This window comes from Colossoma macropomum, unplaced genomic scaffold (assembly GCF_904425465.1).
Source record: "Colossoma macropomum unplaced genomic scaffold, Colossoma_macropomum, whole genome shotgun sequence".
NCBI lineage: Eukaryota > Metazoa > Chordata > Actinopteri > Characiformes > Serrasalmidae > Colossoma > Colossoma macropomum.
In genome coordinates this window covers 30,393,312-30,465,400 of record NW_023494785.1, presented here as the reverse complement: position 1 = coordinate 30,465,400, position 72,089 = coordinate 30,393,312, and the positions used below count along the sequence as shown (strand labels likewise).

The 72,089-nt window shown below is 38.9% G+C and overlaps 2 protein-coding genes across 2 annotated transcripts; one reads left to right on the top strand and one right to left on the bottom strand.

Moving 5' to 3' along the window:
* Positions 1-19,535: 19,535 nt before the first annotated feature.
* capn7 (calpain 7) lies at positions 19,536-37,786 on the top strand. Its single transcript, XM_036590231.1, has 21 exons — positions 19,536-19,986; positions 20,368-20,476; positions 20,959-21,116; positions 22,457-22,524; positions 23,611-23,817; positions 23,978-24,064; positions 25,818-25,944; positions 26,087-26,172; positions 26,372-26,465; positions 27,549-27,695; positions 27,820-27,926; positions 28,051-28,171; positions 29,937-30,081; positions 30,176-30,275; positions 30,602-30,737; positions 30,899-30,974; positions 31,103-31,248; positions 32,391-32,453; positions 32,577-32,707; positions 34,197-34,289; positions 35,941-37,786. The coding sequence occupies exons 1-21, from the start codon at positions 19,885-19,887 to the stop codon at positions 36,083-36,085; spliced, it is 2,448 nt and encodes an 815-aa protein (XP_036446124.1). The 5' UTR covers positions 19,536-19,884; the 3' UTR covers positions 36,086-37,786.
* An 827-nt stretch (positions 37,787-38,613) lies between these two features.
* On the bottom strand, positions 38,614-67,728 carry sh3bp5b (SH3-domain binding protein 5b (BTK-associated)). The gene is made up of 9 exons (XM_036590221.1): positions 67,331-67,728; positions 65,678-65,740; positions 62,451-62,579; positions 48,250-48,414; positions 46,870-47,000; positions 46,150-46,192; positions 44,624-44,843; positions 42,293-42,604; positions 38,614-40,375 (listed from the first exon to the last, which is right to left on the bottom strand). Exons 1-9 carry the CDS (start codon positions 67,412-67,414, stop codon positions 40,218-40,220), a joined length of 1,305 nt encoding a protein of 434 aa, XP_036446114.1. The 5' UTR covers positions 67,415-67,728; the 3' UTR covers positions 38,614-40,217.
* Positions 67,729-72,089: the final 4,361 nt, after the last annotated feature.

The window sequence follows — 72,089 nt, the reverse complement described above, 5'->3', positions numbered from 1 at the left end:
ACTCTTGCTCTTATTTAATTGAAGTAATGGTGTTGTTCTCTAGTGTACATAAAATACTAAATCAACACACCAGGGGTACACCTGTACCAGGGGTCGCAATCCAAATGTTAAGAAGAGCCATTTTGTCCTTTCAACAAAAGGAAACTTTTAGTTTCTTGCAAAACGCCTCTCAATGTTTGATGTTTTACAAGGCTGAAGTCAGGTCCTCATTCTCCAGCTCCTTGTTTGAATTTTCCCGTTCCACCTTAAATGGTGCTTGAGGCACCAGAATGTATCTTCTGCATAATTTAAGGTGGAACAGGACAATTCGAACAAGAAGCTGGCAAATGAGAAGCATTATCGATGTTCATCTTAAATCTTTTTCTTTGCCTTTTTGTTAGATACTAGCTAGGTGAGACTGTTGTCTGCGTTGCTATGTGACTTGCAGTCTGTATGCCAATCTTCAGGGTTAAAGGGTGAACTAGCAGATATAGGCTACATTAACTCCAGCGTTTAAGACCATTTATTGTTAAAACTGTGTTAGAATGATCAGCACAGCTTTATTTTGCTGCAAAGGAGGATTATTTTATTTTTATGTGTCCCTGCTGCTGTTGTTGGTTGCTCTCCTTTTTCATTAATGTAACTCTGTTGTTTAGTGAATAGTAGTGTAGATATAAATAAGGTTCTGACTCATAGGACATGACTGCGATTAAGCCCAGGTTCTGATACCATGACTGCTTTTCACACATCATTTTATGGTGATTCATAAAAGACTAAACCGAACATTTTATTAAGTGTGTGTATATGTGGCCTGGCTTTTCTCATTGGTTCGTATTTTGTAACAAAATGAACCACAAGCATGGGTCAGTGTTCTCTCTTAGTACATTTCTTAAAAGATGTTTTCACATTCAAGGCGTGAAACAGGCACTGTGGTCAGACCTTAAATGTGCTGGTTTCAGCTGCAGTTTTCCTCGGAACTGTACAGCAAAGCCAGAGAGGAGTCAGGACATCTGGGTTAGGAATTCTGCCACAGTTCCAAAGTATCAGACCGCACAGCCTCAGTGCCAACTTAATAACAAGATTGCTGCACACACAGTGCTTTGTGCAAATCAGAGACCTGCATCATTCATGTGGCCATTATGTCTTCTTTTTCTGAGGAGATTAGATCATTCACATGCATAACAAAGAAGAATGTCAAAGAAAAATGTGTTAAACTCAAGAGTTTCCAGAACTGGAATTCAAACAAAAGATTAAAAGATAAAGGAAAAATGCAAATCCTAACAACCGTGCAAAACCTTGTAAACCACCAAAACTGTCACCATCAGAGAAACAGAGCTTAAACCTTTCATCTTCGAGAAAGAGGAGAAAATCAAGCTCCACTCTTGATTCAGATCTGAAAAAATCCACAGGTGTCTCTGCTGCTGGTGTTCTCAGGACAATGGACTGCCCACTGCAGAGTCCAGACCTCAGCATTACTAATTATGTTTGGGATTACTTGAATTGTGAGAAGCAGAAAATACAACCAACTTCTAGGACAAAACGTTTGAGGTGAGGTAAAATATCCCTGCAGATTTCCTAGAACAGCTGAAAGCAAATCTCCTGTAAAGAATAGAAACTGTAATAAAGGTAAAGAGTGGACACACTAAAGGCTAAAAATATTGATGTTATATTTAGTTGGTGAGGCTTCTGCGTATTCTGCACCTATTTACAATTACCTCTCATGTTTTGTTCAGCCAGTCTCTGTTTAGGGTCCTAGAGACCCCAATGCTGTAAGTGTAAAAATAATAATAATTTAATCTAGCATTTCCTTTCAAAGTGTTTTTTCCTTCATTTATCGTTAAAACCCAATAGACAGAGAATAATTGAAGTCCTGTTTCTCACTTTTGCCGAAAAAGGTGTGCAAAAATTCATATAAAAGTTATCAAAGAGTGTTTTGTATGTTAGTTGGGTTACATGGCTTTATATGAACAAAGAAAAGAATATGGGTCAAGTATCAATCTAATAAAACAATGTTTTATTTTTTATGTTTTAAAGAGGATCTAGGATCATTATACAAGATTATACAACATATACGAGGATCACATGTAGCATAACGATCTACCCAATCTTTTTATTTCCTGCTACTTTTGTGTGTATTTTTCTTAATCCAAAAATTGCAAAACTACATCTTTCCAAATAACTGCTAGCACAGTAAGCCAAACCTACTCAAGGGCTATTGTGTGCTTTTGGCATGTACTCTATTTTCACTCTGCAGTCCTCATTTTCAGGGTGTTAAGAGCTCAAAAGGACACTCGGGATAGGATGGAGAGCCTGACACAGCAGGTGTTAGAGTGGGTAGTTTCACAGTGTGCATACAGTCAGGGATCCCACCATGTACAGCTATATTAACTAGTTTAACTGCAATTTAATTTGCTCTTCACATAAATATAGCATTATGTCGATTTGACCATGTATTTTGGGAGGAGATTGTAAGATTTTATCTTTCAACGATCAGAATAAGGTCTGCATAAAATGCTTCCTCCACATCCAATGAAGCAGTTTAACTATGACTATAAAGTGTCATTATGGTTCTTGAATGCATTGCAATGAAAAATGTAATGTATTTACTACGTGAAATAATATGCATTTTGTGCCATGAGTGCATAGACAAGATAGAAAAAGATTATGTGATGAGGTTAGGCTGAGACATTCTAAGATGTTTCACTTTCTGCAACAATGGAAAGGCTGAAAACAAACATCAAATGTCTTATTACTCCTGTAATCTCGCATGGAGTTTCTGTCAATACCAACATTTCCTTCTCCAGTCATTATGGTGAGCCTGGATCTATTATAGTAGGAGAGCCTGGTTGTCCACTTTCGGTTTCGGGCACTTTTCTAGTCAGACCACTAAAGCACATTATCCTTAATCAGTCAGCTTCTATAAACAACCCTTTTTGTCAGTATTCTTGTTTTTAAAACAAACAGCAGTAAAATGTTAAAACTGGGCTACTATACACATCATCTCATTAATCTAGTATTGCTATCAGGCACATTTGGTTAAGTTATACCCTATTTAAGTAATATTTGTATCTAAATACAGCAAACACTGTTTCCAATAACAACAGCCCAAATAAAAGTGTGGTGGTGCAGAGACTCTTGGGAGAAACAGTAGATGTTTTTGTTCCTGGCAAAAGTGAAAGGATGTCATCCAGTGAAGTTCCAAGGAAATTCCTATTGAGCATTATGAAACGCACATGCCCTCACTGGAATAAGTTGAAGTCATCTGTGGTCCACTCTCATGTGGAGCACAAGAAATGAAGCTTAGCCGCATATAAAATACTAAGAGGGTGCTGTGTTTGCAGCATTTGGGTGATGTATGACACATTTAATATTTACAGATTTGCATCGATTTTATTAAAAGTGTTGAATTGAAAGGATAATCACATTGACTTACAAACCTCAAAACTTAAAAATACTACCAGAAATAAGAAAGCAGTCATTAATAACTTCTGTTAGAACTATGCTAAATTGAAAACCGTACAAAAGCATGACATTTCATGTTTTACCTGCAGGCCAGACGAGTCTAGCACCCACACTCTCTGATTACACAGTTATGCTGATGTAACACAGAATATGACTTGATGTTGTCATGTTGAAATAAGCATGGGCATCCCTGAAAAAGATGTCATCTAGAAGGCAGCACATGTTACTGCAAAATGTGTACAAATACACCCCCCATAGCTTGACAGATTTTGGCTTTTGAACTTTACACTGGTAATAATCTGGATGGTCCATTTCTTCTTTAGCCCAGAGAACACAGCATCTATTATTTTCACAAACAATCTGAAAGTTTGACTCATCAGACCATAATACACATTTCCACATTGCCGGTTTTTAATGCAGGGTCAAAGGTTACAGGCATTCAGTTGTGGTTTTTGGCTTTGACCTTTACACAAATAGATTTCTTAGGATTCGTTCAACCTTTTGATGTTATTATGAACTGTGAAGGGTGAAATACCTAAAATCCTAAAATCAATTCTCAAGAACAAATTTAAGAAAAAACTTCCTTAAGAAGATATTGGTGAATTGTTGTTGTTGTCCTTAAAGTGACTGATTTTTTGCTGATGCATTTTTGGTGGTGAGCCTTAGCATATCCCTACTCATGAAGGTCTAGGGCTTTCCTGGATCATCCTTTTATACCTGCATCATCTGTAGTTTTTTTGGAAAGAGTTGTAGGTACTAATTTCATAAAAATTGGTAAGGTAGAACATTAAAAACATTTTACTTTTAATACAGGTCAAAGTGGATTTAAAAAACAAAGCTTTCTGTTTTTATTTGCATTTCACATACTTTCCCTGAACTGCCAAGAACATGAGTCAATACCAGTTACATAAGAATACTGTTCACTACACTTTTAAGACATACTGATGTCTTATTAATTCTCATTAGCTTTACAGCAAATATTGTTGATGTAATGAAATGACTGTTTTAGCTAGGGGTATCCAGGTCCAAGAGGCCTCCCAGGAATAATGGTAACTGCTTTGTTATCATGGCTTGACTGTACAATACTTCAGGGCTGCTCTGGCTCATAGTGAAGTCATGTGTGTCGTTCACTGATCTGCAGCATGGTATGTGTGCTGCTCTATATTAGAGCTGTCAGGAAAGCAAATGTTTACATGAGGGAGATGGAGGAATCCCTCAGTTACAGAAGCACCCACGAAATCTCTCTCAAAATCTGTAGCACATCCTGTCATTTTTCTACAGAACATTCTCAATAAAGGAGGGGTTGGAAATAAAGAATAGTCAGGGAATGTAAGCTGCGCCTATATATTCAGAATAACTAAATATTGTCCTGATGTCTCACAAATAAAATGATGGATAAACATAGTGTCGCTATCCAAAAAAACATAGTACTTCTAAAATCTCCAAGAGTCGACTGGAGTGGTTTGCACAAGGTGAGAAATACAATGGGTCCTGGGTGTCCTGGGACTCCCTAATTATCGACTTGTTCCTGCTGAATATCTCTCAATCAAAATTTTGAGGGGTCCCGGAAAATAAACATTATGTTATGGTGTGTGTTAGGGAAACATAGACACTCAAATACAAATTCAGGAAAAGGTCATTGTTTAGCCTGCTTCTACCATGAACGGGGAACTGTTTAATATTCTTAACAAACTAGTGATGCAGCACTGGTCTGCCTCAGGGAGGCACTATAACATATTGGTTTACTTAGTTGGTCCTTCATATGCCCAAGATACCTCTGAAAAACTTTACAACATGCCACAGCATATTTGTAAATCTGAAAACATGCCCAATTTCACAAGAGATTGGTGTAAGGAGTGAATTGTTACTCATTTTGTGAACCAAAGACACTAGAGGAGGTGTGTAAGAGCTTAATTAATGTGAGGAAGACTGCAATAGCAAACCAGAAAACAGCCTTTCCAAAAGAAGAATTGTTAAAATAGACATTTTGTTGCCATCAGAGAATGCTTGAGGAGAACATTAGACCTGTAAAAATGTTGAAGCTGAAGAAGTATACCTTCAGGATAATGATCCTAAACACACATGTAAATCCACCAAGTAACAGTTGAAAAGGAAAAAAATAGACACTCAAATACAATGCTGTGAGGATCGAGTAGGCAGCGTGCCAACACTGGGGTAGCCAGCCAACATGAGACCCCCCCGAATACCAGGGAGTACTTCACACACTGGGTGTAAAAAACACCACCACTGGGCTCTTGAGCAGTAGAACTGCAGTCATGCTGGAATAGGAAAGGGCCTTGCCTTGCCACAAAGTTGGAAGCATATAATTGCATATAATAATACATTGCCCCTTACTGGAACTAAGGGCCCGAGCCCAAACTCTGAAAAACAGCCCCAGACCCATTATCCCTCCTTTACCAAACTTTACAGGTGGCTCAATGCATTTGTCCATCAGACTGAAAGATCTGATTGATTCCTCACTTCCACTAGTCCAGTGGTGGGGTGCTCTACACCATTCCAGCCGATGCTTGATGTTCCACTTAGTGATCTTAGGCTTGTGTGCAGCTGAAACACATTTCATGAAGCTCCTCATGCACAGGGTCTTGTGTTGATTTTGCTTTCAGAGGCAGTTTGGAACTCTGTAGTGAGTAATGCAACAGAGAGTAGGCAATTTTTGTGCACTGCTCTCTGAAGCACTCGGCAGCCCTGCTCTGTGAGTTTGCGTGGTCTACTGCTTTGTGGCTGAGCAGTTGTTGCTCCTGTATGCTACCAATTTTACAATAATAGCACTTACAGTTGACCAAGGCAGTTCTAGCAGGGCAGAAATTTCACAAACTGACTCACAAAGGTGGGCATCCTATGACAGTGCCATGTTTTAAAAATCTCTTTAAAAAGCTCTATATGCACATAACAATGTAGGAAATATTTATACTATATAGTATAATACAGTTTATTACTAATTATCTGTTTTACCAACCAATTAATCCTTTTACTATGTCTTCTTATTCCTTGCAGTTCACACTCAACAATGTAATTTTCCCTTTTTCTGCTTTGATTAATGTTTGCTTTTTATTAGCATTTATCTCTAGCACCTTAGTCTAAATGAGATAAGATCTTTGCTTCTCTGCAGTGGGAGTTAATATATTTTGTTTTTCCACATTTTCTGAAAAAATGAGTTGTAGCATGTTGCAGGAAGTTAGTAAATAATGGACTACAGTTGTACTGCCAAAGCATGTTGTAAAGCTCAGCTCTGAAATCTTTCAAATAAAGTGCTTTTGATTAAGTAACATCTGTTCAAGAGGTTAGGATGAGGCATATTCTTTCTCTTCACAGAGTTAAGAGGAAGCTGTCTCCTGCAGATAATCACCCACTGGCTGCGTTCCATTTAGGAACATTCTCAACTGGTGCACTGTAGTGCTGCTCCCAAATAAGATCAGCTCAAACTATCTGACTGCAGAGAAGAATACTGTTATTGAAAAACCATGGAGTCTGTTTTCTTTGGTGCTTGTGTATTATGTATGCAGAGTTTTCTCCAAAGCCTGCATTAGGTCAGAGCCATATAGTAATGTACACACACGATTACTCTCTTGTGGCATGTTTATCTTACTAGATCATTAGAGATAGTGGGCTTTTATGGCCTGTTCACTGTCAGCTTTTATGTGTACTATTAACTGAAGACTTTTTTCTCCCCTATGTGATGGGGTATCAAAGGACTGCCCAGCATAAAAGGTGACACGGGACTGCCTGGTGACCGGGGCAATGATGTAAGGCAATCATACACAAATTGTACATCAACATTTGGAAAAAACTTTTAGTAGACAAAAGAGAAATTCAGTCATGTAAAACACCCTTAGACTCTTAACATATGGTTCTTCAAGGGTTCTTTAGTAAAAGGAACAGTTCCATTTAGAACTATGAGTTCTATATACAAACATTTCATGTTTAAATGGTTCTTTGCCTCGTGAAATGGTTCTTCAGACTGATGGAAAATGTGTTGTATATGGTTCTATATCGAACCTTTTTAAAAATGGTTTTATATAGCACCTAAAAAGGTTCTTCTATTGTTCCGATGTCAAGCTTGTAACAATAGAAGAACGTTTTTTGGTGCTTTATTTAACTTCTAACCTTCAAAAACATTCGCATGTTTGTTAATCTGAAGAACCATTTCACCATGAAATGTGGACATATCAGCATTTGATCTTCGGTTACACAGCATGTTTAATGTAATGAAACAGAACAAAAACCAATGTAAATTTGACTTTGCAATGATTTACTGAGATATAATTTTTGCCTGTTTTTTATATATAATTTTATTTTTTGCAAATGACCCGGTTCAACAGGTTTAGATATATATTCACTATGTTTAGTCTCTAAATGATGGCATAAATGTTTTGATATCCAAAGCTTAATATAAAGGGAACCCTGAGCAAACAGCACAGAGAAGCAGATACTCTTTTTTTTTTTTAGCTTCAATGCACTTGAAGCCCAGTGCTACGTATCGACTGCTGTATTTACTTGGTTCAGTTATGCTTACACTGAAAATATAAACATAACTATCTCATTTTGCCAGAACAATCAATGAGCTTCATGTAAAGATAATGTATTATTTTCACAAATAATTAACAATAATTGACGTATTTAAAATTATTTTTGGTTAAATATCTACATTGTGAAAAAAAAATTCTGGTAAAAAATAAAATTCAGGCCAGCAAACCCTTAGCAGTACAACCAGGTCAACATGCTCTACATGTTCCAATAAAATTTGTCGGTTGAGCATCTAATTGATGTTTCCAGGATGGTTTAACTGAGTATTATTCGTTTGTTGATGTTCATTGGTTCCAAAATTCAAACATCCCCTGAGGGCAGATTGGAGTGTTAATACTACTGTGTTTTATTTAGTAATAAAAATGGGTGGATGTTGCTGGGTTTATAGTCACTTGACTTTAAGTAGTCATTCTGAATGAGATTTAGAGAAGAAGAGAATAACAACACCCTTGCTTCCAGTTGCATATACATATAACAATGATTAATAATGTATATATGTATATAAGTCTATCAGTGGAAATAAGGGCGAATTTCAAAAATAGATGATCATTTCAATTTTATCTGTGTTATTCATCTGTGTTATAGATTATTGTCTTCATGATTTTTTCTAAAATAATAATAATTTTTAGTATTATAATAATAATAGTAATTAACTATTACTAATAATAATAGTAATAGTTAATTAGTAAATACAGTAGTTAAATAGTAGACATAAAGAAAGTCTTTCTATGAGCAGATGAATCCAAATGTTTTGAGTGGTACTGTATATACAGTAAGACATAACTGCAGTGTTTGATTCAGGGAGAGACTGCAGTGTATTTCAGTCATGCATGTAGGTTCTGTCATAGCACACACAGTTTCTTGAGAAACAGGATGTTTTGGACAGGAGTCCTTTATAAATACATAAATGTGTATGTGTGTTGCAGTACTTTGTATGTTGTAGGAAATTCCAGGACCATCTGGCCTGTTTGTGCTAGATGTGAGTACCACTTTGCAGGGCATAATTTCTGCTTCATAAGTTTTTTCTGTCTTAGAGTTACATTATACTGTCACTCTAGTTTAGACAAACACATCAGAATAGCTTACACTACTTAGTCCTCTTTCTTTGGTACAGCACTTGTATAATGCACTTCTCACTTTAACTCTTTGAAGGATTTCTTTTTATGGAATTTGAAGGTGCAAGGATTAACTTTTCTCTTGATTTTATCTTTACAAATAGCCTGTTTGAGACTGCAATCACCACCTTAGATAATGTAGGGATATCTACACTTTTAATGTCTTTTATGTCTGTTTCAGTAATACTGGCATTTAAAGGGGAAAATGAAAATTCTGCCGTAAGTATCCTTTAAAATTACACTCAGTGAGCAGTGTTTTTAATCATATCATTCAGATGAAAAGCTTGATAGAAATGATTTAACAGGCAAGAACAGAATCATTTTGAAACTTCTGCACTCATTTTCCTATGCAAGATAACCATTACATGCCTAAATATGGTCACCGAGGTTTAACCTGCTTTAATCACCTCTCTATTTCAAAGCTGCATTCTACCATTCGATGTAAATTCAGGGCCAAGACATAGACAGGTTGGTCTGAACTATTCCTGGTGATTAAGTGGTTGTCTGCTTACAAAGCAGCACTAAACAGACCAAAAATGGTTTGTTCTGGACAAATATTTACTCACACCAGTGAAGAAAGTTTCACCACTGCCGTTCACATACTTTGCTACCCTGACGAGTCACAGCCAAAAACTGCAGGCTCTGAAGTCTGGAGTCAATCCAAACTGAACTCTCCTACAGCTGCTTCACTTAGATATCAGCCCCTCAGATGGATTACTTGCTAGATCATTTATGTGCTGCACATCTGTCTTTCACTGTTCATAGCAGCACACCACAGCCTGGCCCGATCATCCCATGGGTTTTATGGGTCCAAGCCACTAAGGAGCCCCCCACAAGCAATTATGAGACAATTTATACAGCTGTTGTGGCTCAGCAAAGAATGAAATGAAAGGAATTTTAAATTTGTCGCTGCATTGTAACTGGTCACAATCAGGCTGCTCTCTATGTCTCTCTAAATGTCCACTTCACTTGTCTCCCAAATATTTCTTAGCAACCCTCAGCCCAATTTAAAGGAAATAGAGAGGAAAATGGCACTCTAGGCCAGAGTTTTCCAACACGATCCTCAGGGCACCCAGACGGTCCACATTTTTCCTTTATCCCCCTGTGCTGTGCGTTAAGTTGGACCAAAAATGTGGATCGTCTTGGGGGGCCAGAAGACCGGAGTGGAAAACACTGGCCTAGGCCTTCTTGAGGTCCTTGATATGTCACTCTTAAAATAGAGAGTTCTTCAAAGGTTCTTTGCATCATGAAAGGTTTCTTCAGATTGATGGAGAATGTGGGTTCCACTGTTGTTACCAGTCAAAGAACCCTTTTTGGTACTATACAGAACCCTTTTTGCAACTAGGGTGGTAGCCAAGGCTCAGTTTCTCTTAGCTTTTAGAAATTATAGCTACAGCCACTCTATACCTGGGATCTTTACCAAAAGAGTCACTGTGAAACTACTACATACAGGGTAGAATATATTATCACTGTCCAAAGAAAAAACAAGCATCTCCAAAACGGCAAAGACATTTTTTACTTTTAATGTTTGCAGGCCCAAAGTTTTATTACACACTTCTAGAATGTAAGAATAGCTCAACCAGTTTGCACTGAAGTCCCTGTAGTCACTGACTTATAGGCCTTAGTATGTAGTTAGCCTGTAATTTGAAGGGGTTAATGTGAAGAGATTTATTTCCAAGCAATTTTGGTGCGTTTCTGTTTGTCCATTCATTACATTTTTTTCACAAAATGTAAAAAGGCAACTGGTGTGCAAAATGAAAAAGAAAAATGGAGATACTTGCTTTGAGAGCTATGATATCTTAATATTTGATATGAGCATCAAATAAAATGTATGGAATTCCTTTTACAGGCTTCATATGTGTGTTTAACAAATGTGCATATGTACCTCTGTTAGCTTACCACTTTTATCTCAACTTCAATTTTCAAACCTCAGTGGAAATTCGCATTATCGTAGATTTCTTTTGACTGTTTTGACATTTCTGACCTGAACTGACCTGAAGGCCTAGCTCTAAAAGTCCTCTAATATCAGCATGCTCTGATAATCACATGAAAGCACATTCACATTCACCAATTCAGCATATCAGATCACCGGACTGTTTTAGAGAGGAAGCACCTACTTACTGTTGAAGTAAACACAGATGGCTATGGGGAGTAAGTGCAGCCCTATGAAGCTACTCTTCATACTGGATGGCTCAGAGAGTGTGGGGATCCAGACCTTTGCTGTGCAGAAACACTTCATCATCCACATCATAAATAAGACCACTAAGTCTGGCAACAGCAAAGTCCACATTCCACAGGAACTCTTAACCCCCTGAACTTCAGTTGTTTTTATCATCCCATTTCAAAAAAAGGTGGAACACTCGGAAAAATGTAAACAAAAATAGATTGGCAGGTTACCCATGCCTGACACACCCCCAACCCATGACATGGCTTTGAACTTTGTTTTGGTAACAATCGGGATGGTCCGTTGCCTCTTTGGCACCAAAAACAATTGGAAAGGTGGGCTGGTCAGACCACTGCACACTTTTCCACTCTGCGTCAGTCCATCTCAGATGAGCTTTAGCCCAGAGAAGTCAGCCGCATATCTGGATATTGTTGATAAATGGCTTCCACTTTGCATAATAAAACTGTGTTTACAGATACGTTTTCTGAAGTATTCCCGAAACCCATGTGACTATATTCATTACTGAAACATGCTCGTTTTATTAAATATTGATATTGGTTTTTGGCCTTGGCCTTTACATACAGAGATTTCTCTGGATTGCTCACATCTTTTAATGATGTTTTGGACTGTAAATGGTGAAATCCCTGAATTCTGTGCTTTGGGAAATGATGTTCTTAAACTGTTGGACTATTCGCTCATGCAGTATTATGCAAAGTGGTGAGTGAGTCTTTCATGAATGCTCCATTTATACTCAATCAGGATGCCATCACCTGTTACCTGTTCACCTGTTTTCCTGTGGAATGTTGCAAACCAGATGGTTCTGATCATTCCACAAACATCTCAGTCTTCCAACATTTTTGGAATGTGTTACAGGCATTAGATTTAGAATTAGCCTACATTCCCAAAAAACTGATAAGGTAAAACATTAAATATCCTTTCTTTGTACTGTTTTTAACTAAATATCTGTAAAAGCCGTTTTACAGATCACTGCTTTCTGTTTTTTTGGCATTTTATTTAATATCCTAACCTTTTTGGAATTGGGTTTGTATAAGAAGTGGCCTTGGCCCAACCACAATATGACCTTATGACTTTAGAAGAGCCAGAGAGATTTGCAATCCACCATTTGCAAAGCCCTTCTGTAAACACATCAAGACAATGTGTGGAAGGAGGAACCATTTATCCACTTTTCTATTATCTGTTCAGTCATGCTGATGGTACATCGTAAACAGTTCATTTGTCTTCTTACACTGAACTATTAAACTAGGGTTTTTTCTTTGCTGTAACCACAAACCTGCCACATCTGTAGCCCTTTCTAATAAATTACTAATGCTACGCTTTACAAGACTATTTACTCACTTACTGCTGCTCATAAAAACTCTTAGAAATCCTAGATTTCATGCAACTTGATAATTATCACTCTGTGTGTTTGGATGTGTAGAATCTGATTAAAACTCAGGTGGGAGGACAGTTATGAGAGAACCCAAGAACGGGTGTTTGTCGGTGATGTTACCACCCTCACAGGGCTAAAACGACCAGACTTTCTTCTGCTTCCCTTCACTGACACATCTGCACTAACAGCATGTCAGGCAATGCATCATTCAGTGTTATATGTGAAGAATTCTTTGATTATGTTTTACATCAATGTTCTCTTAATTTACACACTTTACTGCATTACTCAATAAATCTTACCTTTATAATTCTATGCAAAAGTTTGCACACCCCTGGTCAATTTACATTATCTTGATTTTCTATGTGAAAATAATTATACATCTTATACAGAGAACACACTTCTGCACATTTTAATACACAGTTGTTGTTTATTTGCTTAATTTAACATATTGGAAAAAAGTAAAACATAACATTGGCCTGTGTAATAGTTATGGCACATTTTATGTTTTGTTTTATTTTGTTTAAAATATGTTAAACTCAGTAAATAAATAGAAATTGTCAGATGAAAAATGAAAAATGAGTCTGCTTTCTATAGAGGATGTGGTAACTTAAAAGCATTTGAGAAAATCAACAAAATGTGTCATTCAACGGGGGTTGTCTTCAAACTTTTGCACTTTGGCTGTAATAAGCCGTAAATAATGTTGGTACTAAAATTCCCATGTTTTTTTCTCATGTTTTCTATCCTTCTTTTACATATTACTCTTAAAACTTTAAACACTTTTGTTCCTGAACAAAAATACGGTTTTCTCTATTCAACTTGGAACTAATGACTCTCATTGTTAAACTGACACTATTGGTAACCTAGCAAATGAAATGTTTTGAGACTATTTTAAGTAAAAATTGTTGTGTAACAGGTTTGAATCCTGAATAACAGCATTACAGTAGTAAAGTAACTGGGTTGAATGGACAAACCCCCTTTAAACTGTTTGTGGCATAAAACCTCTTAAATGGCCATCCTGCAGAAAAGATCCAGATGATGCAGCTGTCTGTACATTATAATATATGGAATGTTCCATGTTCTGCGTAACGGAGCTATGAAATGTGGGATACAGGTTAAAGCAACTTTTTTGTTAAATATAATAAATCGATTGAAAACAAATGCATTCAGCATTAAACAGCATACAAATTAACCAAATAGTGTTGTAAACATGAGGGTACTGGAGGATTTTATTTCATAGAGAAGTACAGTCACAGTATACATTCCTTCACACTGTTAAAAATGAAAGTCAGACCAACTTAAGGACACTAGAGTTCACCCAACTCAAACTTCTCAGTTGAGTCAAATGTTCTCATAATTTTTTCTCTCTGCATTTCAGTGTGATAAGTAATATAGAATTTGTTTTTTAGCTCAATTTCCCCACTAGCTGGGCAAGCTCTCTTTCTGAGTTCTCACTTATGGATGGCTATGGCATCGCTGGGGTTCAAACTCACAGTCACTTGTTGGGGTGATGGCTTAGTCCATTTTACCACTCGGGAACACCTGGAGTTACTCACATTTTGTCATTCACATTCATGTTTAATACATTGTAGAAACTATTTGTTGTTTTAACTTTGAAAAGTAAGATGGTCACATGTGGTGCAACTGTGTAATAATCACCCCAACATCCGGAGACTGTGAGTCTGAAGCCCAGCGGTGCCACAGCTGTCCATATCTGGAAACCCATGAGAAGAAAATTTCTGATGGAATTGTGTGATGGAAAGAGAACCAAGCCAATGGGGGGGGAACTGAGTAAACATGCAAATTATCTTTTGTTTACTTAGCGGAGATGCAGAGTTACAAAAAAGAGATGGGGAACATTTGAATTAACTAAGGAGTTTGAGCTGAGTTAACTCTGGTGTCCTCAAGTAAACTGAATAAAAGCAGTTACTTTTCATTTTAAGTTCAGCTGACTTCCCATTTTTTATGGCGTACTTTCTACAGAAAAAAAAATCCTCACTGAGAGGGCACATTAAAGCGGATTATAGGTTCCAGTGTTGACACTCCAGAGTTCAGATGATAATCACACCTTAATTAATGCCAGTAAAAGGTAATTCAGGGTAAGCCTCTTGTCTGTTATCTGCTGTTGTAATACACATAAGAATAATGAATGTTTTACATTATGTCCTATTTATAGACATCATAACTGTTTTTATGCTGCCATTTGGATCCTTTTCTTGACATAAACATGTGTTCCCACTGCTTGTTAAAAATCAACTGGACCTATTCTTAGTCACAGACAGTATAAGCATTAGTTAATGCATGTGTTTATTTATTTAGCTTGATGTCTAAACCATCATGAATTAATAGAAGGCATAATTGCTTCATGTTCATGTTCAAGTTCATGGTTTGTTAAGTATTGCAGTAAATAGTCCTCAAAGCCTTATAAAATCTTTTTGATCCACAAATGTAAACTGGCATGTGGTCTTTTATGCACATGGTGCTGTTGAGGATATGAATTGGACTGCTGGAGGTACTTGCATTGGGGAGGCTCTTGACTCTGCCTGAAAAATTTTCAAGACTCTCAGCCTGCTCATAAAATGCCGATGGGGCTGACTCACAGGAATTCTGATCCATGGGACGCTAAACCACTGTCCTCTCTGTGCAGTGTAACCAACATCACGGTGAGACTCTTCACTGTACATGGTTTACATGGTAGATACAACAGGTTCCATTACTGATTTAATTCTGAACGCATAGCTTTAGAGGTGCATATTCAGCAGAGTGTGTGTGGCAAGTGGTGGGCATTCCTCAGACCCCCTTGCTCCACCATAACTGAAGAGATCATGTGTATAAATACACAGTCAGTCTTTCAGAACTTCACCAGCTACATTAGCCAAGGTAAATGTAACCCTGCTCAAATTCCCTTTTTATTAAGTATCATTTTGTTGCTATCTTCTTAAATACTCCCATTAACCTTAAGGGAACCTCTCTCTTATAACTAAATAACATGTAGTAACTGAATAATTGATTGTTGCTATGTTACTCCAGGTGGCTGCAAACGTGTTGGCTGCCAGTTGGTTCCGGTGGTATTCTGGGTGGTGGCTTGGTTGATGCTAAGCCGTTGCAATGATATTGCAGGTAGTTGCAATTATGTTGCTATGCGATTGCTATAGTTACCCAGTTGGTTGCTAGGGCCTTGTTCTGCAGTTTTTAGATGGTTGCTATTTTATTTTAAGGCTATTGCTAGGTGGTTGCTATAGTATTTTAAGTGTTTTTAGGGTGTTGCTATGGGTTGTTCAGGTGTTGTTAGTGGTTGCTATGTGTGGTTTCTAAGTGTTTCATGTTGTTCCATGTGGTTACTAGAGTGTTGCTATGTCGTTGCTATGGTGTTCCAGGTGGTCACTTGCATGTTGCTAGGCACTTACTATGTTATCCAGGGTTGATGCTAAGGTGCTGCTAGGTGGTTGCTATGGTATCTTTGGTAGTTGCTAGGGTGTTGCTGTGTGGTTGCTAGGGTGTTCCAGGTGATTGCTTGTATGTTCTTAGGTGGTTACTGTGTTATCCCAGGTTGATGCTACGGTGCTGCTTGGTGGTTGCTATGGAATCTCTGGTGCTTATTAGGGTGTTGCTATGTCTTCACTATGGCCTCGGAACTGATGTTAGATGATTACTGTGGTATCTGTCATGGTTGCTATGGGTTGCTAAGTGGTTGCTATAATGTTCCAGGTGGTTGGCAGGGTATTGTAAGGTGGCTGCTGTGGTATCCCAGGTGATTGATAAGGCGTACGTATGTCATTGTGATATAAAAGGGGTGTTCCCAACTTTTGGTTACGCAGTATTCAATCATTTCAGTGGAATGAGAGTTTGTATAATTCATAATCACATAAGAATACTGAGCATATCAAAAATGGTATTTAACGATCACAGTACAAAAAAAAACAAAACTATGTACTGTGTTGTATTAATGCTTTGTTGTTGTGGTTGTATTTATAGATTACTGATATTCCTTACTATTCTATGACAGTGTTACTTTGATACTTTGATGTTTCTAACTCTGCTGTGACAGTGATCTTCGTTTTTTGCTGTCATATTCCAGAAAAGTCAGAAGCCCTCTGCAAAAATGAATTGAAGCTTTGATGATATTAGTCTTCAGGAGAATGTTTGGTTAAATTTGCCAGCTGCCTTCAAAGCAGCCATGGATATTGTGTTCATGCTGGATGAATCCTCCACTGTGAGTCTCAAGAATCCAGAGACTTTGTGGCAAACATGGCCCAGAGGCTTCTCTCATCAAAAGCAGATGAAAACCTGCATGTGTCCATTATCCAGTATAGTGATTCCCAGCAGCACAGACTGGAAGTCCCATTCACCAGTCACATGGACACTGCCATGTCCAGTCTGCTGGCTGTGTGCTTGGACAGCTCAATGTTTCCTGCAGGACAGTCGTCTTAACAGATGACAGGACTATGACCACATCTAGAGTGAACCTGCCAAAAGCTGCAGCGGCTGTGGGGGCTCAGGGGACTAACCTGTTCACTCTCACTGTGGGTGAGTCAAGTATTGGCCAGCTGGTCTTGGGAAAGGCTGACAACTTTAACTACAGTTTTGTGGACAGCCAGAGAGCCACATTACAGTGACAGAACAAAATTGTCAGTCATGCAAAGCCTGGTTAAGAAACTGTCCAAAGAGTAAATAATCTTAATACCTCTTGATCTGTTTTGTAGTAAAGGTGTAACAATACATACATTTCAGGTTTGAGGTCAAGAGTGAAGTAGATTTTTGATCAATTACACGTTAAAACACTCCGATTCTACATAGCTCTAATTATATAATGCACAGATTGGTTTGGCTCAGATGGGCCTAAATATAAAGTCCTCAGGTATTTCAGTGGCTGCTGCCCGAAAACAAAATAAGCCTCTAATTGCAACCCTTTTATAAGCGACTTCAGGAAAACAAAAAGTGTTGGTGTTTCCATAGCAAAAGTGTCCTGAGATCTGTTGATTATTAACATTTAGTAACATGTTATCACACTGCTAATGCTAATATGTGCTAATTCAGTATAAACAGAACTTCTTTGGTGTTACCCACTGTAAAGCAAACCCTGTTAATGTATAGTAAATGATTAATTACTGCTCCTTGTAGTATATGTTAATGGTAATAATTAAAAAAAGGAAGCAATTTCAGGTTATAAACTCAGTCATTTGAGTGCTGGGAGTTTTTTAAGACTTTCCATAAAATGCTCTTGTCGACTTTGAATGACCACTCAGAGGTATGTCACATCTACATTACGCAGGTGGGAGAGTGAGGAGCACTGCCCTAACAAGGTTGGCAACGTATCGCCTTTATTTATTTTGCTGTTAGCCAGGTAGCCTTTAGCTGCTAATATGCTTTATGCTGATAATTTAAATCCTGAACTCCCTCAGCTCAGCTAGTAAATAGTCAAACTACTATTTTTAATCTCATATTTTTAGAAATTAGGCTGCATTCCCTTACCTCAGCCAGACAAAAGAAGTCCATCCTTTTTTAAAACTGGAATGAATAATGGCCTATTTGATATGACTGTGTAATAAATTGCACTCCCACCTGCTTCCCTCACAGGAAGAGGTATGGAAGGATATTCTCTTGCATTGTAGCGCCATCTACTGTGTAGCCTTGATTTCCCATGGTGGGCAGTTGATTAATATTCTGAAAAATCATGAGGGGGGTTTACTACTTCTTCATTCCTCCCTTCCTTCCATCCTTTCTTCTTCTTCCTTCCTTACTTCCTTCCTTTTTTCGTTCCTTCAGGCAGCCGTCAGGTCAGTGTAATTCCAGTAACTTAACATTTCACTTGAGAACTCATGATATCTGAGTGCCATTCTGGATGCTGAAGTTCAGATAAATATGATATTGTAGATCTGCCACTGTCGCACTTCATTTTGATCATTACTCTTATTCAGTATTTTACCATATTATAACATATTACCAAAGTTTTCAAACTCTTCAAGCCATGATGCAAAATACAAAGCAAAATTAACCATAATGCATAACACAAAATGATGTAAAATTAGGTAAAAGGCCTGCTATAATTAATGTGCTCAAGAATCCAGTACAATTAGAATGAATTTTCTGTAATCACTTATCATTATTTTCTGTAATCATTACGTGTGCTATATATATAGACGTGTGTGTGTGTGTGTGTGTGTGTGTATAAACTGTAGTGTGGGTGGCAGTCAAATGAATGACGGCTCATGAATGATCCTACGTAGGAATAAGCTCTTTTTCTAGCCGCGTGGATTTCCCCACCTGTCATAGGCAAAGTGATGTAACTTAGATTCAGTTCATTCAGTTCATTCAACCGACTCACTAGAACTGTCAATGAATCAACAAATCGATTCAACTACAACTTCGTTTTCCATGGCTTTTACAATGATTACAAAAATTTGCCACGTCAACTTTATTATCATCAAATCATTCTGAGCTCTACTACTTCGACTCACTAATGGAGTCAGACTCATTTCACAAAACTCAAAACAGAAAGAGAGATACAGTTAGAAAGAAAATGTAAACAAATCCAAATACTTTGGTGTTAATATATTGTAGAGGTGTTTTATAATTTATATATTTTTTATGATTTATAATTTTATGATTGACATTTGAATTTCTGCAGTCTACGGCCTTTAAGGCGAACGTAAACTTTAAATCGATTCAGCTGAACTTGTAAAACGGTTCGACCGATTTATTGAAAAGAACCGATTCAGAAGAACGATTCGACACCAGATTAGAGACTTTAGTCATGTATTTATTGTTAGATATACGAACATGTGAAGAGCAGATATAGACACACGCATAAGGACACGACAAGAAAAGGCAAAGTTTAGGAGATTTATTCTCTCTGATTTAAATAAATGACTGAGTGACAGCTCCGGGAAACGCCCACCGAGGCGGAAGTGCGCCGTGTTTGTGGGTTTGTTATTGACTGAAGCTAGCTGTGGAGTTTCTCTGACTCTGGCGGGACTCGGGTATTTTTACGGTGTACATTTTCGGGAAACTTCTCTGCCTTTGCGTCTTTTCATCATTTGAACCTCAATAAGGTGGGATTTCGCTGCTGTGTGGCAAAAAGGCCGGTTTGTAAGTAACTTAGCTAGCTCGTGTTTAGCCTGTTCGTTAGCTGCTATGGAGCAGCCGTAGAGCTGTAACTGTTAACGTTACCAGGCTGAGAGTGAGACAGGCGGCAGAGAGAGAGAGAGACAGCCCGGAGAGAGGCGGCTAAAATGGACTGTAGCGCCCTGGAGCTCGATGCTATCAAATTTGCCAAATCAGCGGTGATACACGACCAGAAAGGAAAGTACAATGAAGCGATTTTCTTTTATAAGGTAAGTTAAGCCCTCCGACTCTGCTCAGTGACAGGTATCCTAGCCACCTGGACAAGCTTAGTTTCTTTTTGTGCTGTGTCCTAAACTGAAGAGATGGCTGCTGTAATGTGTCACATTTAGCGGATATAAACACCTGTTCACGTTACCGCTGACGCTTCATGACTTCCAGTGCTAACTTACAAGAAGTTCTATGACATACACCTTGAAAACATACATAGGAGTGGCAGATGTACTTGTGGTTGTTATTGACTGTAGTCTCGTAACCTAAATTACCGTTTTTAATCTGTGTGTAGAAGACTGTTAGCCTGTAAGCTACGTGTTAAGTGCCCCTTTCTCTTGAATGTATAAAACTGATGAGGAGTCGTTTCTTTTTCTCTTTAGGAGGCAGCCCAAGCTCTCATCTATGCTGGCATGGCAGGGTCTAAACTGGAAAACCTTCAGGGAAAAGTAAACGAGTACCTGGAACGAGTACAGACTCTACTCAGTGCTGGTCAGTTCTCTGAAATATAGTGATATAGTAACACTGTTTGTGCCAAGGTGTTCTGGGTCCTTATACCCTTAATTTACTCTGTGAGGGTAAAGTGGCCAAAGTTATGTCAGGGATTCAGATTTGAATGCTTACAAAAACTCTTTTAGTGTATTTCTCTCAGTGTTTGTGACTATGTTTTCACATTCTGTTGAGAACTGAGTGTCTGAACTCATACTTTCCGTGGCTTATGCTCCAGTAATGCTTGCGCTGGCCAGGGCTTGGTTTGAGTATGGGTGTGACTCTCAAAAAGAAACTACGTCATCATAGTCCTACCCTCCACACACCGTAGGAGTGTGCTCTCATCTTATTACTGCTTTGAATAAAAGAATTCACCTTCTCCCTCTTCCCTTTTGTGCATGGTTATGTGATCATGCCCTTCTCATTTAGTTCTACACATCTTTGTTCAAGCCTTTGTAACCTACTCTTTAAATTTCCCTCATCAGTTCAAGCACAGAGCAGTGACCCGTTAAAGACCAAGCATCAGCTGGATCTCGAGCGGGCGTACTTTCTGGTAACCCAAGCCTTTGAGGAGGATGAGAAGGGTAACAGTGACGAGGCCATTGAGCTCTACTCGCAGGCCGTGGAGTTGTGCATACAAGCAGTGAGTCATTATGTGCAAGAGAAAGTTCTGGACTGGAGACACTTCAAAAGTTTGGAATCACTTGTCATATTGACAGTTGCTGTTATTTTATTCAGTAACAACTTATACAGTGTAGACTGAAATGCCATTGGCTAGACAACAGTAGTTAGTTTAAGATGTTTTATTTAATATTTCAAGTTTTTGGAAACAGCAAAAACTTGTCTATTTACAGTAATTTCTTGATAAGTTATTCACCTTTAGATTTGGTCACCAGGTTTCAAATACAAGGCGTTCTGGGTTTTGATTATTTTAACTTCATTCTCAATGTTATATAGCTTTCTTAATCATTATGGGCTCGTTTACAGTTCTGTTCATCCTGGACCTATTTAAAATGAATTTAAATGATTGTATACATGTATATGTATGCAACAACTTCAGGTTTATATTATTGAATGCAGTGATTCCAGACTTTTAAAAGTTAGTGTATGCCACAAGTACAGGGGTGCATGCATATGCTTATTATAGAGGGTCTGTAAAGGGAATTTTTCAAGGCAGGATCAGTAGAACTGTTTGTTGTACTAAATATTCCCTGCTCATTAAAAAGTAAGAATTTTTTTTTTGAGAAGTAAGACCTTAAAGGGTGTTAAATAGCACTGAATTGGACGATACCCGCAGATAACCTTTTCTACATGTTTCAAAGGTTGAATATTTGCCCTAAGGTTATTTAGCCATGCAAATGTAGTCCAGTGTACAGTAGAGTGCAAAAGTTTGGGCACCTTAAATTACATGTTTTATTGATTTTCTAAGCTGAAAATAAAACACATTCTCTACAGGGAACTCCTTTCTCCATGTTTTAATGCACAATTACTGTTCATTTGCTGAGTTTAACATATTGGACCAAAAAAAAAAAACATGGCCTGTGCAAAAGTTATAGAACATTTTCATATGTTATGTTTCATTTTCTTCCAATATGTTAAGCTCAGCAAATAAATAGAAACAGTGCATTCAGATGTACAGAGGTGTGTTCCCTGTAGAGGATGTGTTAACTTATTTTCACCTAGAAGAAAATGTGATTTGACTATGGGAACCCAAACTTTTGCATACAACTGTGTGGAAATAGAACAGAACAGCAGCGTTGTTGACTAGGAACTTCTGCCTCTGGCGGTTCTGAGTTTTGATAGCGGGAATCTAACTGTTTATCATACCCTTATATGCCAACATGACTTTATAACCTGTCAGTCTTGCAACAGGTGTTAGAGAGCAGGGTTTCATGTTGAGTGTATATTTCATGATTAACGGCTTTACTGAGTGCTCCAGTGATCAGGAACTGAACTGCGTTCCTTTCTCCCTCTCTCTTTCAGTCCAACGAGACCTCTGATCAAGCACTTCAGGGCAAATTGAAGCAGTTGGCTCGCCAGGCACTAGACAGGTGACCTAGCTCTGTGGAATATTCAGAATGCAGTAAAATCTTAGAGGGTAAACACTGAGTGAATCCTGCTGCGGAAACACTGAATATTAGGTAAAATAGGGGAAGCTGACCATATCTGCCCTCAATTTCTCTGCTGTTCAGTGATGGAGCTGAATGACTACATTAGGTGTGGGTAATATTGGAAAAATACAGTATCATGATACTTGAAGGAATTTTTCATGATAGGCATTACAATATTTATTTATTCTGAGGTTCGATAAGTTGGGACAGAAAGAATTCACCAGCAGTTCAAAAAAATACTGTAAAAAATTATGACTACAGTGATTTTTATTCAGCATTTTACATACTGAGCTACATTAGATCTAATTACACAGGCCTAATTATACTGTCTTTTTTATTGAAACATGCAGTTGTTTAGTACTTTTTTTGAGTACTGACCACATCCATCATATGCTTAGAAAAGCATATTGTGTCATATTGTGATGCAATGTGTCACACGTCAGTAATATATTGTCATATTGCCTAATCCTAGACTACATTCGTGGGATTTACTACCCAGCATTTTGAAGTCAGTCAAAAGAATTAATTGGATAATAGTGTTAGTGTAGTGTAATTGATATGGTTTTGAGAGGGAAAAAAAATAAAAAATTTACCTTTGTGGCAAAAAGCCCTCCCAGAAAAGGGGCGAAAGGCCCCCATAAACATATTGCCCCAAATTTTTGTTTATTTATTTCTTTATTTATTATTGTCTTTTTTATTTATTTATTTATTTATTTTTTAGATTTTCGACATAAAGTTGGTCGTTCTAATTTCACTGGCTAACTTAGCAGTGGTCAGTATTTTTAGCCAGAATGTTTGTGTACTAGTAGGCAAAGATAAACCTACTCCTAATTTCTATTCATTCATTATTTGTATTATATTATATGCTTTTTTGTTTATGTTGTTATTCTGTAAAAAAAAAAATCAGATGATAACTGATCCTGTGCTGTCATATTGACACAGTAGTGTTTTATGTGTTGGATTGCTGTTCATTCAATTTCACCACCACCTTCTGTTTTTGTTTTTCTGCTTATTCATATCATTCAGGGCAGAGGGACTGAAAGACTCCCTTTCTAAACCTACACTGCAGGAAAAGGCCATCAGCTCCACTTCCAAAGCCCCTGCTCCAGTGAGGCAGTACCTGCCCCTGGGTCCAGACTTCTCCCTCCATGACAAGCCGCAGCCGGTCCGAGCAGTGCAGTCCAGCGAGCCGCAGGGCCAGCGCTACACACCTGAGGAGATAGAGGTGCTCAGGTGAGTGAAGCTGGCTGCTTCAGCTACAACCACTCTAGAATATTTAGGCATTCATGCTGTGCCCATTTATCTGAATTATTTTCAGGCCATGAAAAATCATTTATGTAGTCAAGTGTAGATGTGTCTACTCATGTTGACTCTTTTCTTTTGTGTATTGAAGGAAGACCTCCAGGATAAATGGAATTGAATATGTGCCATTCATGAATGTTGACCTGAGGGAACGCTTTGCTTTTCCTGTTCCATTCTCGTGAGTTTCTTTTGCTGGAGTCCCAAAATACTTAGCGGAACTTCTATATAACTGCTATATAACCCCTCAACTTTAGGTTTATTATTCAGTTATTAATCTTAAGACTTTTAATAACTACTATATATTATTCAGTAACTACAAACCTTAATGCAAGAAATGTTGGAACAGTATGTAAAATGCAAATGAAAACAGAAAGCATTGATTTGTAAATCCACTCTGACCTGCATTCAAAGTAAAACAGTACAAAGAGAAGATGTTTAATGTCTAACTTAAAATCTTTTTTGTTTTTATATGGATATACTCATTCTGAAATTGATGCAATGCAACCTTTAAAAACTTTGACAGAGGTTTGGTACAATTTTAGACTAGGAACCTTGTGATAAGTTTGCTTCATCTGTTTAAGGTGTTTTTTTAATGATACATGGGTATAAAAAGATCATCCAGGAAAGACCTTGTCCTTTATGAGCAAGGGTGGGTTGAAACTTGCCACATTTTCCAAAAATGTCAGCAAATTATTCATTAGTTTAAGAACGTTTCCCAACAAGAACTGCAAGTATTAATTTCTGTGTATAAAGGGCAAAACTGAAAATCACAACTGAATTTCAGTGACCTTTCAACCCCTAGACAACACTGCAGTAAAAGATGCATTCTTCTCTGATGGACATCTTTGCATGGGCACAGGAATAATTTGACAAACTGTTGTCAGTAAACACATCATGTTCATCTCTACATCCACAAGTGAAAGTACACAGCAGAAGTAGTATATGAACAAAGTAAGTAATATATGAACAAACGCCACTGACTTCTCAGGGCTCAAAGTCAGCTGAAATGGACCAGTGCACAGTGGAAATGTGCACTGCATTCTGAAGAGTCAAGCTTTCAGATTCTATCTGGAAGTAATGAATGTTGTATTTTCCGGGCCGAAGAAGAAAAGGACCATCCAGATTGTTACCAGTGTAAAGTTCAAAAGCCAATACCTGTCATGGTGGGCATGGGTAACTTGCACATCTGTAGGTACCTTTAATGCTGCAAGATATATGAAGATACATTTTGGAGTACACAACGTCTTTTTCAGGATTGTCTTAAGTTTATTTCAACTCAACAGTGCCAAGCCACATTCTACAAATGTTACAACAATGTGGCCGTGTAATCACAGAGTGTGGGTGCTAGACTGACCTGCCTGCTGTCCAGACCTGTCTCTTATTGGCAACGTGTGGCACATTATGAAGCACAAAATACAATAAAGGTACCACACAGTCATGCAGTTGAAGACTTGTATAATAGAAGAATGACCAAAAAAAATGATGTATTTAATCCCTAAACAATCAAGTGTTGTTTAAAGTATGGTTTTTAGAATGTGATGTGTCTGGAAATAATGGATGTTGCGTCAAATTTGGAATGAGCATATATTTACCAAACAAACAAGAAAATAAACAAAGTTAAGGTAAAACATTAAATATTTTTTTTTGCTGTTTTCACTTTAATACAAGTCAAAGATTTTATGAATGCCTGCTTTCAGTTTTTATTAGCTTTTTACATACAGTACCATTTTTTTTAAATTAAGGCTAGTACTATGCAATTAAAATGTCAGCTAATGTTTGTATTTATGTAAATGAGAAACTGTAGTCTGGAAGGTCCCTACAGTGTAAGAGTTTAACCTATACAAATTTAGATAAATGTGTTAATTTTATTTTCTGCAAAGGTTCCTTTTGCACTTCTTAGTCTAAATGGACCATTGTTTTTTGATCTCAAGGGACAAGCGTGGAAAGCTGGCCTTGTCTCCCAAACAGACCGCCATCTTCTCTCGCTGGGTCCGGCCTGACGAGATCAGCAACAACCCCACCATGATTTTCACTGTGTCCAGCTTCAGTATCAAACAGGTGCCACTGTTTTCTGTACTACAGATCCCTGATATTCGACGTCAGACCTTTGATGGGGCTTTGAAGTTGTGAAATAATAATTTGTAAATAATAATTATTGGTTGTAAATAATAATTATTTGTTGTGTTATTTGTTGCTGCAGACGGTAGTATCAGACTGCTCTTTTGTCGCCTCTTTGGCCATCAGTGCTGCATATGAGAGGCGCTTCAACAAGAAGTTAATCACCAGGTAGAGTCACACTGCAAAGCATCCTTTGCTACATCACAGATGAATGACTGCTGCAGGGATTATTGTGCAAAGCCTTGGCCTAAAATCATCCATTTCAGCCTTACTGAGACACTTTAATCACTTAGTAATAGTCAGCAAAGTGAATATCACTGTCATGATGATGGTGTGTTTGTGTGTGTGTGTGTGTGTGTGTTTACAGCATCATATACCCGCAGAATAGGAGGGGGGAGCCAGAGTATAATCCATGTGGAAAATACATGGTGAAACTACACATCAATGGAGTCCCTAGAAAGGTACAGACACTGGGATCTTTTGTCTTGAAAGATCTGCACTGCTGTTATTTTGCTGTCATTTTATATATAATAATTGTCAGTACATCAGTGTACATCAGTCAGTACTGTACAACTGCTTTTCATTACATTGATCAACCATAACATTAAAATCATCTCCTTGTATCTACACTCATTGTCCACTTAGCTCCACTTACCATATAGGTGCACTTTGTAGTTACAATAACAATACTACAATAAGAGACTGCGGTCAGTCTGTTACTCTGCTACAAGGTAGATGTGTGTAATAGATTGGACAGTGAGTGGACACAGTGTTTAAAATCTTCAGTGCGACAGTGTCCGTCCATTCTTTGCACATGTTGCACCCGAACAGTGCACAATATGTCTGTCAAGGGATTCAGCCATTTGGGCCTTTGGGATTCAGTCACATGTGCAGAATACCCTACCAAGCATAGAGTGCACTATATAGGAAGTAGATGCAAAAAAAAATATTAATCACATAGTGCACTATTCACTGTAGAGACCGGTATTTCAGAAGTCACATAGTCACATGGTGACTCTCTCTATAGGGAGTAGGGAGCAATTTGAGATTTAATATTACTTCAGACAGAACTAACTAAAAACAGGGTCATTTGAATATTATTTAAGGATCTTATTAACTATCTGTTAGACTTTTAGCTCTTTGCCAAGTTGATCAATTTATTTCTTGTCGTATACAAAACAAGTCATCAGCCCTTCACTTTTAAACAAAGCAAGGTTCTGATTGCATCTATCAATAACAGCACCTTTATTGCTTCATCTATTAATTACACTTGTAATTAATACAGACTTGTGCATTAATACAGAATTCAGTTGTTGTGAGTTGGTCATAGTTGTGCGTACCTTGAATATTTTACAGCAGCTTAGAATGTAGCTCAGCTGGTCAGACTGGAAGTGTTTGTTTTAGAATTATTTTCTATTATTAAAACATTCAGTTTAGAACTTTTGAAAGGTGATCCCGAACTTTTGACCAGTTGTGGAAGAGCGCTTTGCAGTGATGGCTTTTTCACCAGTGACGGAGGTGCATTGTAAACAATTTTCCTTCAGGTAATCATTGATGATTTCCTCCCAGTGGACCGCAATGGTGAGCTGCTCTGCTCTTACTCAAGTAACCGAAACGAGCTGTGGGTTTCCCTCATAGAGAAGGCCTACATGAAGGTGATGGGTGGATATGATTTTCCTGGCTCTAACTCTGTAAGTATAAGCCACAAAAACAGTAAGTATATGGGTGTGGATAATATAATGAAAGAGGGTTTTTATTAGGGGAGTTACAAACTTCAGACCTTTTACCTCTCAGTGAGATTCTTTTCATTTGCAGAATATTGATCTGCATGCGCTGACTGGCTGGATCCCAGAACGCATTGCCATGCACTCAGACAATCAGTCCTTCAGCAAGGACGACACCTTCCGAATGCTTTTCCAAAGGTGAGCACACATCCTTAGAGGAAATGCTCCTGTGCAGTGTTTTGCTGCTTTTGTCAAAGCCTGTATTCCTTCAGCTGACGGACATTTTGAGAGCTAGAGTGCATTGTGGATTTCACTTTGACAGGTTTCACAGAGGAGATGTCCTCATAACCACAGCGACGGGTGTTATGACTGAGGAGGAAGGGGAGAAGTGGGGCTTAGTGCCCACACACGCCTACGCTGTACTAGACATCAGGGAATACAAGGTCAGTTTGCGTGCCTGCTTTCTTTCCTATCAACTATTCCATTTGGTCATGTTATCAGGGCTTGCATATTTAAAAGACTGTGCTGCGACCAATCTGTTTAACCTTTACCAGTTACATCTGTATTGTGTTAGCAGCATTAAAAGCATGGTGTACTTCAATATAAATTACCTTTGATTAATGTCTTTGTTGAAACAAGCTGAGAAATTCTAAGCTTACATTTGACAACATGTTTGTGTTCACAAGTAGGAGACGAGATGTTTTATTATGAAAGTGCTTTTGAGTTATATTAATGTTGTGTTGAAGGGTAAAGCATTTGAACACTGTTCTACACCTATTAAAACATACAGGCATGTATAGGGGGTTTTATATTATTTATATGTAATAGCAGACCAAGGCAGATCAGACATGTTGGCTGAATTTTGGGACTGGCATAATAAAATACAGGGTGTCCCAAAAGAATTGGCATGATTTGATATGTGAATATCTGAGTAACTACATGTCCAGGCAAACAAAATTAAAAAGGGTTCATGTTGAACAACACAAGATTTATTTATCAAAATTTGAACAAGAAATTCAGAGGGATGTAGATTTTATAATTGGTTTCACAAAGCTTCACAAATGTAATAGCTTCCGATACTGGTGGTTGTCCAGATCCCTTTGTCCTGCACAGACAGCCTCTCTTTGAATTTTTTGTGTCGTGTCAAATCTGCTTTCCACTTGGTGCATTTTTATTGACTTTTCTTAAAAATGCATGCTGCACACTCTTGTTTGACTGTGTTCGAGCATGTTCTAACACACAAAATGCCTTTTCATTTCTAGTGAATGCCATTCTTCATCCTGAAAAAAAAAACATTAAAAATTAACCTTGGTTAGTTTTTACACATTTTGTTAAAATTTGAGATCATTTGAGGGTGAATTTGCTATGTTATTAGACTACAAAATGATGTCAGTTTCTTTGGGACACCCTGTATTTTCCTGTCTATTCTTCATTTTCTTGTTTTTGACAACAGTAACAATGGCAATTTCCACTTGTGGCTTTGAGATTTGCAGTGTTCCTTTTGTGCTAAGCTAGCAAATGTTATATATTCAGTATATTCACGTTGGGGTTAATAGTACTTATGACAAGTCTGTCGTATACTTGGACATTTGAAGCTTGGAAGACAGTAAATCAGTAATTCATAAAGCCTTTCAGTGATGCAATATAGTGTGTGTGTGTGTGTGTGTGTGTGTGTGTGTGTGTGTGTGTGTGTGTGTGTGTGTGTGTTTTAAATGTAATTTGAATGGTACAAGATTCATTGTTTACATGTGTGTGATGTGAAGGAGCAGGTGATTGGATGAGTTATGTTGTGTATGGCAGGGGTCTTGACCAAAGTGTAATGGCCCTGCAAGAATTTGGCCCAGGTCATATCTTACTTGATGACCTCTGCTTTACATTTTTGCCATATTTTTGTCATTGCTTGGCATGAAATCATAGGCCTAATTTACTGCATAACTGATTGTTATTAAATATATTTAACAATAAAAATCATTACATTTAATAATAGTAATTATATTTAATCATTTTAATTAGCAATAATTATATTTAATAATTACATTTGTTATTGAATGTAATTAAATGTAATTATGTAGTTACATTTGAATAGTAGAAAAACTAGGTAAGCACTAAGGGCTAAGTGTCCTTTGTTCCCTTTACAAAGGTGTCTGATTTGCATATCTGCGTTTATCTTTATCATCATGAGTGTCATTTTGTTCTTATGGACTCCAGGGTAAGCGCTTCCTGCAGTTAAAGAACCCTTGGAGCCATCTCAGGTGGAAGGGCCGTTACAGTGAGCGTGATGAGAAGAACTGGACTCCGGATCTACTCAAGTACCTCAACTTTGACCCCAAAACTGCACAGAAGTTTGATAACGGTAAGAGAATAACATCCAGGTCTAGAACACCAAGTGAAATGAAAAGACCTAATTCTACTTAAGAGCCGTGACTTGACTAAGGTCTGTTTTTAAGGTGTGTTCTGGATTATCTGGGAGGACCTGTGCCAATACTATGATGTCATTTACCTGAGCTGGAATCCCGGACTGTTTAAAGAGTCTTCCTGCATACACAGGTCAGTCTCTTAGACCCCATTTACACATGGTCACTTCATGTGACTAGTATCTGGATTGTATCCTGATGAGATTTTAGTCACATGCATTTACACTTCAGATGCGTCTCCGGTTAGTCAGACTGAATTCCATTTACTGTGTGGGACAGAATATGCAAATCTGCACGTTTACATTAAGTGACCAGGTATATACAGGGTCTTCGAGTCTTATTAGATCACATCTGGGTTGAAAACCGTTGCATTGAAGACACGAAACTGAGGAGAAAAGTAGTTGCGGGGATGAGTGCTGAATGAACATACAGCTTGTGTTTTCTGCTGTGCCTTTGTAGTAGCTGGGATGGGAAACAGGGTCCAGTGAAAGACGCCTATAGTTTGGCCAACAACCCTCAGTACAAGCTGGAGGTACAGTGTCCACAGGGGGGAGCTGCAGTGTGGGTGCTGCTAACAAGACACATCACCGACAAGGTACAGTATCAAATGACACTGACTTCAACATCTGAGTAAATTACAGAGTTTAGTCACAGTGGAGACACATTAAACATCATTATTTGTAATGATAATGTTTGGTGTTCTGGCACTGTTTGATATTTTATGCTGTTATGTTCATTCTTTTATTCATTTTGAAGGATGACTTTGCTCAAAATCGAGAGTTCATCACTTTAGTTGTTTACAAGACTGACGGAAGGAAAGTTTACTATCCAGGTACATATCTTTGAATAAAACAAGCGGCCGACATGATTTCTTGTTTTTTTGTGTAATAAATTTGGTTCATCATCACTACAGTTGATAGCATGTGAGTGACTTCTTTCTCATCGTCTCTGTCCTTGTAGCTGACCCTCCACCTTATATTGATGGCATCAGGATCAACAGCCCACATTACCTGACCAAGATCAAGCTGACCAATGCAGGAACTCACACCTTTACACTGGTGGTGTCTCAGTATGAGAAACAAAACACAATCAACTACACACTAAGGGTAACTCTCTCCATCTCTGTCTTGTGCTTGCATTTACATACAGTATATACTAAGGTCAGAGAACATCCTTCATTTATTTCATTTCCAGTCAAAATGACCAGTAAGTACACGTTTTTCATTTTTTAGGGTCGAAAAAAAGAAAACATATTTAACAGAAGATTATATAGAAGCCTCAAAATAATTATAATGTGGAAGTTTTCAACTTTTTAGTGCGTCTACCTTTTGCCTTTATTACAGCTTCTGTTCTTTTTGAGAAACTTTCAGTTTTTCAAATAAATTTCCAGAAATATTTTTCCACACAAAGTTCAGTCATAGAAGTTGGCTGCATTTTCTTCTTGTCAAAGTCTAAGTTATCCCAAACACGTTCAGTAATGGGGTGGCCAGCCCATTGTTCTTTATCTTTTCTCAGTAATGACTTCTCTACACATCTTTTCAGATCTGTAGCATTTTGTGGAAGGATGGACAGAAACACTTGTGGATTTTTTCAGATCTGAAGCAAGAGTGGAGCTTAATTTTCTCTCTCTCAAAGATGAAAGCTTTAGATACTGTTTATCTAATAGGGACAGTTTTGGTGGTATATCAGGTCTTGCATGGTTGTTAGGAGTTTCAATTACATGTTGATTATCTTGTATCTGATCTCCTCAGAAATATCTCCTGAAAAATGAATGACTTTGACTTAATTTCAGTTTTGACAAGTCTCTGACTTTCACACTATATTGTAGAACAATATTTGCTGTACAAAAGTGTTTCAGGGTGTTTTATGTTTATTATATTGAAGTTTTACATGCTGCATTTTGTAGAAGAGCAAAGGGAGGACAACGAGTACAGCACTGGCATTTATTCCAGGTTGACCTGGAGCTCATTTTCATATTGCTAATATTGGATTGCATTAGAATGCACATAGATCTGTATCTTGGTTCACATCTCCAGTGTTTGTTAGTTAATGAAGGCAGTTTTGGCGCACAGTGTTCCTGGTTCATCTTTCATCTCCTTAGTGAAAATCCCCAGAGGCTCTTTGAGGTTTTTTACTGACTGCAATACAAAATCAGCATTTCTGAAGGTTATTTTTCAACTAGGTGTAATGAAATTAGATTACAACTTGTGGTTCATCTAATATTAATTATTATGAATTTCCCATACAGGTCTACTCAGTGTGCAAGTTTAATTTCTCCAAAATTCCAACACCCTTCACTCATACCAAAAGGGTAAGCTTATGTTGTATCAGAACTTGTATTCATTGTAAAAATCATTATTTATGCTGTACTGCTTATTTGTGCAGTGATCAATCCTTCGTCTCCTCCTTTATCTTTGTCTTTATGTTTGCGTAGATAAATGGCCAGTGGAAGGGCATCAGCGCAGGAGGCTGTGGGAACTATAAGGACTCCTACAAGCACAACCCCATCTACCAGTTTAACCTGGAGAAATCAGGACCTCTGCTCATCGAGCTCCGCGGCTCCAGGTAAAACTTGGCTATCCTGGTAATTCTGCCACAAACCACCAGAGGGTGCACACGTATCATTTGCTCAAATAATTTTCAGATGGCAGTGTGCAATGCACTAGCTGTCCTGTTGTTAGGTGTACAAGTCAAAGTCATACCTTTGCCAAACGTCGCTCTGTTTGGATAAATTTCTTATGCTTTGAAAGAAAATGATTGTTGGCAGGAACTTGGAATTGCCATTAATCTACCTGGCTGTATGCATGTAAAGGATGTGCATACGCAACCGAAATCACACGCTTTTTTACTTTGTAGTGCACTATTATAAATCCATGTCTTGCCATGTCTGGAAACACAGTGGAGAATTGGGTTGGATTATAAGGTAAAAATACAACATAAAGATTCTTCAAGACATTTTAATGACACAATAAGTATCATTATATATGTTTTTTTAGAGATTTGGTAAGTTGAGGCAGATAAAAGGAGCTAGTAGTGCTTAAAATGCTTAAATTCTGTCAAGAACTATAAATGCAATGATTTTTATTCAGTGTTTCACATACTGCCCTGCACACAGGACTAATTATTCTCTCTTTATAATGAAGCCTGCAGTTGTTCAGTGTTATTTTTAAAACTGACAGTGTCCACTATGTGTGCAGAAAAGCATGTTACATACAGTATGTTGATGTAATTTTATCATAATAACAATAAATGTCATCGTATTGCCCGATCTTAGTGGAGCACACCTAGTGCTCTTATGAAATCCCACAGTGCAGCACTGCAGGTAGTGTCCAAAGATGGAAAAGAATACAAGACTCAAAACATGAGCATCTACCGTCAGAAGGGTTTCTTATTTCTTAGTGAAACAGCACAAGTGTGCAATGGCCTAAGTCTGTGAGGAGGCATATCATAGTGGACTGCATGATGTTTGCTTGTGTTTATGTAACAGAATGTGACTACCATTACAAAACGCTAAGCAAACCGTGTACGTGAAACTGTGTATTTTAATCAGGAATTATTTTCCTGATGTTACTGTGCTGCATTAAAGTCCTGGTTCTCCAGCACAAGAAATAGTAAGTGTGCTTCTATTTTGAATGTAGCAATAGATGACTATTATAATTACCTGCGGTGTGTAGGCCATCGTGAGAGTTCAGCTTTGATCAGTGCTCATTAGCCTACAGTGGTTTAAGAGGACGCTCTACAAGTCACCTCTGTAGCTGTGATCAAGAAAAGCCAATAGCTGTTGGTGCAGCAATAGCAGCAGCCTATTACACAGCCTCTCTTCATTCAGGTTGTTGGTCTCTCTCTCGCTCTTGCTCTCTCTTTTGCTTTTTGTCTTTCTTTCTGTCTCATCTTAATTCATTTCTTTCTTTCATTCTATCTTTCTTTCTCTTACTGTATCCGTCTCTTTCTCTCTCTTTCTCTCTCTCTCTCTGTCTCTCTGTAATCTCTGCATTGTGTTATTGTAGTTTGACTGAGTGTGAATTTGAGTGTTGTTGGGTTTGTGTCCCTGCAGGCAGTACAGCGTGGGCTTCGAGGTTGTGACCGTGTCCACTGTAGGAGACCCTGGAAGCTCAGGCTTCCAGAAGAAGAGCAGTGGAGATTACAGGTAAGGTAGTGCTGTGGGACAGACACAGAGAGAGGTGTGCGTGTAGGTGGCTGATTCAGTCTTACTGTCTTGGTCAGTGCCAGGAGAGAGGAGAACAAACAGAAGGGGAAGCTAATGCTGATATTCTCTGCCAAAAGGAGAACAAATTGTTATCTGGAGCTTCCCCCATTTTCAAAGCATGCAGTTTGTGCTCCCACTGCTGCATTAGCCTGTCATATATCATATGCTTTTCACATCACATGATACAGCTGAAATTTTTTCATATGGAAACTGTTGAAAAGTTTGCAATCACTGTTTACCATAATATAAAACCAGTTTGATTGCAGATACATGTAAAAAATGGTTCTACTATGATGCTAATGTTCTGTGGATTTAAAAGAAATTGTAGATAGCTGTAAAAAAAAAGGAAATGTATGCTGTACAGCATTGAGAATGAACTTATAATAAAATTAACCTATGGAGTGCATCATATTCAAAAAACAGTGACCGAATTTCACTGATCAAATTTAAAAAAAAGCCATTTATTTTGATTTTATGTCAAGTAGTTACTATAAATTGATTGTTACAGATCATTAGTTAATAACTTGAACTGTTTTTATATTGTCATAAGTTTGTCATAATTTTAAACTGTAAATAAACCAGCGGTTATTGCCCGATTAGTTTCTAGTTTATAACATTTCAATCTACACTGTGACAAATATTGGTTTATTATTCTCTTCTACAAAATTACAGCACATCAACAATTGCTATATTTTCTCTTTTTTTCCTAGCCGAATCTTAGCATTGTGTAGCTCATGACATGAGTGTGGATAGGGATATAAAAGTCCATTGGTGCATCATGCATTGAGTTTGGGATAGTAACATCATTTACAATAGAAGACAGTTAAAATCCTTTTGCAAAAGTGAAATTAAACACAAAGCCAAAAAACTAAAAATATACACAAATGCTCAAATGACTGAACAGACTACTTCCACTGTCCACTGTTACCAGAGTAGTGGGTTATAAACAGTAAAAACAACACACGGATGTGTTCTGAATTGTTCCAGTATAATCGAATGAGATCAAATCGTAGTGAAATTTGAGATTTCATCATGCGATGATTTGTTTCCCAAAGAATCTTTAAACTGTTGTGAGGTCAGGGATCTACACCCCTAGTGGTTAGAGGTGGCATTTCACTTTTGATGGCTATTGGTATCAGGCTGATATCAGCAGAAAATTCTGGATTGGACAGCTAAGGGAAAATGAATGAATCTGATTAAATTCTGTAACAAACCTTATCCTGTTATAGCGCACTCATGCTGTGTGATTGGATTGTTAGCTGTGTGTTTCTTCCTGTAGGGTGGTAAAGCATTTAGTTGTTTGAGCATGATAGACTACTTTCTAGATGCTCAAGTGCTTCAATTAAAGGGCTCATTTTATAGCTGAAGAAATATGAGATCAGTATCAGACGATACTCAGAGTTTTACTTTCGGTATCGAGGTATTGGTCTCTACTAGGGTTGAATAAATTATACATCAGCTTTGTTGGTAGATCAGTTAAATTTCTTTGTTTTTGGTTCATGTTTAGTTAAAATAGTGCATTGAAAGGGGATCTAAAAGTGATCTAATACCATGTTGCCTTGCTTTGTCCATTCATAACTTCTCTTGTCAGATGTGGCTTCTGCTATATGGAGGTGGACTACATCCCTGCAGGCATTTACAACGTAATCCCTACCACTTTCCTGCCCAAACAGGAAGGGCCCTTCTTCCTGGATTTCAGCAGTGCCACTCCTCTTCGAGTGTCCCAGCTCCAGTGACAGCTGCTCCCACGACAGACCAGTAACCTACTGCAGCAGAGCAGAGCCTTCTCTCATCAGTGCTGCAGTGTCTGTCCCTCACTTTCAATCTGGTATGGACCTGCCTGCTGTCCCTCCGCCCCCTTCATTCAGCCTGACTGTTGTTATGACTGCTTCCCTCCTCACAGAGTGTGGTCTGACAGACTGTCACAGACTGTTTGCCTGGCACCGTCTGTTTCTTGCTATGATTGTAAAGTGCTTGGAGCACATATGCACACATTGCTTCAAAGAATTGCACAGAACTCTTCTGATGATGTTGGTGCATGAACATTTTATTCCCATGGATGACTTTTTCACTCAGGAGACTGCAATAAACCGTTGGACTTTACAACACTGTATATTATGGGAAGATTCATGTTTGGTACCTAGGTGGCTATGTAGCCGTTCTAAGGGCTCTTCTGTGGTCAATGAAGTATAAATGACTTGAGATCTGGCACTAAATACTGGTGTTCAGAATTATAGCACTCTCATCTAGAAGGTATAATGAAGTACCAGCAAGACTTGGAATCTGCCGCTTTTTCACTTTTTCAGGTGCTAATTTTTTGTTTCATGTTCTGTGATGTCACATCAAGCCAAATCAGTTTTGTTGGTCTCAAAAACAGAAATATACTCAGCTATAGATCACTGGTTTTCAAACTGGTCTTCAGGGCCAACCAGATGGTGCACAATCGTGCTCCAACCCAGGGCCCTGGGGACCGGATTGAGAACCACTGCTATCCATGATTTTCCTGAAAACCCAACGGGGGCTGCCATGATGCCTCACTATTTCCCTTTGTGCTAACCAGAGAATTTCTACTGAAAAAATAAATTGCCTCTGGTACAGACTACATGATTGAAACATAAGCTTGGGCTCGTAGCTGGCTGTTGTTGGAAAAGTATGTACTCCAGCTTATTGGTAAACACCCTGCACCCTCTGCGTTCCATTCCAAGCTGAAGAAGAAGGAAAGGAAACTGATCTTTCTTGCAGCTTTAAAACTGAAATATTCTCCAGAAAGGAGATATGTTTGCTCATAAAAATAGGATACATAGCAAATAGGATCTATCTGAGCTTATCCCTACCTTCTACAAGACAGCTGCTTTCCCGTTTGTCTGGTTACTAAGAAATTCCTAGCATTTTTTGCCAATTTTATTAAAAAAAAAAACAACAGCAATTCATGTTCACTATTTCACTGGTTCAGAACGGAAACACTAACTAGAAACCAAAAAACGGCTTTGGTTATGAATCATGGGAAAGGTTAAAGTTCAGGAAAATTATGGATAGATAATAGGATGCACTCATCTTAATGAACAGGGGTATTGCCAGGGGAACTTGCACCTCCATGTAACCCAGTTTATTAATATCGTTCATCCACTCAGATGTATTTATTTTCAGTGCAATTAAAGGAAAGCAGAGGAAAAATATTAACAATTAGATCAGATTATCTGTTGTAGGACAGTTTGTGTTTTTTCCTTGGACTTGAAAGCAGATCATAAGGATGAAGTTTTTGTGAAGCAGAGAGACGCCTTGAGGAAACACAAGGGAAGCCGTTTTTGTTGTAGTGAAGTAAAGGCAGAATTGGTCCTAACTGGAGTCAGCAGGTTTCAGTCACAACAGCAGCAACTTCTAACAGAACGCTTTTTCTTTGAAACATCAGTGACCTATAAATGAAAGGTTCACCAGTTTTACATGACTGTATGTGATTGTTTTCCAGCCTAAAAAAAGCATCTAATGTGACAGTTCAGAGTAAATCAAGTTTACACAATTTTCCTTTTACCCCAAATACCGTCAAATGGCCAAGACTTGTTTGATGTCTGTGGTTTGCTTCTTTTGCAAAAAGGCTAATTTAGCTGCTGACGTCTGTGATGATTTAGACATGCAATTAGCACAATATTAATTAGAGTACATAAGCTTCAGTTTCAGTGTTGGATACATTAGCTTTTAGTCCCATGTGCAAAACTAAAGGAGCACACTGCAGACACCAAACGTCTCGGCTGATCGATTATATCTGAGGTTTGGGGAAAAACTGAAAATTTGATTTTCACTGAACTAACTTATTAAGGAAAATGAACGTCAAGGACGGCAAATTAGCTGAATTTTCAGCAGTTCTACTGCAGTTCAGTATAGATACAGAACAAATATACATATAAAAAATAACTCAGGAATTGATCAGTGATTGGATTCTACATAATACACACGCATGGATCAGTATATATGTAAAGTGTGGGATCCGGTGCAAATGGTAGAGGGCACTGAATATGAATGAATATGTAATAGGAGACGTGATTCTCTGCATGTGCTATATCAGCCTGTCTTGTGAATACCAACACCCAGCAGTTCTCCCTTCCCTGGTCTCTACATATACAGTGTTTTGCGGACAGTTCTGTAGTAAAAGAGAAGACTGGAGTTGGTACTGATCTTCCACAGAACTTTGCAAAATATGGATCTCCTGCACATCATGCTGAATATTGCTGTTAGTGAAAAGGCAGTGTAGAAGAAAAACAATACAACCATCATTGAATATTACTTTATTTAAATTTGAAAACAACTAGGCAAGCTGCTGAAATTCAGGAACAGACCATCATAAAACATAAAAACACAGTTTTAAAGATGGCTTTTACCATCTGTTTCCACTACATACACAAAGAAAATGCTGGAACACGAACAAAAGGGAAACTGAACACAAGTTTGCACATAAAGACTATACAGTGTACTGACTAGAACTGAAGCTGTGCTTTGTGCCTCTATATCTAGCAGCAGCTGCTGTATTATGCAACTGGTTAACATTCATTCTCTTTTCCTATTAGTGCATTTCACTTCAACTCATTCTCCATTTTCAAAACTGGGGTCAGTTTCCTAAAGCAACATCTCGGCCGGTTTAAGTCAAGTTTTGAAAACTGACCATCCCATAAGAATGTTGTTTACTTCTCCAACTGAACAGTCTCTGGGTCTACTTGGCTAACTAGGCAGCCCTGCTTTGTGAAATGTCCCCCAGCCAGCAAACCCTTGCAGTCCAACTGACCTCAGTGTAGTTAATCAACTTTGTTAAACCAGGAAACCCAACAAAAGACTGACCCATTCTCAGTGTATAAAACATCCAGGTAATGACGGCTGTAAAGAACACAAGATATCTTTATCTATTGCTCTTTTTTTTTCATATCAATATCGACCAAACATGGGGACTGTCCATCTTTATAGAGACACAGACATGACAGCATGCACACTGTCCAGGTGAATGGTCAAGCCCATTAATCATGGTGCTGCTGGGGTGCGAATCTTGATGAGGAAAGGATGAAGAAAGGTCTCATATAAGAGGGCCGGAGGAGAGGTCCAGCATGACTGTAGATGAGGTCTAACGCAGGTCAACTTGAGCTTTATTGCACTAGAGAAAGCAGCCAATTAGTCGTGAAGCTCTAAAGGTTTTTGAATCCTTTAGATATGTTTGAATACAAGTTTTGGGAGTTTTCTCTTTCACGTTTGTCAGTGTTGCGTCTGCTGTTCTCCAGGCCGAATACAAGCATAAGCACTGACCGTATTATACTGCAGCGTGAATGATCAGTATTGAGGCCATGGCTTTGCTACAGTGAACATGAAAGACAAAGAGTGAGAAGACCATGAAGAGATATCACTAATCTCTGTTTATTTTTTACTCAGCTCTTTAAGACTTTCTATGAATAAACAAAGGGTCAGAGAAAAGACCCTTTTCAAAAAGTATACTTCCATATCTCCCCACTCTCCTAGCCATCATCTGTAACCTCACAAAGTCTTATCATGTCTGAAAGTTTTGTGGATTCGGTTGTTGGTTGAGTCGGTTGGATGTTTAGGCTATTTATATAAACATTGAGGATTTCAGTAACTCTTTAGCAGAATCTCCCTCAATTAAAACCCTTTAACATCTCGTGAGATTGCTTCCCCTGAACAACCACAACTCTCAAAACAGTCTCAACAAAATGAACAGTGCTGAATTCAAGGGTGAGAGACAGATGGACAGCTGCCAGTGCCTGTGATTAGGTCATGGCATGTGGTTGGAAGGGTGGTAAGGTGTTGGGGTAAGAGCAGCCTATACTGCACCCCAATGAGGAGGAGCAAGGTAATGAGGGTGATGGGGGAATGGTTTTAGGCCACACTGAAGGGGTTGCGTCCAGTGACTTTGGCATTGTCCATCTGTCCACGTTTCAGAGACAGAAGGCGGAAAGGGTTCTTCATGCTACTAATGCTGCTGTTGTTATTGAGTGCGTTGTTCAGGTCAGCCTCGGCACCCTCTGCTCGGTCACCTACAAATATAATACAATAAGTGTTTAGCTCTTCAGTCTCATACGGCAAAAAGCTTTAACTTTAACCTGCTACCTCAGTACACTGGGTGCCTACACTCTGACTTACTTAACAGTGAGGGAGGTACTCCAGCCGTTCACAACAACAGCACAAACCGAGATGATAGTTTGGCTCAGTAGCTATTCTCACTGTTGAAGTTACAGAGTTAAAAAGCCTGTGAGGTTTGAAGAAAACATCTAAGACAAAAAAAAGGAAGAGGCAAAAAAAGGCCACATGTCCTCCGTATTGTTGAATGGCCTTGGTTTTCGTAAATGAGCGGCCAGAAAAAAGCCTATTTTATGTTTATAACTGAGCAATGTGAAATGCATGTAATAGGTAGCAATAATTATCCATATTTTAGAATACAGAAAAATAAGATATGTTAAGATTTTTGCCCATATCAACCCGCCCTACTTCAGCTGCAGTTCTGCTTAGTCATCTCTTATTTTTACACCTGGCAAAGGCACCGCAGAATCTGTCATAGTGACAAACAGACCATCCTGAGGCACAGGTGCAAGGAGGACAGGAAGCCAAGAAAAATCCATCTTCACAGTATTGCATAGACATGATACTTGAAAACTACAGCTGTCTTTCTTATGCAATGTATGCAATATCCCAATTTCTTTTCCATTTATTGATGCACAAACACAAACACTAAGGATGTTCCTATTAGCTTTGTTTGCCCTGAATTTGATCCGAGTCCTTTAATACTGAGTATCTGAGTTCCAATACTGAGTCCCAATTGATGTATTTTTGTACATAATACAGCCGCACAGTGCACATTTCAAGTAAAATCACATATATTCACATATAATGACACTCAGAAATTAAACATGCTTTTTTTTTTTTAAAAGTAGTCCTTACAGTTTTTCACCATTGTTAACGCACTAAAACTGGAACTTGAGGCACAGTTACTAAAAACTAGAACTCAAGTACCAAATCCCTAAACCAAGTCTGCAAAAACAGATGAATTTTCAGTCTGCAGTGGAGGAGGCCTATGGTGATGCGGATATGGTGGCCAGGGCTGGCTACACCACACTATGGCATATTATGCCTGCTGTTTAGCCAGGGAGAGCCCTGCTTGTGATGTGGATGAGGTGCCAGGCCAAAACAGGCCAGATGGAGCCTTGTTCAGGTTTTGCAGTGCCTGATTTGCTTTAGTTTTTGTTTTGTTTTCCAAGCTTATTTTTGTTTACATATTTTCTTATGTATTGTACAACAATGAAAACACAAAAGGCATAAACCTACTAAAGATAGTGTCAAAGATTGTTTCCCTGATGATTTGTCTTCTGAAGCAAAAATAGTGTTTTGAACATAACAGAGTTCAGAATGCAGACTGTGATTTTTTTCCCTGGGCCCATTTGCCCTTTGAGTTGGGTTTGTTTTGCTGAGGGTGAAAGCTGTTTGAGCCTGGGAGCCGTCCAGAGAACGGTGGTCTGGAGTTTGCGCTGGTGCAGTTTGCAGTGTGGGATGAAAACTATCTGCTCGAGTATGCTTAATTTTGTCATGCTACTCCATGTTTTGTTTTGCAAAGGTAGTAATGAAGTGGTAGTAACAAAGTGGTGCAAACACTTACACTGACATTATAATAAAAAACATACCGTATGTGCTGTCCTACATGCCTTAAAACCTCATGAAGTGAGAACAGCTTCTTGTTTGCAGCTTCCTGCACCAGGACATGCCCCACATCCAGTAATCGCTGTTCATTACTATTTGAGCCTTGGTAGCCAAAAGGAACCATAATAATAAAAGTTTAATCCTATAGTCAACTTTCATCCCAGCCATAGTGTTACCTTGACTCAGATACTCAAGCTTTCAGACCAGATTGGGACGTCCTTACCACATACCAAAACCCAAAGGCTTTGCTGTGCAAATCTCACCTCTCTCCAGGTCACATTCTGGTGAAGAAGCTCCGCTGCATTCACTGCGAGGCCCCAGGATGGGTGAAATCAGGCCAAAGTCGGACAGAGACACCGTGCTGGGCAACTCCAGACTGCAGGGCCGAGATGAGGGGGGAGGGGAGGATGATGACGAAGAAGGGGAAGAGGAGGAGCAGGAGGAAGAGAAGGGGCAGGGCAGATCCAGAGGGCTGCTGGTTCCAGAGCTCAGGCTGCAGGTGGACCGTGTCTCTGAGTCCTCCTCAGACATGGCACTAGTGCTGCAGTTCTCATCCTCAAAGGACTCTGATGCCACTGCAGAGAGACACAGCATTGCAAGATGAAATGTTTCAGCCAGCTATCTGAACAGCCTCTGAATATAGGGTTTCGATAGGCTTCTGATAAGAATTCTTTCACTAAGCTTTAATATAAGCTATTTTTAATTGAAGCACTTCACCTTAAATGAGCATCTAACCTGGTGTTGGATCAGTGTCATCTTACTAAATTAAACAATCATTTTGGGCTCCCGTCTTATGCTTACTGCACATAATAAACATTCCATGTCTATGAAATTCTCAATTTGCACAGCACATTCAAAGGCTTTATTTCACGAATGTCCAGTCAAAATGGCTATTAATAATATTTCTGCGGAGATCAGATATGAGATAACTCCTCTGCCTTAGCAAATTATTAACAAAACAGGATTTAGATTAAATGACAGAGGAATGAGACTCTAACACTAAGACTAACAAAAAGAATGGAAGCTGTAATAAAGTCTGAGTGGACACAGTGAAAACTGAAAAATGTTAAATGTTATATTTAGTTGTTGAGGCTGTGCAACTCCTCTATTTTTTTTTTTCTTACACTGAAAACTTTGACATTTTGGCCATTCTGACTGGAAATTAATTAAAGTGTGGTCCCTGACTTTTGAACATTACTGTATATATGATATATTCTCTTTGGGATATTTGAACACTATTTATATAAAAATGTGGATATTCAAATATCAAATTTGCTAAAATGCCCATCCTTATCATAAATGTTTGTTCATCTGAGTTTCCATTCTAACAAATATAACTGCAATTGTTGCCATGTTTGTGCCTGTCTATCCATCCAAACAAGGTCTTATTACAGTAAGGCCCACACTCTGGTTAATCCACAATACAAATAAAAGACAGGCCTTGTGACTGCACACTAAATGACACTGGGTTCATAAACACTGCATGCCACAGGCTCTTATCTGTCTTTGGCCTGCTGACACCACAGCCTTTACCACTTCATATGTACTCTATACTGCACTGCAGTAGAAATACCTCTATAATAAAAAGTAAAAGATTAAACAAAATCCCTCGCAAAGCCAAATTTCAGACATCAGGAAAATGTAACAATGTTAACTTGCTGTCCCAGCAACAGTTGACAGCTGCCCACTGTTATTCCAGTGGACAGTATTACTATTAATGTCTTTACTGGCTAGATGAAAATGCTTTTACATCAGTCTGATGGACATTACTATGAACATCTCACTGTCCAGCCAATGGCAATGGCACTGTATCTGCAACTCTGGTAGCAGAGACACACATATCCTCTTGGCAAAGATACTGCTGTGCACACATATTCTGTGCTTCAGTGGCTTGTTTCTCTTGCCCTGTTGGACCAAACCCTTGCCTAAATAACAGGACAGAAATGTGTGCTGTCCATCTTTCACTAGTTCATTTAGAGAAATTTGGCACTTTATTTACTCCACTGTTGTAGGACACCAGAGAAATACAATAAGGCTTTCATAGCAAAGCTAATGAGCAGTGAATGCCGTACATGAAAACAATGTAGCTCCTTGTAGTAGCAAGAACTAGTAACCACTTTTCAACTCACCTTGCAACTTAGCTTAAATGTATTATGTGCCACTGGCTCACTTAATACCCTCAACTCCTCACAAGCGGTCCGAAATGACAAACACTTAACTGTCCCCACTAAGTAGACAAACAAATCAACATAGACCTGTGTGCCATAACAACACACACACACACACACACACACACACACACACACACATACATACACACACACATATATATATATATATATATATGTATGTATGTATGTATGTATGTATATGAGAGAGAGAGAGAGAAAGAGAGACAGACATGCATATGTATATGTGTGATTTCATGACACATCTGAACAGCAATTATTTTGAATATCAATCATTAGTGATCCAACCTACATATTACATGCATATGTGGACATTTCAGAGAAAACACACTGAAAAATAAACATATCGTGGCATTTCACGACAGTAATATAACATGGTACATTCACTGATTAGTGCGTACTCACTAGATATCCCATCAGACTCTATTTTGAAGCTGGTGAGGTCATCTCCAGTGACCCCGTCACCCTCGGCCCCCACCCCTCTCTCCCGCGGACCAATGGCGGAGGTGCGCCGGCGCTCATGGATCTCGTCTGAGATCATCTCAAGGTTTTTTAGAGCTGTTTTGTACTCCCCTTTAGCTTGCGTCAGCTTAGCCTGCAGGTCATCCACATTCTTTTTCAGTTGCTATAAAGATGGAGATTTAGTGAGAGAGACAGAGAGGGAGCACATTGAAGACAATCATGAAAATCATGAAAGCATTCTTTGAAGCCAAAAAGATTTTACTTGAACTGTACACCCAAGCCAAGAACTATTTAAAAATGTAGGGAGACATATGGAAAGTATAATTTGTTCAGTGTGTATTTTTCTACATTTTCCACATCTGAACACACTAGCTGTGTTCTGTGTCAAAATCTCATGATGAATAGGCCAATAGAAATGGTCCAGAATTACTCATTACTTTGACTTCTATTAAAAGTTAAGAGGGTTTCTTCCTTCTCCTGTACAGTTACCATTTTGGAGGTTCTTGTTTTTTTTTTTTGGATGGCAGCAATTTTCTCTTGTCAGATAAAAGAGACCTTAAGACTCTAGACACCTCAAGCATACAACTTCTTGAGTCGGTGCTGGTAAGGCCTACATTTAAAGCACCAGGGAACTTAAACTGTGCTTTCTTTCCAAATAGGTTATTCTTGTGTTCATATATACAATATTCAAATACAAATTCTGCTCTATGACTAATATTCTAGTGTCCAGGAAACAGGCAATTTATTTTGCCAAAATTCTCTCCTTTCGATTTAAACTGGGCATTATAAATCTCAAGGCTGATGTTTCCCAGACCCACATACTTTAACAAAAGTATGTGCTTCCCACAATTTCTCTGTGTTCATATCAGAGAACCTGCAGAGCAGAAGCTAAAAACGACACAAAAGATAACCTAGGAAGCATAACTGAGACATCAAGTTAGCCCATCTGTCTGTCTCTCTGCCCTTTGTCTCTTAGTTTGTTCGTTCAATTGTTCATCCAGCCAGTCTGGTATGTTTTTTCAATCCAACCGTCCAACCGGCCATGCCAGCATTCCCTGGACGCACATCCAACGGTAAATGTGAATCAGAACCTTATTTTCTTTAAGACTCTGAACATATTTAGTGAGCTGTGGACACAGGGGATAACATGACTTGCATATGAGGAGCCCATTTCACTAATTTCTGCTCACCCACACTGTTTAGTTCTGCCTCAGTGGCATAGAAGACTGGAAGTCTTAGACTATGGGGTGTCAAACAATGCTCATTAGAATATTAAACCACACCCAGACAACTCAACTAGACAGGTCTAATCAGCATTTTTAAGCAGGGTTTTATGTTTCTATCCTTTTTTTTTTACATCCAACTTCACTGAATTCCTCAATGTTAATATCAGACAAATACTTTGAACCATTTCAAGTCAATCTAAATAGTTAGCTATAACAGACAAACAAAAAAATGAAACATGTTACCTCAAGCTGTAAGTAGTATTTTGCCTTCAATTCAAAATAGGGCCTGAGAAGGGGGAGAGAGAGAGAGAGAGAGAGAGAGAGAGAGAGAGAGAGAGAGAGAGAGAGAGAGAGAGAGAGAGAGAGAGAGAGAGAGAGAGAGAGAGAGAGAGAGAGAGAGAGAGAGAGAATACAGTATCTATGAATAGAACTGTACACATTGCCATGGCAACTGCTGTTCCCTGCCAGCTTTGGTGTATGTAGGCTGGAGGATTTACCCTTCTTTCCCTCGCCTGCGGCGCAGAGCTACAGTCAAAGCACAGGAGATCTGCACATGCACCCCATTCACACTCAGACTATGAAGAATGTTATGGGTGAGGAGACATTATACTCCTCATTGTGTGCTTGCCTGTTGCTTGTGTGAGCCCAGAAAAAAGACTCCAAGCGGACAACAAAGCACTGCAAGCAAAAGACCAACAGAAGCCATGTACATGAGTGGTTGGTACACAGTCAGATGTTGCGTAGAAACTCTCCTAAAGCACAATCCTCTTCACTCTGTGGGAGGAAGCGAGCTCTGCCAGAGGCGGAGATGCGCGGGAGTTCAATCAACTCCACAGCTCCAGTGTGGGAAACCAATTGTGTCGTATCAGATGAAGGCACTGTCAGCATCAAAGACGTACTGTGTTGGCTAAGTGCTATAAGAATATAAATATTTAAGCACGCCGTGCGTTTTTGAACACTCACTTGGACTTGCTGATGGTGCGTTTGAGTTTCTTCTCCAGCTGCTTCATGCGGCTCATGGCTGCGTTGTATCTGGCTGCCGTCTCCTTATGCAGCATCTCACTACGGGTCTTCGTCTGCTCTGCCTCCATCACCTTCAAACACAGCAAATAGACAGCAGTGAATTTAAATGCCACTTTATTTGAAATTAAAAAGCTCATGGCTATTAGGGGTGTAAATCTTTGACCTCACAGTGATTCAAATAGATCATGATACTTTGGGAAACTGGTGCATTGTGAAATCTCAAATTGCACCACGTTGTGATTTGATGTTGGTACGATTATGATACAGTTCAGAATTACTTAAAATACACTGAATGCACAAATGTGATTTGGGGAGCTATTTACATAGATAGTAGTAAGATCAGAAAATCTTTGCTTTTTTATATGCAAAGCACATAATGGACCTGGCTTGTGACTCACTCACTCAGTTTAGCAGGCTGAATATCCTCCACAAGGGGCACTATTAGCATTACAATAGCCTTTGTTGCCTCCATGGTTATTATAGTATTGAAATGTATATATTTGAAATTTTTGATTTTGGTTTAGTTTCAGTTAGTTTTTAGGGTGCATTGATAGTTTTAGTTTTGTTTTTATTTTCTGAAATAGTTGTAGCTTTTTCATTTAGTTTCAGTTTCTGTTTTTAGTATTATGATGAATGCTATGATAGTGGGCATCTGATAACAGCAGAATAACATTGGCACAACAGTAGACTCAGCTCAGCTTCAGCTTTCTTTAAAAAACAGCAAACACAGAAACACACTTCTAAACTATCTTTCCAACAATAAAAAAACTAAAACATTTTTTTTTCCTCAGTGATTCTACTTTGCTTTAGTTTTGTAGTGGAAACTATAGTTTTTGATTTATTTTTTTTGTGGTTTTGAAACTGTAATTTTTATATTTTTATTACAGTTAATGAGCAAGTTTGTACTACTAGTTTTCATTATAATAAATATAAAATAAATTGTGCACATTCAGATGCATTTCCACACCCTGAATAGGGCACTTAATTAACCATTAGAGGTGCCAGTCCTTGAATTTGTGATATTTCAACACAGGAAGACAAAGAAAATACAAATGTGGCAAGACAGCGTTGTAAAACGTGCCAAGTTTGTTCATATTTGCAAGTGTGTACATTAAATGACACTTCGTTACTCTGAAACAAGTCCTTTAATGTGAGCGTGTTATCTAGGACGTGTTCTCAAAGAATGTGGCCGAGAAGTGAAAGGTAGTGTGGCTGTGTCACTAACTAGGCTAACTACTCCAACTAATGTTAGCTAGAATTTTTTGAGTAGTACATTTATAACAAAAACAAACTCTGGAGGCAAAGCTCCACATCACTCACCCTCTGGGTCGCATGGTTGAGCATCTCTTGCCAGGCCGAATCAAACTGCCGCTTGTCGTCCTCCAGCAGCCTCTGCTCAGCCAGGGCTATGGTCTCCTTGGCTGCTCGCAGCACCTCAGTGGCCCTCTGGAAGTCCTGTGTGGCCCTCTGAGCTTCTAGCTGAGCCTGGAGAGCAAATAGAGAGCATTTCCATCAGCCAGGCACCATCAGCAACAGTAGATGCCAGCATATGCAGCCAGACTCCCACTCAGTCACATATGAATCGGGCTCTGCCAGGCAGGAGGTGTGGGGAAGCCCTGCTGTGGGACCAGCTGCCCAATTCCTCTCATCCCATATTTCTGTTAGCTTTACTCCATCTACTCTTCACCAAAACACAACCACTGGATGACACTGCCTTTATAACAGACCTATATGGCATCTGTACTACATTTCAACTGGGTGCTAGCACCTCAAGCATTCCAGTACAACAGTGTAAAACAGAATTAAACACCACTTCAGCAGGCTAAAACAAAGCCTTTCTGACTGGTTAGCATTTAATACTAATGGCCCACTCTGAATAAATGGTTAAACAGGAGAAAAAGGCTGCAGCTACAGAACTGTGGACTTTGAGAACTGACGTGGACTTCAACTGCAAAGCTCTTCCTGCGCAGGCATATTAAAGCCTTACTAGCATAATCTCTTCCTATTTTTATGCTTTTCCTGCCCTAATCTGCCCGTCACTGCTACAGACAGCAAATGTCTGCAGAAGACTCTTTCAGGCTAAGCCAACTCATTCTTTGGGTACTAGACAAGTTTTGGAGATTTGCATAAACTCACCAATGGCAGTGTAGAGATTTTTCTCCTTTGAAATATTCTACTCAAGCATGAGGTTCTATCATACAGCTATCAGATCTCTGGTATGTCACACTCAGCCTCTTTCTGTATGCTTATCCTTCTTTTTGAAGAAGTTATATATAGAGAAGACTTAGTTCGTCTGCTTCTTTTGAAGTTTTAGTGAGGATAGAAACAATACAAAGACTAGAAGTGCTCATGAAGAACTGTAGGCTTTTTTCTTCTTTAGTATTAGGATGATAGCAAAATGATTAATTGCAGGAGTCATTTTGGGAAGGTTGGATTATGAGGGGATGACATTCTGTTAAAATCCCAGTTTCACCATATTGGCAATTATATAGTTTGGTCTACATGTTTGCTTACAGAGATTCTGCCAAAATTACACAAAAGTAGAGCTGATTAGCCATGACATGTTCTCTGAAGTCTGCTTCTTTAGTTCTGCATTAAAGCTGTTACAGAAGTTTAGAATCTGTTAGCATTATGAAAACTGCCTGCCTAAATCATCACAGTTTGCCTCAAACCATGCTGAGTTAAGTGATCTCACATAGACTTGCTTAAGTGGTTTCCAGCACTGTATGACAAAATATTATCTATAAAAAATGTGTTGCATACCTACAACAGTATTATGAGCCATCTTGAAGCATATCTTGTCTATTTTTATAGATAACAGTGTGTCACTGTGATGGCAAAGGTTTAAGCAAGTCTATCTGAAATGATTCGTCAACTGCAGTTGGATTCCAGCATACTATTTACACAATGCCAACAAATAAGCTTCCATTACTTGTTAGCCTTGAATGTCTAGTGCCAAACTGAAGAAACTCCACACACCAAACATGTCTTGACTGATCTGAATACATCTAGGCTAAGAGGAAAACTGTGTGAAAAAAAACAGCTTTAACATCGCACAAAGGAGGTAGATATACTATGACTAATGAATTGGATGATCATCACATGCAGCACTGATACTGACACTGATGTGGAGAAGCTTTCCATGTCAATAAAAACAGCAGGCTAGTCCATTTCTTCCTGAAACAGTGAGCTAGTGATGCTGTGGTCAATTCGTTTTGTTCCTCATCCAAAACTACTTCTGCAAAAGAACTTCCCCAGAACCTCAACACAAAACTATCCACATCTACAGGTTCCAATCAAATGAGGCAGAAACTCTACAGTTGTAACAGATGAAAGACTTTCACAGAACTTGGACGTGATCATTCTCCAAATCACAGAACATAATATATATTTTATAGTTTTATAACTAACTGAATTTTATATTTGACAACTCTTTTGACTGTGAAAAGTTCTAAGGGAGGAAAAGAAGGGTTCAATTCCGGCTTTACTGGCAGAGGGATACAGTGAGCGCCAGGTTGCTTCCATCCTTAAAATTTCAAAGACTGTGGTTCATAAGAACAAGGTCAAGCAGCAGACACTGGGGACAATAAAGCTACAGAGTGGCAGAGGGTGAAAACTACTTTCCACTGATGGGGATGACCACTAACTCACTTGAACAACTGTAGGATGACATAAAATGACCTCCAAAAAAATAGCAAACAGCAGCTGGGGTGAAGTGCACAGCGAGAACACTTCAAAACAGGCTCAGGGCAGGGCTGAAGTCATGCAAAGCTAGAAAAACGCCTTCATCAATGAGAAGCAAATAAGCCAGGCTGAGGTTTGCAAAAGACCATAAGGATTGGATTGTAGAAGACTGGAGTAAGGTCATCTTCTCTGATGAGTCCAGTTTTCAGCTTTGCCCAATACATAGTCGTCTACTGATTAGACAGAGACCTGGAGAGGCCTACAAGCCACAGTGTCACGCACCCACTGTGAAATTTGGTGGGGAATCAGTGATGATCTGCGGGTGCTTCAGAAAGGCTGGAGTTGCTGCACACAGTGCTATCCTTTGCCTGGCGCAGCGCTTCTCTTCCAGGATGTGCAGTAGCCTTTAGACAGCTGCAGCAGTCTTTCCGAGTTTCCTTCTAAACAGATAAGAATTTCTCGTTAAAACATAAGGCTCTACTCTGCCCTGATGGAATTTTGAGTTAGACATCTTTCTTTCTTTCATATAAGAGAGTATAATGTTAGAAATAAGCTAATTTGCTTACTTTTTTATTCGATTTTGTTGTATCTATTTTGGATTGATGGACAGCACAAATATACCAGATGGAAGTTCAGCTGAGATTTGAAATTACCACAGCCTAAGGAATCCTTAACGAGCAGATTATGAAAGCAACCCAAATGAGATGCTTTTCCATCTCTCTTCTCCATCAGTCCATTAAAGCTAATCTCTCTATGACATTTCAATACATCTAGCGCTCCTGCTCTCTCTCTGATCTGCTTTTGCTATATTTAGTTCATACAAAGTAGATGTGTTGACAGCGCATTGGCGCAGGCAGCTGACAGTGTGCTACACTTCAAAGATGATGAGACGTGAACATGCTTTCCGAGACGCAAGTATGGAAGGTTAAGAGACAGCAAACAGTTGAAGATGTGATAACTACACTCAGTTATTCCACAGTTATCAATTAGTGATAACTAATCAAAGCAAGCACTGAATAATTTTCAGCACTCCAGGGCACTGATGGTAGAACGCAACATATGAATATTATATATTCTAGCTCTGATGCTTCTGCAGCAGTCACAGTCTGACCACGTACCAGCTTTTTATGCTTTAATTTCAGTCCAACATGAATGCATAAATCAAAAAGAGGCATGGTCAAAGCTCACTGTGCTCATGAACACAAGAACGCAGCGCTCATCGAATGTCAGGAAGGTTTTTTATTTTTCCTTGTGAAGAATAATCAAAGGACATCAACTACTCATTTTTACTCAGAGGAGATCAAAAAAAAGAACTTGTATGACTGTGCAGCAAATGTCCTGATAAACCACCACATTCAAAGCTGTTTAAAGTAGGACTGTCGCAATAAAATCTGAAATGTGATGATCTGTTGAAGGTCCAATTTAAAAACGCACATTTGAATGAAGAAACTTTTAATACACAATATTACCAAAAGTATGAGTACACGCGTCCTAATTATTGAGTTCAGGTGTTTTAGCCACACCTTTTCCACCAGCAACAGCAGCTCGAACATGAAGCAATAGATCATGCAAGCTCACAGAGCAATGCTGACAAGTGCTGAAGTGCGCAGCGCCTAAAATCGCCTGTCCTCTGTCGCGTCACTCACTACTCAGTTCCAAACTGCGTCTAGAAGTAAGATCACTAAGCACGATGCCAAGCGCAAGCTGAAGTGGTGTAAAACATGCTGCCATTAGACTCCAGAGCAGTGAAGATGTGTTCTCTGTAGTTCTGAATCATGTTTCTGGCATGTATCTGGCAGTTAGATGAATGAATCTGGGATTAACGCATGCCAGGAGAATGCTGTCTATCGGAACGCATAGTGCCAACAGTACAGTTTGGTGGAGGAGGGATAATGATCTGGGGCTGTTTTTCAGTGTTTGGGCTCGGCCTCTTAGCACCAGTGAGAGGCAATGTCAATGCTACAGCATACAAAGATGTTTTAGACGATTATATGCTTTCAACTTTAGTTCGGCATGACTGTGTCACTGTGCACAAAGTGAGGTTCATAAAGACATAGTTTGGGAAGTTGGGTGTGGAGGAACTCCAGTTGCCTACACAGAGCCCTGCTTTCAACCCCACTGAACAACTTTGGGATTAACCGGAACATCGACTGTGAGCCAGGCCTTCTCGTCGAACATCAGTGCTGGACCTCACAAATGCTCTTTTGACTGAATGGGCGCAAATTCCGTCAGACACACTCTTGTGGAAAGCCTTTTCAGAAAAGTATAGATGTGATGGTCAGGTATCCACATACTTTTGGCCATACTGTGCATGTTCCAAGCCAAGGGTTACAGAGCCCCCAAAAAGTACTCAGATACTTTAAGTGAACTAGTTGGCTGCTAGTTCGGCTGCTGGCTAAGCTTCGGGTTGAGAATTACTTGTTTAACACGGTTAAGCTTTTGGGACTGCTTGAACATTGGCATGGCATCTGGCGTTAACAGCTATGTATATATTCTTTGCACCTATTAGGTATTTAAACTTAAAAAACTACCAAGGGTGAAATTCAAATGTAATTTCTGCACTGACAGCCCGAGTATAAAGCAAATCACGTCTCAAAAAGTGACAATTTTTAATTGTCTACTTTTGGCCCAACTCCAGTTGAAAATAAGCCCTTTTCATGACTTACAATAGTGTATCATTAACTTTATTGGGCCCAGAGTGCCTGAAAGCCAGCTGACCCAGAGAGCTGATGGACCTTGTTGTTTATAAGTTGATTCGGGCTGAATCAGCACATTCCTCGCTTAAGTCAGTCAGAGTACTGACTTTGAATTTTATTAAATACTGACAAAACAAGGGTGTTGGTGCATTTGGCCTGCAAAGTTCCTCACAATGACATATCTTTTGGGACGTTTAGAACACAGTGTGACCCATTTAAAGTGGTTTACGTTTGTCTATCGGCCTACATCTCCTCTGCATGCTCCTCAGCAGTCTCCCTCGTGAGGTCATTTGTAATGTCTGTCTCATCTCAAAGTTCATCTCTCAGAGGACTCCTGCCTCTCGCACTCCAGAGCACCGAGTCTATATTCACACGCAGCACAGAGTTCACTAAAGCACACGCATAGAAGAGCCCTATTCTGCAAAGGTGAGTAGCTATAAAAAAATAAAAATCAACTGTCACGACAGAAGTTACTTGCAATATTCTAACCACTCTTTGCTAGTCAAATAAAAGTTAGCAGCTGACAACTCACTGAAAATACAAAGACAGAAACCCTGTAATGGTTTTATGAACAGATGAGATATACAGGAATAAATGTTTAACATTTTGCTTTATACTGAACATTTTTAATAAAAAGAATATGACATTTCTGGGCCAACAGGATAACCAATGACGATAACCTTGTTCTGAATACCGAAAATGCTTAATAAATTCCTTAATAATTAATAAACTGCCATTAATAATTCATAGAAATGCAGTAATCATAAAAAAGGATAAACATATATCCTTTATTTCTTCTACATAGCCATGACACAGCTGATCAGACATAATTACTGTAAACATATACATCATTATGTGTAAATATTTCACATTATTTAGTAGACTTCCACAGCCACTTATGAGAGGGAAACCTAGCAATAAGATGAATGCTATGAATTAAAAATCACTTACAATCTGGAATTTTGATGGTGCCATTATTTTGTGACCATATATGCACAAAATACAATTAAACTACAGAGCTGCTGGTGGGAGTGTAGACTTTGAAGTGCAGGAAGTGCTTCCTTGCGCAAAGCTTGAACCATGCTCTCCCACATAGGCAACGATTAACTGAACCATTCATCTAAATTAACAGTTACAAAACCACCATACTAAAAAGTGCTGAACTACTAGCCTGTAAAAATGTATCAAACACGCATAAAAAGCATAAACTACAGAATAAAATGCAGTAAAAAAGCAATAAGTGCCCACTGTTACAATAAATCTGCATCATCATAAAGAGATTTTTAAAGAACTGAAGTCTGTACTTGTGCCAAACCCAGTCAGAGACACAGTATTTTAATAATAATCCAGCACTTCTCATATCATAATCATAATATCCAACAGCTTTACTGAACATTGCATTTTATGTCCATGGCATGTACAGTACTACTTCCAAGCATGGGCGTAGCAGTGTTATTCACTATGCTATCCATTTGAGCGAGTTTGAAAAAAAATGCAAATGCTCAGCAAGTGCATGAGCTAAAAAAGTTGAATTAAATTAAATTAAATTAAATTAAATGAAAATTAAATTATCGGTTGTAGTAGTGCAACATGACCACGACAGAGTCACTGTAGTGCTGAGAACGATCCACCCCACAAATAATACCTGCTCTGTGGTGGTCCTACTGGGGTCCTGATCATTGAAGAACAGGGTAAAAGGGGGGCTAACAAAGTACGCAGAGAAACAGATGGACTACAGTCTGTAACTGAAGAAACACAAAGTGCACCTGTATGATTAGTGGAGCTGATGAAATGAACACTGAATGTAGATACAGTGGCAGGTCGGTGTGCATCACAAACCTCCACTGTACATTAACTAAAATTCAGCTGTCAGTGTACAAGCATGCAGAGTGGGGGTGGGGAAGAAGTGGGGAGAAAAAAAAAAACACATTTGCTACCCAGAGATTAGCCAATTAAAGCACTGTGCCCTTTTCAGCTGGCATTAAGGTTTGAAACCCAGCTGTGTCATTCACCATGCACTCACATCAGGAGGGAGGAACAGCAGAGCCTTCCTTTCTTCCCTGTCACTATGCATCATACTAGCAAGTCAGGCATTGACAAGAGTTGTGTGGTAGAGAGTTGTGTGGTGTCCTCTGGTCCTGTTGATGTGCTTGGTCATGTGGCCTTTTGTATGAAAACGTGTGATAATTTCATATCCACTGTGAGCCTTCACACCCCCTGATTTGCAAATAGGGAGAACTGCACCAGAATTAGCGAGTCACCTATAAGTACACCTATGAGGGAAAATGAGAAATTATGTAACATATTAAGTGCATCCCTGAACTAAATTGTAGTGTAAATTGAGATTCTCCACAGAAAATCCCTTTTAATGCAGAACTTGGCTAAATCAACCCCCAAAAGTCCAACAGCTGAGCAGAAAAAGAGGGAAATATATGAGTCATAAGCAGATTGCGTAAAATCTGGCGTCATGCTTTGGTTCAAACCCCACTGGGTCACTGTTAAACATGATGAGGTTGCCTGGCTGCATCAGCAGCAGTTACAGTTACATAACTGAGTCCAGCAGAGCAACACACACAAAAAGAGGACACAAACAACAGCCTGATTCTTCCCCCTTGAGACTTGAGAAAAGCTGTGGTTTTCAGCAAACTGCTATGACATTGCCCTTCCCCTTCGACTTCACACTCACTCTACTCTGGTCAACAGAGCCAGCCATAACTCACGCAATGAACAGATAGAGAGACAAAAACTAATCAGTCAGAAAAGGGAGGTCAAGGAAGGCCAGAGAAGACGGAGAGGGGAGATAACAGGGGGACAAAACAGGCAAGCTCAAAATGGCTGTAGGCACTGACATCAGAGCTGTAGATGATCAATTCTTTCTTCTAAATTGAATCATACTGGAAAGAAGGGTCATTTTTTAGTTTGTCAAAATGTTGAATATGCCAACTTAAAAAAAGATTTTAAAAGATCCCATGAGATTTGAATTTCTCCAGCAACAGGGACTTTCCAAGCAACAAAGTCTGAGGACAAATACATCATGCAGTTTGTTTTTTGAGCGCTGTGTTGAAAAATGCAGTAAAAAAGTGCAGTACTGTGCAGAGGTCTGAGACCTCCCTTCATTTCTACTTAATTTCTAGTTAAAATGGCCATGAAGTTGTTCATTTTTGAGCAAAAGATAAAAACGCAAGAAACATTAACATTTTAAGGCTAAATATAAATATAATATGAAAACTAAATATAATATGAAAATCTTGAGAGTGAAAACAAGAGTGGAGCTTGATTTTCTCCTCTCTCTTGAATATGGCAGCTTTATGTGCTGTTTATCTGATGGTGACAGTTTTGGTGATCTACACTGTCTATTGGAGTTTTGGAAACTCCTGGTTTTTCACTTATTTCTCTTCATCGTTCCCCTCCCTCATGCAAGTAGATCCGTCTAACCTCCTCAGAAATATCTTCTGAGAAATGAATAGCTTGCACTTAATGACAATTTTGCCTGGAAATTGAAAAAATGAAGGGTTGTACTGTATACAGTACGCACGCAAACCCAGGTATGGTGACCTCAGCCTGTCCCCCAGCAGAGCCCATTACACTCACGGAATTGGCAGAATGCAGTCTGTCAGTCTGACTGCGGAGTAGTGATTAACATCCATAACCAAGAGTGGAAAAGGGCCTCTGCCACAACTCATCACATCATACTACCCCCCTCCACCACTCCTGCCTCCACCAGACCCGACTCAGCATGCCTGCAGAGTCTGCACAACTCCTACTTATTATAACTACACACTGTGACTGAGTCAAAGGGGGCTTCACAATGGACCAATACTGCAGTCATCAAATATCTTTGCTGTTAGATTCACTTTCTACGTATTTACATATTCTCCATGCTGTACGTTTTCACATTGCTTCCGCCACCATAGAAATCTGTGGGTGGGCCAGTGATCTCAATCACCCACCCACTAATTCCATCAACAGTTCCTCTTCTTTTTCCTACAGCAAATAGAAAGCTACATCACAACTGCAACATAAAGACAGTGACTGTTGTCCACTGTGTTTGACTCTCTATTTTCACACGGTCTTATTCTGTTCCTGGTCTTATACCACCAGAAGTGGTGCTCAAAGCTTATGGAATGCACCACAGTCGTGCTGCTAACGCATGTTATGTTTTATGTTATTCTGTATCTCTAAACTTCATGATGCTCTCTAAACACTTCTTTTCAATATAGCATTGCAGCAAAGTTGAAACTGAAAAAAATCCTCGAGGCAGTTTTTTGCCATTTGCTAATAGTTCTATACAGAAACACTACAAGAAAACAATAATCTTGTGAAGATTTATGCCAAAAGCAGCACATGGGCTATATTTCCTTATAGTCCTACTGTCTCCCTAGGAAGGTCCAACTGACTAGGCCAGTGGTTCCCAACCTGTCCTCTAGACAGTTTACTTTATCCTAGCTCCCAACACATAGAAGACCAACCATCTAGAGGCCCTGATAACAACTCTGGTTTGAGAACCACTGGCCAATCTTAGAACCCTCTGACCCTTTTCCAGATAGATTGTTGTATATTATAAAACTATGGAAGGTTACTAAAAAGTACTCCAGGCTTCAACAAAATTCTCAACAGGGCTGGCTAGAGAACTGTTGTGAGAGTGAAAGAGAGATCCCTCGATTCCATGATGATATTTAATTAATCTAAAAATGCCACTGCAAATCCTTTCATCTGAAAGTGCAATATCTTAATTAAAACTGCTAAAACAGGCTCACCAGCCTTCAACAGCCCCTCTGTGGAATGATTCACAGACAACCAGGAGGATGAAAGCAATCACAGACTTTCATAGAGTATATCATCTCAGGAGAACTTCACATTTGTGAAAATTCATAGTTTCAAGACAAAGCATATCCTATGATGGTGATTATGTTCTTTAATTCTCACAGCTCTGGCCATCAGCTCTATTCTGAACAAGAAGCACTAGAACATCTTCTACCTGCTACACACTGCCAGCAAAACCAAAATGTGATGAAGAATGATGAGAGTTCTTTAAAATGTCTTCAGCTGGGCCTGATTGGTCTCATCAGAACACTGAGCATTAGAGATACACAATGATATTGGAACGGTATCAGTAGATCTAGTCCCTATTGCAACATAATGCAAATGTTCATGTTTGGGCATCAGCATCAACAGATAAGTACATGAAATATTGGACATCTATCGATACCTAGAACTTCTGTATCGATGCATCTCAACACATTTACTCATGCTTCCTCACAATGCTCCCTGTGTGCTGCACAAAATAACACATTCAGACTGTGGGTCAATATATGATCAGTGTCTCTATGATAAAATGTTTGCAACATCTTCACATCCTTGACTTGCAGTTTATGTATCAAAGCAAGCTTTGTGATTGTCAATGTAATGTATCTCTAAACTTCATGATGCTCTCTCAAACACTTCTTGTCAATATAGCATTGCAGCAAAGTTGAAACTGAAAAAAAAATCCTCGAGGCAGAAGTACAACTAATCTGTTTTTGTCTGGTTTCAAATAAGCGTGACACAGTATCTTATTTCGTAGAAATGAAGGCCTGCAGCAGAAACATGCATCAAGATGTGTAATCGGCTGTATTAGAGGATTAAGATTCTATCCAGCGAAGGCTGTGATGCAGAGAGTGTGGCAACAATTTTTCACAAAGGTGGAAAGCAGGACACAGCAGAGCCCAATGCAGTTAAAGATCTAAGAAAAAAATGTGCTAAATGGGGTGGGGGGAATGATGAGAGACAAAAGAGGGAGAGAGAAGATGAGTGCAACAGACACAGAGAGAAAAAGAAAGAGTGAGAGAGAGAAAACGAGAGAAAATGAGAGAAAAAAAAACGGACTGATAGACAGATGAGAAAGAAAGAAAAAAGAGGGAGAGAGAAAGTATTAGGGAGACATAGAGAGAAAGAGAAAGATCGAGAGGGAGAATGAGAGAGAGAAACCAGGAGAAAAAGAAAGAGACAAACAGCAAGAGAGAGAGCATGAGAGAGAGTGAGACAGAAAGACAAGTGAGAGAGAGAGAAAATGAAATAAAAAAGTAAGAGAGAGAGAGAGAGAGAGAGAGAGAGAGAGAGAGAAACAGAGAGTGAGAAACAGAAATAAAAAAGAAAGAGAAAAAGAAAGAGAAAGACAATGAGAGAGAGAAACAGCAAAAGAGAGATGGTGTCATCAACACTGCTTTATTATTTTCTCTTCCAGCAGAAGTACTTCATGAGGTCTGAGCACATCAGGGGCCGGTCTGGAGTGATGAGTAATGTGTTTGGGTTTTTCACATGATTAAAAAAGATCAGTCTCTGAAAAGCAGCCCGGCCATTTCACAAAGACACGATCGACCCTCCGTTAATCACCCTGACTGCCAAACTGCTTATTATCTACCGGACACAAGAAGCCACTCTTCAATCTGATCACATCACCGTTAGCAACCCTGTCTAATCTATAAACACTCGGTCTGTCAGCGCTGCTGATTGCAAAATAAAAATATCAACATCTTCAACACAGCAATCACTCAATGTGTGAAACTTCAAAACTCATAATTTCCTCTGCAAACGTAGTGTACAGTGCAAAAGTCAGAGGCCACCCGTCATTTATTTCATTTCCAGTCAAAACAGCCAGTGAATACAAGTTATTAATTTTTCAGTGCCAAGAAAGAAAACAACTTTCTCTTTCCTTATGGATTATTTTATATCTAATCTCCTCACAAATATCTACTGAAAAAATAGTAACTTGTACCTAATGACTGTTTTGTAAATGTAGTACAATGAAAAGCTTTTCTCATTAGTCTGTCAAGCTCTGGTTTGTGACTCCAAGGCAGCAGAAATCAACCACACAGCTGCTGTATACTGTTATTTACCACAGTCTCCTGTGTTCTCTGGACATGCATGTATATATTTACTTTAATCTATAAAGTGTCGGACATCAGAAAACAAACACAAACATATTTTTCAGCCTCTCAGATCAAAGGTTCGGGTGTCACCCTATGGTAAAAGGCAAAACAATAAAAATGAAATTTTATAGCTTTCTACATAAAGCAGTTAAACAATTCAGAGGATAATACTCCTTTAAAAAGTGTATTGGTCATCTCTGAGGAGTACATTAACCTCTCTGTGCACCCTGCACCTCTCCACCACTGAGGAAGTGCCCAAAAAAAAGTCGATGCTTTGTCAGTAAAATAACTGGGCCAGCAAAAAAATATTCTCTCCAAGGAGCCATAGAGACCTTCACTATAAACTACCTTGACCTAGATTAGGAGGAAGAGGAAAACATCAATTTGTCAGTTAAAATGTACTAAATATAATTTCCAAAGTGAACTTTCGAAGGAAGTTGGATCTCTTGCATGTGTCTCTTTCACCACTGTTTAACACCGTATCATGTTTATGACACTCTGCAAGCCAAATTTTTTTATAATGAGAAGAAAACAGTCCAGTCAAAATTAGCTACTGTACATCAGGTTTGTAGGATATTCTTTTAGCACAGAGTAGTAGTAAGATGTATGGCCAGTACTGCTCTATGCGATAATTACATTTTTTGATGGTTTCAATACATACCATTTTTGTAAACCTATTTTTATTGGCTTATTATTGTGAGATGTACCTTCACTTTTAAATAAGAACCATTTTAACTACTCAAGTAAATGTGAAACGTTTTTATCGTGCGTAATAATTAAACATAAAACCTGTCTCCACAGGCCAGGCAAAAACGGTGCTAAATGTTGTTTCTACAAAGCTGAAGTTGGCTTTTTATTTAGCAGCTTCTTGTTCAAATTATTCATTCCACCTTAAATGGAGAAACAGTTACATTTTGGTACCTGTCCAGGTACTCTAATGCAGCTGCTGCATCATTTAAGGTGGAATGTGAATTTTCAATAAGAAGTAAAATTCAACTTTGTCAAATTTCTCAGATCATTTGGATCACAGGTGAGTCCCATACACTTCTGTCTCAGACTGTCAGATGCTGGTATATGGAAAACATTACAGTCATACAGCTATCAGTACCAGCTGGTCCATGGCTTGTTTCACACTTAACACTGATCCTGTATGACATACCTGACCGAGTCAAGTAGCTTCTCAGGCGGTATGAAAGGAAGTATGGAGAACGCTCTAATGTCCATGTTAGGCTGGGGCTAACCCCAAAAGACTGGCCATTCCTTTATGCCCGCTGAATCTAAAACAAAGTGGACTACCACAGATGCAACAGACTAGATGAGGGAGGTGATCGAGAGACTGCAGCTTTTTTTACCCACTCAGCTAAGCGGGTTAATGTTAGCGTGGTTTGCACTGTTTGTATGTTGTGATATCTGTGTGTATTTGTGGCATACTGGTATTCCGGTTATGACAGAACTCACTGCTAGCATAGAGCACTGCCAATTTGACACTCTGGAGCAGCTGCACATGAGCCTAAGGTCACCAAGCCTAATGCCTTGAAATAGAGGGATATGAAGTCCTCCAGCATTAGGCTGTAGAGCAGTGGAACTGTGTTCTCTGAAGTGATGGAGCTCCACCCAATAAATTTGGCATGAGTTGGAGTGGAGTTTGTGATCCAGAACTGATCATCTAACATCAGTAGCTGACCTCACTAACACTCTTGTAGCTGAATGCAGTCAAATCCTCACAGCAATGTTCCAACATCTAGTGTAAAGCCTTCCCAGAGGAGCTGCAGCAGAGGGTTAAAATGTCCTATTGATACTTTCAGAATTTCAGAAAAACTCCAGATTATGCAGGCGTCTACAAACATCTGGACATGTAGTCTAATAGATTTAATCCTTGACCGGGAACCTGACCCATAGTGCATAGTGAAAATATTGTGGAAAAATTGCATCAATACTGCCCAGCACCAACTGTGAATGTCTGACTTTCAACAAACATAAGCAATTGGCAGCCACACAGCGTGATCTATGGCAACCTGACAGAAAGCTGAGAGCTGTAGAGGTAAGCAATGATGACAGAAATCCACAAGCGACAGATTACAAGCTATTAAGTGATTGAGCTCATCTAAGCAGATTGCTAAGTGCTCCTCAGAGAGGGATAACAGTAACTGGCAGGTGTAAGAATGACTGTGTACTGACTGGGGATTGTTTGGCAGCATTGTGTTTTGAGTTGAAGTGAGAATGAGAGTCCCACCTGCCGAGCCACACGCCGTGCCTCCCAGTACGGTTTTGAGTCCTCCACCGCTTTGCCAATCTTCTTCACCAGCTCATCTAGCTTTACTGTGGCCTCCACCAGCACAGAGCGGAACCTCTGTCTCGCATCCTGGCAACCACAGCAAAAAACATTACATGTACAACTGATACAAATATATATTGTAAAAAAGTATTTTTACTTTCAAAATGCTGTAAAATACTTTTAAAAAGGCATGTAAATAAACTATTTATATACACTGCAGTTCATTACTGCTATTGGTAACAATCACCATTATTTCTCAGCATTCTTTGCATCATTTTAATAGATGTTAGTTTTATTATTATGGTAAAATTCTGTATGTCAGATTACCTAGTTGAACGAGTGAAACTATTGAATTACAGTAAAAGGCAGTATTTCTAAAACAATACATGACTATAATTTTATAGATTTATCATCAATATGAAAACAATTTTACTGCTAAACACCAGGCTTTGCCTGGCACCCCTACTGCCAGACTTTTTAGTATTTATTTATTTATTTATTCATTTATTTTTTACAATGTATGTATAAGTCCTTCAAATACTCAAATTGATTTTCAAATACCAGTAGTTTAGGATAGAGTAGCTTTGAGCTGTGCATGAAAGTTTAATAAAAGGCTGATTAGCTAAACGGTGAAGTTACTTGCTCTCAACGTGGGAGAGTGGAGTTCAAGTGTAGTGCAAGGGAACTCCTTTTACTTCTGAAGCTACATCCCACCAATCTAACTACACTACTTTGGTGCTGTGCATGTGAGATAACTTGATCTGTTCGGTCATCAAAGCACTTGACATTGTTTTTATTGCGGAAACTCATATCACAATAATATAAACAGTATGATTTATCTTGCCACTTTTTTGGAATAATGAAATAGTTAGGATGCCAGAACAATGTCATCTGTTCATGCATTCAGTTCAGGCTGTAACAGCAGTTAATTAGATTAAGCCAGTGAAAAAACATCATATTTAATGAAGGACAGCTAGTAAAGGATATAAACACACACACACACACACACACACACACACAGATACACACACATTTGATAAGTAATGTGTTTCAAAGCAGCTCTCTATGAAATAATAAGGACTGCTTGTTTTCACTTTGTATAAAAGAGGCCCATTAATTCTGTTCATCTGTAATGACGTTAACAGGCCAAATGCAATTAGCATACCGGAAAAAGGCTATTTAATATTTCCTTTGGGAATTCTAAAGGAGTGCACAAGTGATTGCACTAGGTACATTAAAAACACTTTACTTAGCAATAGAAGTAAGAATTCTAAAAGTTACAAGAAAGTTTCTAAAAAATGTGTTCTTGTGTTCTTCAGTTATGTCCTTAAATGTGAGAAGAGACATAAACTTGTGTTTTCAAATGACAGCATTCATCACAATACTAAATACTAAACCTAAAACTGAAATGAAATAAAAACTAATTTTTTTAACACACGCTTAAAACCAACTGAAACTAAACTGAAATCAAAAACCAAATGAAAGGCTAAATACAAATAAAAACTAATGAAAACTGTAAAACTATAATAGCCCTGCCACTCAGCATCATGTTGTTTTGCTCCTGCCTGTAATAACGGCACAATACATGCACCAAGAGGAATGTTTACACCAAAGAGAGCCTGGAGAGAGCAAGCAGAGCTGTAAACACAATCAGGTTACAGCATCTGCACGACAGCAAACACCACACTGTACCAACACTCAGACCCTGGGACCTGCAAGTCCATTCTGAGGGGAAGCCTCATATCTTTACAGCTAAAGAGGATACAGTATTGGCCTGCACGGTTTTCTCCCAGATGTGCCAGGTAGGGAGGTGTGGGTTGATCCAAACTCAACTGTGGGTTTTACGGGTTTAAATAATTACTTCAGGTTGCATCAGTTGTTTACTTTCTCACTGCTCTGCACAATAATGACCAGAACTTCATGTCAGCTTTGGGTTGTTATTTTGCACTATTTTAAGCCTGATCTGCAGGCAGGCATGGGTAGGAAAAACAAGAAAAAAAAAAAAAATTAATAAATAAACCAACAAACAAAAAACTGCTATAAGAATCTACAATGCTTGTTGCTCATATCTGGAGAAAAGCAAGATTCAAATAAAATGGAAGCATGTTATCTTATTTTTTAAAAACAGACTGAAGTAAGAAGTAAACAAGAGGACCAATTTGCTGATTCTACTTCTATTCCTGACCAGCTGACCACACTGCAGATGTAGATGAGCCAAGAAAATGTATTACATTATAGCATGCCCAAACAGAGCTCGAGATCTGGGGCAGGTAGTTACAAGAGCTTGTGTGTCTTCAGCAAGTCTAACCTTATTTACAAAGTGCAACGGGTACACAGAGAGGATCCCAGACCTGTGAGTCTTTAAACATGTCAAATGATTTCTGTCTGGCTGCTCTACAAAAAAACATGCAAATCACATTGCTGGTACATAAACCTTGATTCATAACCTTAAAAGGGCCAATATTATAAAACTGAATGTTTCTCCATTTTTTGAAATAAAGAGCTTGATGTAGCATGTAAATGCTTATATTATATAGTTATAGTTTCAAAACTGTTCACCCCCAGTCTGTACAGTCTGTGTATGAAAATCAATCTGCATTTTGAATTAACTGTTTTTGTGATGTCACAGAAACCAACACATTTACATCTATCCACCTATTCAGCCTACAGCGGTTTAGCCCCTCCCATTCACTCTGAAGTTATAGTGAATGAGGCGCAATACAGAGCAACCAAACAGAACAGAGCTCATTTACATATATCAGTCTTAAAGGCAGTAACAGTAACAAAACAGTCTGTTTAGTTCTAAGGGGTAAATAGAGGTTGGAAATGGTCATAACTAACGATTATTAGTGGACCCTAGGGGAAAAATTAAATACGTGAAAAATGTAGGATATGGGCCCTTTAAATAATGTAAACTAAGCTTACTTCCCTAAGTTTGTATTTGTCAGAATCGTAAGTCTACCCAAGGTACAGAAGGTATCTCTCTAAATGTTTTACAGGTTTGTGACACAGTTAGCCAGCATATTACAGCATCCAAAGACTGTTAACTTACATAAACTCAGGCTGAATGACCTGAATGTTTTGAATTGCTTAAGTGAAGCTCAGTGTTAGAAAATTCCTGGAAACATGGAATTCCAAGAGAGAAACTGTGTTGTGTCGTGGTGTGTCTGAATGTGTTATCTTACCTCCAGCTCTGTTTCACATCTGTTGATGTCATCTGTAGACTGATTCAATTTCTCAAGCTCACCCTGGTTTGAACAAAAAACAGAAAATTCCGAAGGTAAGCAGGAATAAAAACAACACACAGACAAGCTAACAACTCTACAAGGCAGTTCATAGCAGGTGAACATGCAATGAACTTGAACATGTGGACATATTGCACATATTGCAATGTACATCACATACCTACTGTATATAGCAGACCATAATCTTTTCCCACGGCCCTCTTCTCTACTGATGCACTTATGGACTTTAACATACTGCAGTTGTATATAATATCCTGTCTATCCCCTGCTCACATTTTAGCTGTACATACTGTATATATGTAATTTAGAACTGTACATTACTATGGAGAAGAATTTGTGCCAAATTGAAAAGCAATCACTACAGTGGAAAAAGAGGAAATGTAATGAACACATGACTTTACAGTTCCACAGTGACATGCAGAATACAGCCCAAAAAGAAAAACAAAACCTCTATTACATTGTTTTCACAGTGCTTGTCCTCTTTACTGAAAAACGATTCATGTGCATTTGCATTTGAAACAAGAAATGCTGAACTTGGGTCAGAATTGAATACAATCTGCCTTCCAGTGTGCAGGGTAATGTAATGGATCTTTTACTTTTGGAACGTTTTCCACATGTTACTGTTTAAACACAATCTTGTGTGCATTGCATTTCCTTTTTGGTTGCATTTTCAAGAGGCAAATACATTTGAAGCACACAAAATGTCAAGCGACATGGAAACGTAGTAGGAGGTTTTGCTTTTCATTTTGGCATGTATTCTGCATGTCACCAATGGAAAAGTAAAGCTGTGTGTACACTGTATTTAACTGTTTTCACTGTTATGATTGCATTTCAGTGAAGCAAATTGAAAGTACTGCATGGTGGAAAGCAAGGTTGTGCCTTCATTACATTTCAAGGTGATTTGTATTCAGTTCTGACATAAATTCTGCATTAGATTTTTAAAATGCAAATCCACATTTATTGTTTTTTTTAGAAAAGAGAAATAAAAACAATGTGATAGAGGTTTTGTTTTTCATTTTGGCACGTATTCTGCATGTCACTATGGGAAAATAATGGCATGTGCACAATGGATTTCACATTTGTCCACTGTAGTGACTGCTTTTCAATTTGGCACAATTTTTTCTTCATAGGTTAGAGTACAGCTGGGTGATACGGCAAAATTAAACATCATGATACTTTTTACGGTACACAATGTCACGATATTTACAGAATAAACTTGAAATGTTCATTCTGACAGTAACATGTTAATTCACTGACAGTGAAATGTTCATTTTAACAGAAAAAGGTTCAGTCTTAAACTAAAACGTTCATTCTCACTGTGAATGTCAGGCGACTCGTGTGCAGATGGTGGTGTTTAACCCTCTCAGACTAAAGGAATCAACCCCGTTGCTTTAAAGCTACTAAAATGACTCTGCACATGGCGTCCACTCATCTGAGGACCGTTTTATACATTAGTATAAACGTCATTTGTTAGAAAATGCCGTTTCTTGCACTGTTAAATCAGGCCATTTAAAATTCTCTGTATTCAAGTTCAACAAAGAACCTTCACGGGCTCGTAAAACAGGCTAAAGCGAATGGAGAAGCTTAGCCTACCTGAATCCTGGGGTCCACTTCTTCTTCCTCTTCGCCTGATTCACAGTCTTCATCCGACCTGTTGTCCTTGTCTATACTATCCATGCTGAATATACCTTAATGTGTGTTTGATAGGCTTTCTGATTTGCCTAATACCAAAACAAAGGTAGGTTATCTTCTCCTGCGTCTGGACAGTCAGACACATACAGAGAGGGTTTAATAGCCTAGCCTGTCCACCCACGGCTTTTCTGGCCTTTTCAGTCGGAGGGAAAATAAAGCATTTAGGCGCGAACGCGACAAATCAGTGCATTTTTATCTTAAAAAGGCTATAAATGTGTCTTTCATTGAGCTCAGCATCAAAGTCCGTCGGCTTTCTCAGAGAGCAGCGGTCCAACTGGAACCCTCACTGGAGTGAGGAATCTTTTACCACCCATATTCAGACAAGCCCCGCCTCCTGCGCTGGGATTGGCTAATTATACCTGTCTCCTGCGCTCTGATTGGATTGTAGTTCCGATCTAACTAAACTCCGTTCGGACTGCCTGCTAGTGTGAACTACAAGCCAATCAGAGCGCATGTCGAGGGATAAGCTTGCCAATCGCATCACAAGAGGCGGGGTTTGTCGGAATATGGGTGGGGAAAAAATAACTGCAATGTGGAGAGCTGCTCCCCTCCCCCCGCCCCCTTCTGCTGTCACACAAAGCCCACTCACAAACAGCAAGACTACGAGTTTTATACTTTACAGTAATGTCCATCGGCAATCAGTCACAAACTGAGTGATGCACTTTTCCTCTGCAGTTAATTCTAAGAGCCTCTGCACGTCATCTATCGGTTGAGCGGTTACACTGAGCTTCATTATTAGCCTAATTGAATTATGAGAGCAGCGTCTCCCAGGTGGGGGGTGATGTCGTGGGGGACGACTTGAAAACATTTCTGGGAATAATTTTGTCATTGTTTCTGAGCAAACCGAGTAGATTGGTCACTTTTAAGACTACAGTAAGTTATCAAAACGTGAAATGATCTCTGATCTAATTACTCAGTGACGTTAACAATCCAGTCTGATTTGAAGTTTGATGTGTTGAGAGATAAACAACATGAAAGGCATTCTTACTGAGACACTTGTAACACGGGTCAGCAAAATAAGACAGTGGACCAGAGGTTGTAAACAAGTATGTGGTTTTTCAGAATTCTGCTACACAGAAATGTCATTATTTCCACCATACCAGTGAAATGAAAAGCCCATGTATCACTGTATTTCAAGATATGAGGATGTGCCACTCAGAACACTTTTTCCACACTACATATTCCACAAAAGTATGTGGACACCTTCTAATTAGTGGGTTAGTTGATATCAGGCTCAATACAGCCAAGCAATCTCCACAGACAACACTGGCAGTAGAATGGATCATGCTGAGGAGCTCAGCATGGTACAGTTATAGGATACCACCTTTCCAAGAAGTCCATTTGTAAAATGTGCGTCCTGTTAGAGCTGCCCCAGTTATTGTAAGTGTACAGGGCTGAAATGTGTAAAAAGCAGGTAAAAATTGTCTGTCTGTGGTTGCAACACTCACTACTGAGGTCCAGTCCGCCTCTGGAAGCACTGTCACTGCAAGAACTGTTCGTCAGGAATTTTCACAGACTGGGTTTCCATGAGTAGCCATACAGAGGCATAAGCTCAACATGCTCAATTCCACATGTGCACAAGAGTAGTAGTGAGGTTTGGTGCTGATGTTGGGCAATAAGGCCTGGCTCGCAGTTGCCTTTTCAATTCCTCCCAAAGGTGTAAAGGTGTAAAACAAACTGCCACTGGATTCTGAAGCAGCAAAAACACATTCTCTGGAGTGATGGGTCATGCATCACCATCTGACCCTCTGAGTTTGACAGATGCCAGGAGAACTCTACCTGTCTGAATCCATAGTACCAACTGTAAGGTTTGGATAAGGAGGAATAATGGCCTGGGCTGTTTTTCAGAGTTTGGGCTTCGCCCCTTAGTTCTAGCAAAGGGAAATCTATGCTACAGCATATAATAATATTCTAGAAAATTGTGTGCTTCCAAATTTATGGCACAGTTTGGGGAAGGCCCTTTCCTGTTACAGCTTGACTGTGCCCTTAAGCACAAGCGAGGCCCATAAAGAAACTGTTTGTTGAGTTTGATGTGGAAGAATTCGATTGGACATTGACTGCCACATATGGATGCGATGTTTGGGTGTCCATGTATTTTTGAAATTATAGTGGAAATTAAAACTGCTTTCACTGGATTTGAGGAATGACATTCTTTGTAACAAGGTGAATGTGTTTTATGTTCATACAACTAGGGTATTGTATATTTACTTCAGGATGTGCTGAGCTCTTTTGCTGACAATGCTGGTAAGAATGAGCAAGATAACCGAAAACAAGCATGAGATGAAGCCTGATTGGACCGGCTCCAGCTGAAAAAGGGCACACAAGCTAAAAATACTCACAGTGGGCATACCCCGAATCAAAATATCATAATCTCACACGCACACAGAGCTTTGTTTTCATTCCCAGTATCCAATCAAGTGGAAGCACTGGAAGGAAGAAAAGGGTTGGCTGACAGTTCCAAAGAAAAGACTCTGAGGCCTCGCACACAGGAAGGAGTCTGTAGAACAGTCTTGTAACATGACATGACACGAGGCAGACGTGTAGGAAAACGAGCAGTTCTTAAAGCACAGTATTTGGTGTCAGGGCAGGTAGGATCTGTGCTTCACCAAACATTCTTCTATTGTCTGAAAATAAAATAATCATTTCATTTTGAATATTCCTGTAGGACCTTGCCATAATTAAAGTCAGTCATACTTTTAGCTTTCAAAATGAAAGCTGATGTAATCAAGACCCAGTGTTATCTTTCCTTCTTTGGAAGTACTGCTGTTTTCCTGTGTATTTTTAAAGAAGTTATTCAGAACACATTAGACAATTCACATCAACAGCACAAACACATGTTCAAACATGAAAAAAAGACTTTAATACTACCTCTTATCACCCTATTCCATGACTAAGGCTGTTTTTATGATGCTGTGTCATTGTCTGGACAGTGCACAATACAACTTGTGTTGGACAATGATGTAATTTTTGTTGTTTTGCACAGCATATTGAATTTGAAAGTCAGCTTCACTTGCATTTAATATAGAAATCACTGTTTCTTTTAAAGCCCACTGTGCTACAGTATGATTATATGTGTATTGTTGCTGTGCAAGCATTTTAAAACCAGCTGTTGTCTCAGTATGCTATACATAATTTCATTTAGTCCATCAAAAAATTTTGCCACTCTTCAGCCAGTTTCAAGAAGTTTGAAGACATCAGCTCATCTAATGTTTCTTCTGAAATCAATTTTATTACTACTCTGTTTTTTCCCTTTTGCTGCAGTAACAGCCTTTACTCTTCCGGGAACGCTTTACACTAGATGTTGGAACATTGCTATGAGGATTTGATTGCATTTAGCCACAAGAGCATTAGTGAGGTCATGTACTTATGCTGGATGATCAGTTCTGGATGGGCTTTATACCCCTCTAGCTGACACTTGGCATTGGGCATAGTTACATCTCAATGATTGATCTATGTAGAAAGCTTTGCTAAAATTGTTTTAATTCCCCTTTAACTGCCGTTCCATTACTTTATCAGCGCAAGTGAAGTGTGTTAGATGAACCCTTGGAAGGGTGAGCGACCAAACAAGCAGAAGTGTCAACTTCAGCAACAGAACTTGCTCAGAAATCATTGCAATCTGAAGCAGTTGCCTTTTCAAACTATAATGGCAGACAAAACTTTTTATAAGCCACAGCAATGCTTCATATTTCAAAACCATAATATGAAATTTGATTTTTTTCATAGTGGGTTTTAGGTAGCAAACTACTTCATCTGTTCCACAACTACCTTACTTCATTACTTTACTCTGCTAGCCTGCCCAGCTAGTAACAACAAAAAATAAAAGTAATACACCACGGTACTAAATCCAAGCATGGAGCCAGACAAATAAATTATTCACAAATGTTATGTACATGACGTTCAGACATCTCAAACAAACATTTTGCAACAAAAGGTCTGCATGAATAGCCAATTAACTCACTGTGGCTAACCTAGCTGAGGGTGAGTGTGTGTCCTCGCTGTCCGGCCTCCTCCTCTTGTGCTGAGAGTGGCCAATTGTGTGACTTCTGAGGGATGAGTGGAAGATGGTGAGGGCATGCTAATAAAAAATTGGCCCTTAGAAGAGACTAGCATAACTTAGGAAAGAACATGATATTCTAGGACTACCATTATAAAGTACTACATTATGTAGAAACCGCAGCAGAATAACAGCTAAACCCTTGAGCATGTTCATGCAGCTTGTGCTGTTCATGATGTCCTCAGTTCATGATTTCCTCTCAGTACATTATTATTATTAATAGGACAAATAAGAATGTTCTGGCCAATGTGATATAGTTGCGGTTTGATTGAGGAAATAATTGTGCAGTGGAACATTGTTACTAAATATAATAGCAAGCAAAACGGTTAGTGTAATTTATTGTTCTCAATGGCCATAATTATCCTGATTAACAGCCCAAATGACTTCATGTCCACCTCAGACACTTCAGTGTTTCAGGCTTTTATACACACCACATGCGTCAATGTGTCTTTAGAAACTGCTCTTTCTATGATGGATCAAACTCTCTGATCTCAGAGTTCAATGGAACAGCCGCCTGGGCCAGAAAAGGTCCTGCAACGAGGCACGTGGATGGACACGATTTTCACACAGCACCACACAGGCACACACAGCAAATAACATACTAAT

What these genes read in the sequence shown, in the direction of transcription:
- sh3bp5b (XM_036590221.1), bottom strand. Translation starts at nt 67,414, where the DNA reads ATGGATAGTATAGACAAGGACAACAGGTCGGATGAAGACTGTGAATCA. An exon ending in AGAGTCTGATGGGATATCTA is followed by an intron (nt 42,605 to 44,623) that starts GTGAGTACGCAC and finishes GTCTCTCTGCAG; the next exon opens with TGGCATCAGAGTCCTTTGAG. An exon ending in AGAATGTGACCTGGAGAGAG is followed by an intron (nt 40,376 to 42,292) that starts GTGAGATTTGCA and finishes TTATATTTGTAG; the next exon opens with GTGACCGAGCAGAGGGTGCC.
- capn7 (XM_036590231.1), top strand. Translation starts at nt 19,885, where the DNA reads ATGGACTGTAGCGCCCTGGAGCTCGATGCTATCAAATTTGCCAAATCA. An exon ending in TAGACATCAGGGAATACAAG is followed by an intron (nt 28,172 to 29,936) that starts GTCAGTTTGCGT and finishes TATGGACTCCAG; the next exon opens with GGTAAGCGCTTCCTGCAGTT. An exon ending in CAAGACACATCACCGACAAG is followed by an intron (nt 30,738 to 30,898) that starts GTACAGTATCAA and finishes TTCATTTTGAAG; the next exon opens with GATGACTTTGCTCAAAATCG.